The following is a 60,948-nucleotide window of genomic DNA, read 5'->3' as shown; positions in this document are numbered from 1 at the left end:
GGCAACCAACATCCAAAGAAGAGCTTTGGGAAGTCTTTCAAGAAGCCTGGAGAACTATTCCTGAAGACCACTTCAAGAAATGACAAGAAAACCATCATTAATATTTGTGTCATAATGTGAGTCGTGTATATCTTATAGACTTCTGTGTTTTCTCTCCATGACAAACTCATTTATAATGAAGAATTGGTCAAATCTGGAGTAGATTTTAATGTCAAAACACGCAGAACTTGGAGATAAAGCAGTTTTATCACCTTCTGTTTGTGTGATTTTCAGAGAGGCAGCGTTGGATTTTTGCAGCTGTCTTTTACACAGGCAGGAGTGGACTGTTGTCACATGGCAATCCGACAGAGGGCAAAGTGCAAGTTGTGCTGTAACATTACGGTTTATCATGCTGCTTCTCTTGCTCTCCTTTCCCTTCCTCCTCCCACCTACTGTGAAGTCTCCACCTTGTTTTTTATACCAGTCACACAGACTTTCACTCATCTTACTTCAAGTGCTATGAATTTGAGCTCTTGTTTTCTGCAGCCAAGGTAAGCCTCTTTCTGTAGATTCTTGACACGCTACAGTAAAGTTTGATTGAATGTTGACCTGCTCTTTGTTGAGTGAAGTTTGTATCTCCCTAAATGTAAGTGGTAACTGTGGTGAGAGCATGTGATGGACAGTAAATCTCAGTGGGGGATTCCCAGTGAAAAATGTCTCCCCTGCAGATGCAGAGATGAGCATACTGACATAATAAGACACCGAGCCCACGCAGATGTGTTTACGCTGGGATTCAAGTCATCTTACGAAGTCATTTAATCTTGTACTACGTTTTAAAAGCCGGCTTGTGTTGGAGGAAGTGGAAACCTGCCAATGGGGGTGTGACAATAACACTTATTACTAATGCAAATGAATCAGCTTTGGACAATTACCCTGAATGAAATCACATGATTTTAAGTCTACTATAACCTCACCTGAGATATGCTGAATAGACTGGATAGACTCAGTGTAAAAAATTAGTTTATGCCCCAATGAAGTGTTTGGGAAATGCAAAAGAAAGGTTTCCTCTTACTGGGGGAGGACAGCAGTGGACAACAATAGCTGTTCTCAGTGAAATCCTGCAGTTATTTTCAGTTCTGGTATTTTTCACACTTTCAATTTCAAATGATTCTTCAGTTTAATTAAAAACACCAAACAGTGGCTCTCAGCCGGCAGCATTCGAGAAGGTAAGAGAGGTTTTTCTGACAACTTGTCATAAGAAAAGAAGGGTACACAGATGACTAATCCATTTTGGAATGTCGTCTTTAAAATGAAATATAGAGACTATAATTAGATGTGGCTAGTTTGGGGCTCAAGGACTTTGGTGGGAGCAGCTCTCCCACCAGCAGCATGTGTATATGCATGTGTGTGGTTAAGTCGCACACTTCCGTTTGTTTTGGTGCCTCAGACGGAGCGCAGACAAATTTAGACAAGCAGCAGTTGAAAATGTTGGAATAACAGCCCAGAAATACACGATTGGAGAGAAGTCACTCATTAAGATTGTTCACCCAACCCCGTCAGCTATCCCAGCAAGGACTCAGTGGAACACAGAGGTGCAGCAGGGAGCATGTTTGTACCCAAAAAAGATGATTTCAAACATGTGCCAATGTGAAGAGACGACAGCCCTTGAGCACACACATAAAGAGCCCCAAATACTCCCAGAGAAAGAGAGAAGAGGTCTTCTTCGGTCTTTGTTTCCACTTTTATCCCTTTCAGATTGTTTTGCACCTCTCACTTGTGTGTGTTTGGATCTTTTGGAATCCTATTTGTGTGTCTTTGTCGTCATTATGTGCCTCTCTAAATGTCATGTTGTGTCTTTCTTCTTCATTTAATGTCACTTCGTGTTATTTTGCATGTCTTTCAGGTAGTTTTCTATCTCTTTGTGGATGTTTTGTGTTCTCACAGCTTGTTTTATTCTCTTCCTGTTAGTTTCTTTTTCTTGATCTAAGTCTCTGTAGTTGTTTTTTGCATCTCTTTCAGGTTATTTGAAATCTTTTTACGGCAACACTTTGTCTCGCTGTGCACTTATTTTGCCACTCTTTCGTGTCTGTAGTTGTCTCTTTTTGGTTTTTCAGGAATTTGTTTAGCGTTTGTTAGCATTTCTTTGTGGCTAATCTGGGTCTTTTGCAGTCCTTCCGGTCTCTTTCAGGGCTTTTTGTGTCACTTCTTTTCCGTTGGTTTCCATCTCCTTTAGGTCATCTATACCATTTTGTAGTTGCTCTGTTTCTCTTTGTTGTTCTTGTAAGCCCCTGTTGTTTCTTTTGTGTCTTCATATCTCTTTTTGGATCACGTTGTCGTCCCTTTTGTTGTCCCTTTGAGTCTTTTTCACGTCATTTCAAGCCTGCAAACACTTAATTTTCAGAGCTATTTTTAGATGTTTTCTCTTCTACGTTGCTCCATGTCTCTGTTGATGTCTATGCTTCTTTGTTTCCGTTATACGTCTTTGTGGCCACTTGATATTTCTTGTCTGATGCCACCTTTTCAGGTGTCTTTGCGCCTTTTATTTTGTAATCATTTTGTGTCTCTTTGTGATTAATTAGTGTCTCTGGAGTCACTTTGCATCACTTTTAGGTGGATTGTGTCTGTAGTCATCTTCATCAGCTCTGTTTGACCATCTCAATCAGCAACCCTCTCATTTCTATATGGGTGAAAATATCTTGTAGTTTAAAGTATAAAAACGTATTAGTTAAACTAAGGCTTTTGGGCAACTGTGCATTAAGGTAATATGATTATTGAGGCAGTTGCTGAGGAGCTGCAGTCTGCAGGGTTACTATCACAAAGATTTCCTTAAAAAAAAAAGAACCCTTGGCTGATTTTTGGTGACAACCTTTATCTGTAGCTAACGTGATAGAAATCGGACTTTGGATCAAACAGGTTTGAGGTACTGTCACAGCAACAGGCCTCATTATTCCAAGATTTCCAAATCTGCTTTGCACGCTTTTTGTACAGTACAAGTCAATGATCCAATCAATGACTGCTCAATCACTCAATCAACTGATACAGTCTACAACACAGCCAAATAAGGACATTCAATATCTAACATAACTAATAACATATGTTACAATATTTCATGATAATGTAATTAAAGTTTGAGTGATGTAATAATTCAAATTTAAAAGAATCAAATTTCAAACTCTGAAGCTCAAACTGAAAGTGTTTTTGACACTATGATCATTACCTTTGTTCAGTCAGATATTAGATTCCTGTTATCTCATGTTAAGGCTTGGCATGCTTTACAATGCTTTACAGATGTGTCTTTGGATATCTTTGTAGTTGTTTTATGTCTCTTTGTTGCTTTTTAGTGTCTTTGCAGTTTGCCTAAGCCTAAATGTGCTGATATGTGTATAAATCTCTGTCAGACTGGTACGAAACCACGTTTGTGCAATCACAAAATGTTTTTTTATTCAGTTCTTGTCGCTATGACATAACCTGGATCGCCAGTGAGGTTTTCTAAAACAGTCCAGTTCTTGGAATGAAACTGAAAGCTTCATTATCACTGTGTGTGGCTGGTTAAAATAGTTCAATATCAATGTTTACTCTGCCGTGGTCACATGGTCAGGGTAAGGGCAGGTTAACCATGACTCTTTGGATGCTCCTCTCTGCTCCAATGTGTGTTTCACCCCCAGACATTCCTGTAATTTCCCTGCTCCAAATGCTGACATAAAGCCCTCATACCACATAGCTGATGGTTTCCATAAGAATGTAGGAGGAAGGTACATTCTTTAGGTTCTCGGATTAGACTCTGAGAAACATTAAACATCTTAAGAATCACAAAAATGTTGAAAAAGAGCAAATAGCTGACAGATTTTGGAGTCTAGAAGTAAAACAAAAATACTACATGTACATAGTTTTGTTTACTTCTGCTAATGATAGTTTCTGTTTGCTACCCCCCCCCCCCCCCCCCTCCCCCCCTCTTAGTTCTTCTTTTTGGTGACTTTATGACCCTTTTTGTGGGTCTTAAGTCTTGACTCTGTCAGAGTTGCAATACAATTAGAGTTATAAAGAGATAGGATCACAGTTAAAAGCATGATCTAATCTGGGTCACAGTTTAAAACATTTGCTATCTGATTACCATTTGATGATGAGTCCTGAAGTTGCAGTTCCACATTTGTGGCTCATCGTGATGATCTCTCTTCCAGTCACAAGCTTAGCTAAGATTTCCAGTGACTAAGCGTTTATTCGGCCTTGACCTTACTTTGTTTAGGGATCATAACCAGTAAGCGTTTCTTAAGACTGGCTGCATTTGAACTTATTTGCAATTTGCCTCATGTGAGCGTCCAGCTGATGTGGCACAAGCTCAGAGAAATGCTGAGTTATTCTGAAAAGTCTCACTTCCCTAAAGTAAATTTATCCTCTTTTTCACTCTCTGCATCACTTTCTAGCTCTTCACCGACACCCATCATGGAAGAAATACGTCAGATCGATCTGACTTACATCACTGAGCGCATCATCACCATACTCTGCCCCGCAGGGTGTCCAGAAGACACATACCTGCAGAACCTGTGGGAGATTGTTCCCATGCTGCAGTCCAAGCATGGTCACAACTACATGGTGAGTTGGGTAGGATATTCACTACCAAAGGTGTGAAAATCTGTGTTTTCTTTTGTTACAAACGGTACAAATCAAATCGTTGGAGTGACATACTCATATCAGGGTTTTACTATTTTCTACAGTTTAAAACAAAACTGCAAACCCAAACTTGTATTAGGTGGAAAAAATGTAGGCTAGATCAAAGTCACATCACCTCTGTATATTTTATGATGTTCCTTACATAGTTATTTAGGTTAATCTGTTTTGGTAAAATTGAACCAATTGTACTTCAAAGAACACAATCATTTCTAAACATTTCGCTTCCTCTGTTCTCATGCAGCTCATCAACCTCTCCCAGAAGCACGAAGCTCTCACCAGAATGAACCACAATGTAACTGTAACTCTTGAAGCACCACTGTGTGAGGTTTGTTGTTACAAGGCCATATGATTGTACTGTACAAATGTGTTTTTTCTGACAGGTTTTGGACACAGGTTGGCTGGATCTCTTGGCTCCAAGCTTGGATCAGATCTTCAGGGTGTGTGCAACAATGGAGAACTGGCTGCAAACCCATTCGAAGCATGTCTTGGTGTTACACTGCAGGGTAAACATGGCCGCACTGGACACCACTGCAGCACTGACATGTTCTTTACAATGGCCCATTAATGCTGATTCTGCTCATCCTTAACAGGGAGGGAAAGGCCGGCTTGGAGTTCTGGTGGCATCGTACATCCACTTCAGCAACACGTCAGCCAGGTAACACCGATGAACACTGCAAAACCTCATCCTAACAGAGACAAAATAGTGACTTTTTCAGATATTTCTGGCAAAATGCTGTGAAAAGCTGTGAAGAAGAATTTGATGAAACCCTGTGGAGAGTCAGAGCACAGACAAAAGTAAAAGTTGTAAAACATTTTAATGCAAATCCGAATCACTTTTAATTAATTTGCCAAACACAACACTGACCTTGGCAGAGGATTAATCCTCTGCAGTGATGCGTGCTGCTGCTGTAGCTCACATTGGTCAAAGACATGAACGTGACATCACTCTTTTTCTGCAGGAGGGCAAAAAGAGAGACAGTGTATACCTGTTGTAAAAGATATTAAACTATTCCATGAGTCATCCTTTAAGTTAAGAAGCTTTTGAAGAGACATTCAAGGCTGTTTTCATTTAGTCCACTATGGATTTTGAGGATGGCATTTTTTGATAGGGTAAAACTATTTGTGCATTACAAAGTGTATCTAATGGGCAGTTTGCTGCTGAATTTACTCTTTTCTTTTCATATTATAAACCTCATTTCTGTAGTTAGTTCATTTATTTGAGTCTTTTCTTAAAAGACAAAATAAGTTGTCTTCTCTCAACAAATTCAGCATCTACAGAGAAGAATATTGTGAACAGATTCAGGGAGTCTGGGGAAATCTCAGTGTGGAAAGATCAAGGACAGATACCACTGTTGGATGAGCTCGGAGCCCTCAGGCAGCACTGCAGGAGAAACTGTCAGGCCACCATGATCAATACAGATCAATACCTTGGAAAAGCATTTTCACTCAACACAGTCCAGTCCACATCCAGAAATGTGACCTGAAACTGTATCACACCAGGAGGAAGCCATATATCAGCTCTGAGCAGAACCACGGCCCAGTTCTCTGGACTCCAGCTCATCTCAGAGGGACAGAAAGACAGTGGACACGTGTTCTGTGGGCAGATGAGTCCACGTTTCAGCTGCTTCTGGGAAAAACTGATGAGAAAGAGCATCCAGGCTGTTATCAGAGAAAGGTTTAAAGCTGTCTGTGATGGTGTGGGGCTGCATCAGAGTCCATGGCATGGATGGCTTCATCTGTGTGAAGGTACCACTGATGCAGGGCTGGATGTTGGAGTTCTGGAGAGACAGATGCTGCCATCAAGGTGACTTCTGTGGTTATTTCAGCAGGACGATGCCAGACCTCATTCTGCAGGACCTCCTGCAGCGTGGCTTCACACACACAGAGTGTGTGAGCTCGGCTGCCTGCCTGCAGTCCACATCTGTCTGCTGCTGAAAACAACAACCAGGGACTGTTGAGCAGCTGAAATCTGGGATTCAGCAGGAATGGACACAGATTCCTCTGAAAAACTGCATCAATCAGTGTCCTCAGTTCCCAAAGTATTAAAAAGTGTCATTAAAGGAAGCTGAAGGAACACGATGGGAAACACGACTCTGAAACAACTTTGACTGAGTGTGTTGCTGCAAGAAATCTTTTCCATGAACACATGGATGAAATGTGTGTAAGATTTCATCAACATGGAGGGAAGTGTAACTGAAGTAATGAGCAGCATTGACACTTACAGCTGTTTGTGTTTGCAGATCAAAGAGCACTGACAGAACAATAGACAGAGGCTGATCTCCTGTACGTCTTCACCAGCCAAAGGGCAGCACGGCTGATTAAAGAGACTTTGCACTACATGTTATTTGGCTTTGGGGCAGGGATCCTTGTGCATGCCAGAATAAAATATTGCCAATTCCAGACAAAAGTAAACATGACAGCCTGCTGCTGCTGCAGCATATCCTCCATAGAGTAAATGTCAACTGTTTAAAGCACATGCTTGTTTGATTGCATTATGTCATGAGATGTTGGAAAAGTTCAGGTCGAGGCAGTTCAGCTCCACACTTTCTGGTGTGCACGTGTGTGTGTGCATGCTAATCATGGCCGATCAGTTGACTCATAGTTGAGAAATATCTGATTGTGACCATTGTCCTTCTGGGAAAGATCTAAATGATTGTATGCATGAATGCAGGAATACAGAGGATTGTGAAAGACAGTCGTGATATCCAGTCACACATTTGGTTTTATTTGGTTTGCCTTAAAGAAATATCTTTCAACAAACAGTCACTTCACAAGCTCTGTTAAAAAGCTGGTCTGGATGTCTTACATGATCCTCATCTCTCCACGTCTGCACGGCAGCTAAAACTGCATCAAGTAAACATGTTCCCGTCTCTCAGTGCAGACCTCTCCCTCGACCACTTTGCCATGAGGAGGTTCTACAACGACAAGGCCTCTGCTCTGATGACACCCTCACAGAAACGGTGAGAAACCGCACGACATTTTAGACATTTTGATTTTAGATGTCAGCCTCTTGTCACGTGATTGATCCTCATGTAAAACTGTTACTCTTTAGGTATGTGTGGATGCTGGGCAGCATGTTGAGAAGAGGACTGAGGATGTGTCCCTCTCCGACTTTCCTCCTCTGTGTTGTTCTTCACGATCTCCCCAAATTAAGACCAGACGGCGGTAAGCAGCAGGAGCTCACTTTCCTCTGAACTGATCGTACAGCAGCTTTGCACTGAGCGTTGCTTTGGTATCTTAGTTAATGCAAAAGCACTGAGCACATATATTAAAGTTCTTTTCTGGATGGTGCTTGTTCATGCGTAGGGAGCATAACTCGCCTGCAAAAAGAACAATAACTCCCATTTCACTAAAAGGAAAATGAGGAGGGGGACAATAAAAAAGAGAAAGGGCTGTGAATGAGTGAATGAGCCTTCAATGTGAACTACTGAGGCGGTAATATGCTACATAAAGTCAAAGTTATCAGCAGCTCTACAGAAATAATAAAGGAAACTAACGGCACTCGTAAGCTTGCTGCAGATTTATCGTATTAAGTACTGATTGGGATGGTGATTATATCATATGTCTTGAAACCTTAATTTTATTTGGCGTGAGATTTGAAAGACTGATTTGAGAAGCAATAACGTAACTCAATCAAAAATACACCGTTGTTTTGTATCACTAGGTTTTATCATTAACATGCTGAAGTTCAAAGTTTTGCATTAGTATTGTATGCTAACCTGACAAGTCGTTATTAGGAACTGTTTCAGAGTCACACAGCAACAAAGACTTGGAGCATCTTTGTATCATTAGTGGCTCACACACCTGTATGTGTGCACAAGTCGTCAGAAGAGAAGAATATAAGCAGTTGTCGCTACTCCAGGCCTTAGACTGGATTTGCACAATTACAGCAGTGGTTTTGATACCCTGATTTTTCCCTGATTTAAGGTTGTTAAAAGAGACGGAAGCGCTGTAAAAACACGTAAAAGTGGAGACGTCTCACCTCCATTAGAGACTGGAGAGCAAACGGGTCGGCTGGCTGCTTCAGATTAATACATCGCACAGCATTTTTGCAGAGGGAGGCTTCATCTGAACCACTATAAGGAATCCATAGCTGGGCCGCTGTCCATGCATTATGGGCTGCCAGTCATAATGGAAAAAAAACTAAAAAAAACAAGACAAAAGCTCCAGTTGAATTGCCTTTTTTTGCTTAGGAAAGTTTTTACCTGAGAGAACTGACCCAAAGGTAATGGACCAGCAGCCATGATTAGAGCTATTTAGCTACGTATCAAGAAAAATAACTTCCTTTATTTTGTTCTTTAGCATTGGAAACATTGGACCATTCCTTACAAAAAAGAGGGGAAACTTCCTTCCCACATTTCCTTGCAAGCTCAACTTCTGAACTAATGCTCGACTGCATTTATCCAATGGGATTTATGTGGATGAATATAAGGAGAGGAGTGTGAGTCTGAGTAGCCTGGGAATTAAGTAATATTCTATATTATAACTTACTCAGCCAAGTTTTCCAAAGAAATTCCAACTTCCAAGTACAACAGCAGTGCACCATGACCACATTCCAGTTGCAAGTTAGCTTTGCTGACTTGACGAAGCTAACTAATAGCAACACATAATGATAAAAATGCAGTCCACTGTCTTTTGTGCATACAAATATCATAGCAATATGTTCACAGGCAGTGGTTTATCAGTGCAGTGTGTGTCGTTCAGTGAGACAAAAACTGACAAAAGTGCTAATAAACCATTTATATTATTTGCACAGGGCAGCCATGTTGGATTTTTAAAATCAGGATTAGTGAGGTTCCTCTGACTTTCTGAGTCTGAAATCCAACTCTGGAGGGTATTTCATTACATTTTTCCAACTGGGAACCGAGAAAGTCTGACTTCAAGTGGAGGGCATTGATCTGCACCTGTGGATAAGACCCCTTGGAAATCAGAAATAAAACAGAATTTCGAAACAAATCTGCAATGAAGCGTCTGTCTGTGTGTAACTAACTGTAACACTTCATGTTTGATTGATTTCAATTTGAAAAAAAAGCATATAAAAACATGTTTTGGCCTCACTTGTTCTAGTTTATTTCCCAAAGGATTCCACTGTGTAAAGCATCTGTGAGTGAATTTAAGATTCTGATGCTGGATTCTTTAGCCCTGAGACAATCTAGTTGAGCTAATATTATCTGTTCTAATATTTTCAGGATGCTGTCTTTTCCTGAGGGTCTACCAAAGTCTGCAAATAGTTTGCACATCAGCAGTCCAGTAAGAAATACATAATCTACACAGTAAACATTGTTAGATGGAGCACAGGAAGTAATATGTGTTTATCTCCATGTCAGCCATGTTAATGCTGCTCAGACTGATCGGCTCTACTTTGTGCTTCAGCCGGCTCAGCTGCTCAAAGGGGACATCATGGTGAGCATGACTCGTAATCATAATATGGGATATTATTTTACTTTAGGATGCTGTAGCTAATGTTCTATGTTTCACTACATTTGTGGAGGCTGACTGTTGAGTTGATGTGTTTTTCTTGAAACTTTTAAGGCATTTTTTTGAGGCCAGACTACATTGTCTTGTCTTGAATTGTCATGCCACAACGGTAGTGCTTGTAGTTTAGTGCCATCACCTTCATGGAGGACTGCCATTGTCCAGTGAGCTGCACCAATTCATGAAGCAGAATCAACCTGTCATTGAACAGAATTGTACTTAATTGTACTTAACCAACAAATGTTCCTAACTTGTGTAGTTTGTAGCGTAATTAGGCCTGATAGACTCTGTCTCCAGAGGTCTGGTGTGGCCTCTATTACCTGTGCAGTTTATATATATATAGATATATGCATATATTTCATTTTTTGTAATTCTTCAGAAAACAGACTTGACAGAGAAGCTTGTCTAAATCCACATAGATCATTTATTAATTATGTATTAGCCATTAGAAACTGATATTCTGTTCTGTTTAATGTGAAATTTAAAAATGGGATTTTTAAGCTAATCTGATGTGAAATACCTCCGCAACCACCATAACAATTCATACCAGCACCATTTACAACAGTAGTGTTAAACCTTCTTTAAATGATCCTTCTCACACAGTGTGTGCTTCACATTTAATGCACCAACTTAAAGGTAACGGGACCAAGTTTATAAATGACGTGTATCCACAACCATACATCAGTTTAATAAGAAATAGAAATATTGTTTGGGGAATATGTGTAGCTTATGCACATTTTTACATTAATGCACACATTTTTTCAGTCAAGCCTGATATCTTGATGTGAAAATGAAAATAAGGTGAGTTTGAGAGCTTGTATTGATCATGTTTTTGATTACATGCTATATAACCAAGCTGTTATTCATAAAACTGTTCTGTAAAACTGAGCCGCCTGTCTAAGTGTTTGCTGTCACTCCCTGTTGTTTTCACTGCAATGATCAGCACAGCATTTTATATGCAAATGATTAATTGGGAGAGCATCTACTTCAATTTGTGGCTAAAGACTGGAGTCAAAAAAAGGCTTGTGCACAAGCATGTCATTTAATGATAATTGAGATTTATATACATAAAAAACAAGAAACAGACACTGGCACATCTGCCTAAAACAGACAAAAAGAAAACATCTGCAGGGTTTGAAGAATCTGGCCCCAGATGTTCAGGAAGCTGCACAACTTTTCACCTGAAAACCATTGTAGATGGGTTAGGGTAAACTATTTTTCATCGTGTGATATGTTGAAAAGTAACATAAATGAAACCATAAACAAATTAAAATGACAATAAAATATTCAGCCAGACCCCTGACTGCATGAAGTGGAGCAGTAAACGGTACTTTTATGATTGTTTTTTTTTCTATTTCAGGTGGTTTGTTACGATAAAAACAGCCGGTCAGCCAGTCGTCAGGTCGTCTTCCGCCTCCAGTTTCACACGGGCCTCGTAGTCGAACACGCCCTCTCTTTCTCCAAGGCGGACCTTGACTGTGCCAGTGAAGGTATTTATAACCTGCTGCCTGCACGGTGCCCTCTGCCAGCTGCTGTTACAGCTTCACTCCACTGCTCTATCAGTATTTAATCTGTAACCGATAAATCTGTCGGGGCTCACTTTCCGTGCAGCTGAACTAACTCTGAAACCATATCAACTGAGCAGGTGTGCAGGACGCATGGAAACACGCTCAGTATGTGGAGCGAAGTGTCCAGCTGTCTGATTTTTCTCTCACTATTTCAGATCCTCAGTTCCCAGATGGTGGGAAAGTTGAGCTGCTGTTCTCTGAAAGTCCTGACAAGATTGCAGGTAGACTCTCGCTACTCCGTATTTTATCTTGCAATGAACCTGGCAGTTACATAATAATCAGAGAGAGGATTAAAATTTAGGTTTAAATGACTGATGTGACCAGATGTTACCTGGCTCAAGTTTCTCTTTAGCATTCTGTGAAAATCTAAAGCGTTTGCGGGGAAGGAAAACAGTCATTTCTAGTCTAGAGAGACGTATAAATCTGGCACTTATTGTTTTCTTGACAGACTTGGCTGACACTAGAAAAAAACAACTAATTACTGTTTTAGTCTTAGCTGCTGAGCTGTGCTGCAGCAACATGTGTCGATGACGTCATCCCAGTAGATGAGTGTGTAGAAAGCCCTCTATAAGCCCCCCGATAGCCGCCAATAACAACAACACAGCAGCTATGAGCTAACAGAGCTATAGTACACATTCATTCATTCATTCTTCTTAAAGTATTGGTGAAATAAAGACAGATAATGCCTTATTTAGAGGCTGCATCCTCTAAGCCCCGTTCACTCCGTTATATGGATCTCCAGTTATCTAAATATCTTCTGAAGGACGCCGACTTTCACCAAACTGTTCTCGGTGAGTAGATGAACGTATTTCATGCCAGAAATAAGGTCTAGGTTTAAAAATACCGGAGTTCCCCTTTAAGTTCACAGAGGTGATTAATGACACAAAAAAGTACTGCAACATACGTACATTATAATTCTCCTTTGACATTAATAAATTATATTTTTATGTCATTAAAATCACAAAGCTGTCAATTTTGTCTCAGAGATTTCACTTTTTTAAAGACAAAGAGGAGGAATAACACCATGTTTATCCCTACATTCAGTAAAATTAAAATAATTAACAGCTGCTTCTGTTTTAAAAGCCACAACTGTCTCTTTTAAGTAAGAAATCAAACTGTATTTAATTGAACTGTAAGAGATTTGCACAGATTTACACAGTTGCAATGCTCAGAAATCACAGAAAAAAGTTTCTTCTTGTTCAAGCGATCAGTTCAAAGAGCTGACGCTGACAGATGCTCAGAGGTGTCTCTTAAATGATCCAGAAGATACACCTGTGACTCAAACTGACACACACAGGATGCAAAGTTTGAGCTGCCAGGCGGGGGCAGTGTTGGACCCCACGCCAACCAAAGTGGACGTCTGCACAAACAATCAAGCTCCTCACTTCTCAACAGGAAGCAATATGAGGGGTTATCAGACACACACATCTGACTGGAATTTAGATTGCAGATACTGTACACAGGGGGAGACACTCAAAAACGCACATTCAGACGCACTCAGACCGGACAGGAATCAAAGTGAGATCGAAGCTCATTGCTTGATTTAACTCATATTTTAAAGAAAGACAAAAGAGCTGTGATGAATCAGATTTGGTGTGTGTTTCTGCTGGTGTTGTTTTACAGATTTCTGACCAGATTTGCCTGATTTTTTCCGTGCAGGCAGAGAGCTGTGGCACAACGGGCGCTCTGTGGAGGTGGACTATGACACCTTGGACCCTGTGGTCAGGCGAGATTCATATCAGGACTTGTCTTGTCTTGAAACAGGTGAATCATTTTACTCTTTTTAATCGGTTTAAACCCACAACCACTGATTCTTTCTGCTCGTTCACTTTCCCTTCATGTTGTTTTGAACCCTTGTGGCCCAGCTAACCTCTTCATTAAACAGGAAATAAGAGGTAAACATCTCAGTTTACTGTTTAATTTTCTTTATGTGCAATGTTTTTCTATTCCTGGTTAAGTTCAGCAGGCAAAAAAGAAAAAGATTTTAACCTTTGTAACCTCAAAGGGAAAAATAGAGATTCAAACTTCCAAGGAAACTGTTGGCAGGAGTTGGAAGTCGTGGAAAATGTTCATAACTAGAAAAAGTAAAGTCTACATGCTTCTGTGCTTCCTCTGTAGCAGCTCCATCGTTTTATCTCATTCAGACACTATCTAGGGGGCATCTTATAATCTTAGGCACTAAAATTGTACCCGGTTATCTTTAGGAAAAGATCGTGGTTAGATATTAAAACTTAACATCTCATTACAACATGCCACGAAGTCGGCTTGAAGACACATAAGCAGATTTCACATCCGCTTACACACATTTTTTTAACAAACAATCTCAGGGTGTCATTTTTTGCATGTGACAGTATCTGTGACTCCCCCAGAAAAGACAGGAAAATAATAAAGAAATCTTTTTATAAAAGAAGAGAAATCATAGAGAAGATTAATAGAAGAGGCTTTCTCCTGCAGCCCTTCCAAACAAGCCATCCTTGTTCAGTCTTTTTCTAACTGTGCTGTCATGACCTTTAACCTTTAACATGCTAACTGAGGCCTGTAGAGTCTGAGATGTAGCTCTGGGCTTTTTCACCTTGGGGTGAACTTGCTGGGACGTCCACTCCTGGGAAGATTGACAGCTGTCCTGAATGTTTTCCACTTGTGAATAATCTTTCTCTCTGTAGAATGATGGACTCCAGATAGTTTGGAAATGGCCTTATAACCCTTCCCAGATTGATGGGTAGCAACAGTTGCTTCTCTAAGATCATTGCTGATGTGTTAATATTTTTCGAATATTTCTTGATTTCGTTTTAATAAATGTTTCTTATTTGGCTTCATGGCTGTACTTAAATGTAATACGCCAACTTATACAACTAAATTATGACACAAACATGACTTTATCTCCTTGGATTTTAGGATAACCGTCAACATCAGTAATATTATTGTTCATGAGCCTGAATAAGACTGAAATAAACCCACCCGACCAGCATCTTCATGGAGTTTTGGTTAAAACTTGATATTCAGAAGAAACTCCCGGACAAAGTTCAGCGAAGTTTCCTGGAGATGCTAACTGACTTTCACACTGTAATAAAATGAAGGGAAAACAGTGGTTGCTTGTTGATCTTTTTAAGTGTGCTGCAGAAAGTAAAAGTTCCTACATGTAGCCGGTATTTTCATCCCATCAAACAGAAGTCAAAACACTCCGAGTTAAACCTAAAGAGGATTATCACTCACTCAACACCACCACGTAGTTTTAAAGCCTTCTTGAGGGCCAAGTTTCACATATTTTCAGCCTTTTTCAGTCACAATCCCCCACTTTTTGTCTCCAAATATCGATTAATGTCATTCTGACTGCGGTTCAGAAGCTGTCGGTTTGGCTTCCCTTCCCCTGGAAAGTTACCTGGTCATAAGTGCTACATCTTACAGCTGTGGTCACTGAGGTGTTCCTGGGAACTGATCTGACAGCAGCCAGACCAGACTTCTCTTTTTTTTCCAAAGAAGTTTCCATTTAGTTAGAATAACACAAAAACAGCAACAGAAAAACACGCTCCAGACAGCTGAAACAATCGCTTTAACCGGCGGTTGAGGCTTCGGTTCCAGCTGTTTTATGCCTCTACTAAATCTGCCCCTGCCAGCCATGTAATTTAGATTTAGAGACATGTGGAAAAGTGGCATGTAAACACAAATACACACACATGAATGCAAACGTGCATGGATTTAACCGCCAGCACACACGCGCACACATGTATGTGAGGGTGATGAAGGTGCCAGCCGGTTAGAAGCACCTCTGGTTACAAGAATGTTGTTTTGAAGCACAGGTGGTTCTACTTTTCCCTCTCACAGCCCTCCCCTCTGCTGTTTCTATCACTCCATCTCCTCATCTTCCTTTACTCACTACCTTTCTTCTCTTGTCTCCTTCTATCTCACACTGCGCGCCGCTTTCAGGTTCAAGTTGCAGGTTGCAATTTGTCCACTATGTCCCCATCCCCCTTCTGCACACAATCTCTCCAGAGCCCGCCTCCATGTTTACATTCCCCTCTCCAAATTTGGGCAGCTCAAGGTCCCTGTGCTTTGAGGTTTTTTTTTTTTCCTTTTTCTTGAAAGTGCATTATGTCTGCTGCGCACACTCTTCCACCTGTGTGTGTGTGTGTGTGTGTGTGTGCTCATTTGTGCATGCAAGCCGAGTGAATGATCCACCCTCCAGTTTCCTTCCCCTCCTGCTTCCCTCTATGACATAAAAACACATGAGCGCACACTCTCTCCCTACTGTTACCTGCCTGGGACGGGATGCAGGGGGGAGGGAAAAAGAGGAAGGCGGGGATTTGTAGTGCAGGGACGGAGGAGTGACATGAGAGAGGGGAAAGAGAGTGTAGGAGGGGGACACCAGAGGGCTGTTAGCACCTTAAGAGAAAGAATGTTCTTTGCTTGTCTTGCGGCAGCCTTAGAGACAGAGAGGACGACAAAACAGGAGCAGAAAGAGGAGCTGGCCTGAATCTTCTCAATCTGCTTTCTCTCTCGGCCTCTCTTTCCCTTGTGCCTGTCATCTGTTTCTCTTTTCCTCTTTCTCTGACTCCGGAGCAGAGCATTTCCATCCTGTTTCTAGTCTGCAGTGGGGACGGTGAAAGTTTCCTCCTGGCTGCTGGTAAAGTAAGCTGTTGTTTTTCCTCCGTTGAGCTGATGAAGTTCTGTTCATTCCAAGCTGCGTCTGTATCAGTTTGCAAACTCTGTGCATCTCTGTGTGAGTGACTCATTAGAGCAGCTGTGAGGTCTTACCATGCATGTCTGGTATTTGGGTTTTATTGCCTCTCTGTACTTAAGAGGCTGTGCTCATACAGTTCTGGTATGCACTGTATGTATTGTGTTCACTGTCTTATCTTATGTAAATGGAACAATCTTGATTGGAAAATTGCTTATCTATTCCTGTGTAAATTCACATGTTTTAGGAGTACAATTGACATTAATGTTCATTATTTGGTCAAATATGTTCAGTTTGCAGTCATATATGACAAAAGCAAAAGCTTCTTATCAGTTTTTGTCATTTAACAGTTATCTGGTGTGCTGTAAAACTCAGATGAGACCTCTTGTTGGAAAAACTCTGTGTGTGTGTGTGTCAACACATAATCAGCGCTATCAGACCTCAGGTAGACGTCTGTGACGGACACGTCCTTTCCGTGACACACAGACTTACACAAGCATCCGTCAGCCCACACAAAGGGGCTCTGTGTTATCTCCACGGAGTGTGTCTGGAGTAATGGATCATGTACAGTAGTGATGCAGGTGTGCTGTCCCATGTGGCAGGGACACGTTCAAAAGTTTTGCTCTTATTTTCTGCCTTTAATTTTGCAATTGAATGCAATTTAAGGAAGTTTGAATAATTTATGGATCCTTTGAAGCCTTTATTTAGGCTAAAAGTGGTCATGCTTCATCTCTCTGAACACGTTTGTCATTCTTTGCTCATGTAATTTCTTAAATCTACAGTTGAAACATGAGACTGTGTTGTGAAATGTGCATTTTATCATAATATTGCACATCTGTTATATGGCAACATGTAAAACTTACACTGATTATCTCTGCTTACAGCTCCTCCTCACATTTTACAACCTGGAAATGGAAGTTTGTGCTCTGGAGTGAGGAAGAAGAGTGGTGAAGAAGGAGCTTCATTCCCTCGGACCACCAGCAGTCCCAGCTGCAGAGAGCGCGCTCCGTCTGCCAGCAGTGACTCGGGACTGTCTGTTGCCTCACAGGGGCGGACCGGAGCCAGGCAGAGGAGAGGGACCACGCAGGACAAGTGTACCCAGGCAGGGAAGCTGATCTCTGGGGTGGACTTTGAGCCAACTCAGCCTCTTCTGGAGGTCATGACGGAGCTTGCTTCAGCCGGTGGACGGGAGGGGGAGATGGCTGGAGATGACCCTGGACTGGGACACACCATCAATGGAGAGTCTTTGTTGAGTGAGAGGGAGACTGATATACTGGATGATGAAGATGAACTTGGAGCAGGTCCTGCTTTAGACATGCCCAGCTCGAGTAGCGTTTGCTCCCTCGCATCTGAAAATCTGCCGCAAACTCAGAAACGTGCCCAAACCGAGTATTCCACTCACTCCTGGGTGCGTCAGCAGCAGATGGTGGACGCCGTCACTGACAGTTTCCTTGCAGTGGATGGAGAGGGGAGGTCAGGCGGGGGGAAAACTGGGGCTGCTCCTCACACACCACCTCGAGGTCTCAGCAGCAGGGAAGCAGTGCAGAGAGGGCTGGTGGACGAGCACGATGCTCAGAACACCACTTCATCTAGTCAAGATGATGAACTGGCCTCGTTAGCTACAGATATGGACGAGTCCATAGAGCAGCTGAACCAGTTGATTCTGGATTTGGACCCCACTTTTGTTCCAGTTCCTACCCGCTGCACCCCGCTGTCCCGCTCCGCCTCCCTCCACACCAACGGCCTCAGCCACAAAGGAGGCACAAATCGGTCCGGTAAGGTCAAACAAAATACCTGGATTAAGACATACCTGAACAGTTTAAAGGGTCAGTTCACACAAATTCAATGAGCCAAGCTTTGTTTGTTGGTTTGATTCCCTTTGTGATGGGAAGTATATGGACTTTGGTAGTTATACCCATTAGAGTGTGGGAATACAAGTGTAAATGTGGGGAAAAAATATCAAAACACACACATTGTTACTGTATCCCTGCTGCTGAATGTGCAGCATTTTGTATAAACTGACCATTTACTCTGGAAAAGTAGGACCTGCCTCAGAAAAATAGCTTGCAGACTCCATTTGATCATTTGGAGTTCGGTTGGGCTCACGCTGTGAGACTGAAGCGCCACCTGACAGAGGAAGATGTTGGTTTGTGGCAGAGGGAGTGTTTATAAATGTGAATGGTGTTTGCTGAAAGGGTGGAAGCATTTGATTAAACAGGTAGTGGATAACCTCGTTATGTAAGCAGTGTCAAATCAGGACCTCTGCTCGTGACACAATGATGTGTTTACCCTACAGTTGGTCTTATTATGGGTGGAAATATACAAAGCTGGTGGAAAAGGTTCCACAAGTGGGTGCAATGACTGACACAGCAAAATCTAAAATGATAAGAATTAGAATCCAGGTAGTGATTATTGAGATAGATCCCTGATTTATCAACTACTCAACAAATTCTGATTCAACAATAACAAAACAGTTTGAATTAGGGTCCAAAAAAAGCATGGTAAGTGGGCCCCAAAGGGACAACGTGTGCCCACAACATGTGGGTTGAAAGACACGAGAAAGAACCCAAAACAATTACCCAACTTCCAAAATCCCAGAACCCAGTCTGAGTGGGCCTCTGGACGAAGTTCAAACCAATGGAGGCCACATGGTTTACACGATATGCTGCCAACTTTCTGGTGCCAGACACCACAGGACACCCTCCAAAGGTCCTGCGTCCATGCCTGACAGGTCAGGCCTAACAGCATGAGGGGGACCTGCGCCACACCGCACAGGTGGTTTTAATGTTGTGGCTCTCTGTGCTGCTGGGATTGAACTCTGAGATTTATTTATGTCTGTGAAGATCAAGTTTAAAGCTCGATAACACATTTGCTCTTTGAATAAATAAAACAGTTGGTGGACGCATGAATTAGCCGAACCTCTGTCACACATCTCATTTTGTTAGGAAAACCATTCAAACTGGACTTTGACATTAATTACTCACTTTGAAATGAAGGGTTTTAATTTTGACTTTGACTTGTAATGACTTGTAATCCTCTCCAAATCTAAGAGCAGATTTTCTTCCCTCAAATTAAAACGGTCTCTTTCAAGAGAGAGCTCAGCCGGGCAGCAACTTTTGTACCTTATAGGAGAAAATAATATGAAATGACATAACAGGCTTACCTTGCAAAGGAGCTTGATTCATCCAAGATTTGGAAGACCACAAAAATGAAGGAATTAATCGAACCAGCTCCAAGTTTTTGTTTGTGCACTCCATTCTCACTTTCACCCAATGTTTTGCTTTTGAAAGCAGAGGGGACCCCCAAAGTGTCATTTTTAGATGTGCAGGGTGTCCCAGCTGGTGATGCAACAGGCACGAGATGTGTTGCCTTCCCAAAATTGACTCAAGGAGCTCTTAAAGGGGAACTCCGATATTTTTTAACCTGGACCTCATTTCTGGTATGAAATACGTTCATCTACTCACTGAGAACAGTTTGGTGAAAGTCGGCGTCCTTCGGAAGATATTTAGATCACTCGAGATCCATATAACGGAGTGAACGGGGCTTAGAGGATGCAGCCTCTAAATAAGGCATTATCTGTCTTTATTTCACCAATACTTTAAGAAGAATGAATGAATGAACGTGTACTATAGCTCTGTTAGCTCATAGCTGCTGTGTTGTTGTTATTGGCGGCTATCGGGGGGGCTTATAGAGGGCTTTCTACACACTCGTCTACTGGGATCGACGCCCGCTAACGTCGGCTAACTTCACACGGAGTTTGCTACTGATAGATTTCTGCAACATGGCAGGATATTTATCAGATTTTGACGACAACTTTGAGTACGATGGACATCCTTACCGGAATGAATGAGCTGTGCTGCAGCGGCGGGCGTCAATGACGTCATCCCAGTAGACGAGTGTGTAGAAAGCGCTCTATAAGCCCCCCGATAGCCGCCAATAACAACAACACAGCAGCTCTGAGCTAACAGAGCTATAGTACGCGTTCATTCATTATGGACTTGTGTGTCTGGACTGCATCTTCTTTGTTGTTCCTCTTTAACCCGCCGGCATGTGTGTTAGATTTATCCCCCATCATATCCACTGGGACGGTGCCTGGAGGAAGCAGCACATTTGTGCTGTGACCTCCATCACTGATTTATTTTCTGTTTGTGGAGTGCGGGTCGTAGGTGTCTGAGTGATGCCAGGAGCAGGTGCTCCATCAAAGCTAACCTTTGGGAGGGTGGCCTTCACAGCGCCTGAGTCCTGTCCGTTTGGGTTTCTGCGGTGGTTGTCAGGGACCCATGATTATGTGCAGCGTTACTGACATTTAACCTCTCACCCTCCAGTTTGGTTAACTGTCAGGTCAGAGAGATCCTGAGTTCTCCTGAAATGAGGAATTTGTGTGCAGGAAATTGAGCTTGAGTGTTTGTACATATGTAGGTCAAGTGTGTCAGGAGGTTGGCGGCTGATATTTCCCCAGGGTGCCTTTTAAGCAGTAACTAACACTTGACTTGCTTCGTTACTGTACGTGTTTTCAAAGGGGATGTTTTGAGGCAGGAACTCGTAAGTGACCAGGAATGTTTTTGAAGTTTTGACACAACACTTTGCCCTCCTTCACCCTCTCATCATCATCTTCAAAAAGAGAATAGCCCACTAACAAATACGGTGGGCATGAAGTGATACTTGACACTGCACAAACCTCCATGGAAGGCCCGGTTATGGGAACGTAACTGGATTAGTTTCAGTTGGTTCTCTCCAGCTTTGCTTTCATGCGATTTGGAGATGATAGATGCTCACCGTGAAAGCCGAGCTCTCACTGTTTCTCATTGCTCTTTATACATGTTGTGAGTTTGATCTCATGTACAGTAAATCTCAGTGACCACACATGCTGTTGCTGCATTTTTATGTGTTTCCAGAGTCTGTGAAGTATCGGTATACTGTTAGAACTACAGTTGGTATTCTCCCTGAGTTAAAAGCAGAATAAAACATCTATTTTTCTGTACGAGTGTAAATAGAAATTCAGTTGTGCCAAACATGGTGTCAAATATCTCCAAACCTGTATGACTGTTCAGCACATAAACAAGGTTCTGTCACCAGACTTTAACGTCTAAAAAAGCATGCTAAAACTGCTGACACTGGTTATTTCCTCCGTTGTAGTACAAGAGTCTTTTACTTAATACTCAACTGTAGCTTGATTTGTCCCTTCTAGCAAAACAAGGTCCAGAAAATTCAAACCAACATTTCTCACACACGGCGATTTAAAACTGACTTAGAAGCGTTAGCAGCAGTTTAGGAATTAGCATTAAAGCCACTTTTTATTTTTAACCCTTTGAATTCGGATTTCTTTAAGGTTTTCTATGAACTGTGTACAGAGCAGGACATTTTAAAGCTGACAAATAGCCCTTCTGTGGTCTATAAAACCATGTTAGGCTGTTGGTTGACATGGATCAAGCTACTGCATCATGCTAAAAGAAACCTGTAACACATTGTTGATTTGAAGGAATATTTCACAAAAACAAATTACAGCAAACAGAAAACACTTTCTTCTTAGCTCCACGCAGGAGTTTTTTGTCTTCCTGAGTATTCCTGAGGTTGACTGAAACAAACAGCTCATGGGACGATGATGTACTCGCATCTAAAAAGAGAACGACTGATTGTTCCAGCAGATGTTTTTCCAACTGGATACGGTGATGTTCCACCATCTGTTTGCAGTGAAGTCTTGCTTAGTCACACAAGCTTCGCCTGGATGATAGCAACCTCCTGATAAACAAACTGATAGAAGCTTTTGTTACAGCACGCCAAACACTAATCACTGTCATCACCTTTTATTGCCAAGTCGGCATCTGGTCACAAAAAGTTGTCAATACTGTTCAATGTTATGACTTTTTATAAGACTAGACATAACAGTGCGTGGGCATTAAATTTAACAGCAGAACACATGACTGAGTTTGATTCATAGGCCGATTGCTTGTTAGATTATAATCTGTCTGACTGTCTGGCTCTGCCTCACACCCTCATCCCTCTTCATCATCCTCTCCATCAGGGTGGAACCAGCAGGCGCAGATCAGTGATGTCACAGACTACGCTGCTCCTCAAAGTCCAGGATGGAGAGGTGGTGGAGCTCAGAGCTTCAGAGGGTCCCCAGCCCACAGTCCCTCTCAGGTAAACACAGATTCCAGGTTTCACCTCAGCTGGCAGACTGCAGATCAAAGGTGGCCGAAAAGCTTCATTCACAATCTCACACAGTAATTATTGGACAAGAAAGTAGCCATCACACAATAACATCAGCAAACACGAGCCCCTGGTCAGCTCTGTCAAAAATCAACTAATAAGGAGCTCATGTGCCAAAATACTCACCTCAAACTTGTTCATTTCTAACCTTTCATGGATGTGAGGACTGCCATGTGATTAACACTTGTGCGGTTCTCTTGTGGAAACCCCCAAATACTTTTTACTAAAGATTTTAGAAAAAACGTCGTCTTGATTAAATAGAAAAGACCAGAAAATGTAAAAAAAACAAAAAACAACAGGATTTTTCCTATTACCTTTAAACGCTGCATGAAATACGCCACATTACAACTGTTTGATACTGCAGACACGTTCCTGATCATGACTTATAATCATCTAAATTTATTTTATCGTGTGTTTCTGCAAAAACTTAAAGGTTTAGTTTAAAGACACGTAAGACGGATCCTCCATCATCCGAAGCTGACATCAGATCTGAATCAAGACCGACTTAAATGGTTTAAGTCAGTCTGTGCAGCGTAAATTTTGTCCATCCAGATCCCTTCACAACCAACTACGTTGTATGGAAAGGACAGCGTGCACGTCCTTAGTGGTCTGTGCACGTGGATACAGATGCCTTAGAAGTTTCATAAAAAAGCAGAATCTATGCAAAGATATCGGATTAATTTGTTGCAATTGTAGGTTTGCTGGTTGTTACACATAAACACCAAGAAAACCATGAGAGCTTTACATGCTACTGTGAACCTGATCTCACATAAATACATGAAACAATCTATTTATCAGTACTTAATGAGGTTTTTGGTACAAGATGAAAGCGTGTTGAAATGCTAGTAGACAGTAAGTTACTGCCTTTTTCATGATGGACACCGATTCATCGTTTCAGTTTAGGAAGTTCAACACCCCAGAAATCTGCTGTTTTTAGGAGGTGACGGTTACAGTTCTTTAGTGTTTTACAAATTGTGACTTTAGCTGTAAGTCACCGTTTGGTTAAGTTACGCAACAAAAACATTTGGTTATGTATAGAAATGTGTGCGCTTTGGGCAGGTGATATGTACAAATATTGTGTGTTTGTAAGTTATTTGAAATGAAGCAGATTTGTTCCTTCTTTCTTGAAAGTTGAATCAATATTCTGGGAAAACGTCATGATGAGATGATTTCTGCCAAATGTCAGGATGGGTGCTTTAAACCTCATTGCTCGTTACATCTTATAATCAGAACTTACTGATAGTTGGGTCTCGGTCTCTGAGTTAAAAGTCTTTGAGCTAATGCTAATCGTGCTAATGCTAATCGTGCTAATGCTAATGGTGATACGGCTAAGCTCACAACCTTCAGCTACTTTCAAATTAGATGCACGCTTCCTGTTTTGAACCATCATGCTGATGCCTGCAGCTGTATATGTTACACAAGTGAAGCTACTGTGTGGGAATAAGGGTTTTATTTATCAGGAAACAATCTATGTCATGGTTCCCAAAATGGGGCCGGGAACCCACTCGAAAAGTAGAAAGTCTGAAATCATTGCCACATAATTGTTACAAGAGACCAAAACAGTAGTCATAAATGGGTGAACTAATTGTTGAGGCCGTTTTAAATGCTGTTAGCATTCTGTGTATACTTCAACCAACAATGCTGGGGTCAGAAGTCTCTGCTGCTGTTATTTTGTGGGTCAGTAGCTAAAAAGTTTGAGATTTTATTATTTCAGTGCATCTGAGACGGTCTCAGCTGCTATGACATAAAGATTTGAATAAATGAAGACAGCTTTGGTGGATAAAATGTCACAGATACGTTGGATAACTCTAGCAAAGAGTGAAAATAAATGAAAGGAAGTTTGTTACAGTGAAAGGTTTCTGTGATTAAGATTGTGCAACTGTATCTGCATTTTTATCTCTGCTTCTCTTTTCTTTTTTTGAAAGTCTTGTGCTATCTGCTCTTGCTCCCGGCCTTTCGGCTGCGTCGCATAATGGTCCAACTGTTTACACCCAAACACAGGCCGGCAGATCACAAGACCACTGTCTGCTGGTGTGTGTATGAGGGGCTCGTCACCTCTTAAGACTTTGAAAACAAAACCATGTTCTTGACTTTCCTCCCTTGTTTTCTTCCTACCACTTTCCCTGCGCTGGTGTTTTTTAAAGCATGGGCGTCTCTCCAAAGCCAACAGCGTGGACTATCGTGGCCAAATGGACACTTCTGACATCGTCCCTCCTACTCCGGCCTTCCCAGTGTCTCCCCCCACGCCCTATGGTAAGAGATAATGTCAAAATAATCACTTGTGGGTGTTTCTGCATTTGGAAATCTTATCGGTGTCTTCCTCCTTTTCCCAGCGAAACATTTCTCGGAGTTTTCCCATCTCAGGACTGACAAGCAGTGGGACCAACACAGCTGGACACAAGGTACACTTTCCCACCAGTGTGTGTGTGTGTGTGTGTGTGTGTGTGTGTGTGACCACGTATATGAGTGAGCGTGACTGGCAAAAACACAAAAAACAAAACATTTGAGCTCCTGATTTCTGCTGGACAAGGTTCAGGAGTCGGCTGGAATGTCCTCCTGGCGTGATGTGCTGAACACACACACCTGGACTCGGTTTGGTTGCTGGCTGGATGTGTAGGCATGGCTTTAGTTTCTGGTCTTTTGGAGTTGGTCAGAGGCAGACACATGGCTTGTTTCTCTTAAGTGTGCGCATGCTTTCATTATTTCAGGTTTGACATTAAAATTATCTAAGAAAGGGACTTGGACATCCTGTGAGGGCCGTGCAGGACAGCTGATGCTGGATGTATGCTAATAATAGTTGATGTTAACAGAGGAAGAGACCACTGCTGGCAGGATGTCCACTCACGTCCTGTTCTGGGAGGGGGCACGGCCAGAGAGGAGGGTCTTTTGTTGGGACATCCTGCCTGTGGAGATATGCACCACACAGCTGCAGCAGGAATTTACTGTTGTATCAAAAAACAGCAATTTCTTTCAGCTGGTCAGCAATGCTGTCAAGATTTTTTTTTGTACTCACTTTTGTTCGGTGGAACAACAGTTGGTTCAAGAATGAAGAAACTGTTCTCCATTGTGTGTTTGTGGGGGGCATCGACTCAAAACAACTGTATTTGTAACCAACATTACTGCTTTGCATTAACTTTGAGCCAAAGAAAACTCTTCTGTTACACATCGGAGCAGTTTTGCTGCAGGTTCCTTTAAATCGACGTCATGATGTCAGCAGAAGCAAACCGTTAGTTACCGGCCGACATGAACAGTCTTAAAACAATCTGAAGTCTCTGTAAAACGGCACAAAAATGTGTAAAAGCAGCCAAAACAGAATATGGCAGCTGGTGTTCTGAGTTTCTCTTTGATGGGAGATCACTCTGCATCCGTCTGTGGTTTAAAGTCTAAAAGATGTGAGCTGGACCGTCTCAGACATCAAAAGGGTTTCTACCATTAGCTCCAGCACCTCGCTGCTGCTCCTCCGCTCGCCAACACGTTGGCTCCCGTCCATCAGGTTTGGAAAAGACAGACGCACGTCTGTCAAGGGTGGCGTAAAGTCGCATGAATTCACATTTAACCAAACAGACCGAGGTCGCATCCAATCTGGATCCGATTCATAGGAAGCAGGGTCGGGGGTCTGGTTGAAAAGTCAAAAGATTCCATATCTTCTCCTGAGCTTCTATCCTTGACCTCATGGAAAACATCATGGAGTTAAGGAAAGATGGGAGGAAACATTCTTGAGGACAGCCGACTGATGTGGGTCTGCAGCTCCACAAATGTTCAAGAAATATTCTGCAAAAGTCACTTTAGAGACTTTGTCTTATCACATTGTTCCATAAATAGGTTTCATTTCATATTAGAGGTGATATACAGGAACATTTTACATTCGAACATTTTTTTAAAGAGAAAAGACAAAGATATTGCTGTCACGGGCTGCTCACATTCAGCCTCCTGTCCTTATATCGATATGAATATAGCTGGATGAACATAATAAAGTGTTACTATAAAATTATTTCTCCAAAGGACGCTCCGCTGTATCCTGCTAAAGGAGATAATTAAGGAAGCATTGGAGCTCCTTTCCTTAGTATTTAAAGAATGCAAGCAGCTCTTATCTGGGCTGCTGCTCAGATACCTTCGGGTCATTTTGCTGTTAGGAGGGTTTCTAAACAAAATGGACTAATCGACCGGACCCCTGGAGAACAAACGAGGTGTTTCAGGACATGAGCGGAAGCGTGTGGACTTTGTTGCTCTGCAGATCTTTTACGTGCACAAAAAGCTGTGCAACACCTTGAAAGAGCAGCAAAAAGTGAGAAAAAGGAATATTTGAACGTGTAATGCCTTAATGGGTCATTTTAAAATGTTTAAACTTCACATGAAGTCAGCTTCGGTTTCAGATGGTATTTATGGTGGCATTTTTCTGTTGTAGACAGATTAGTTTGTTCCTTTTAAAAGGCATGTCTGCTTGTTTACTGTGTACACAATCATCAGGACAGAAAGGCGACAGGATGGAGAGAGCTGATGAAACAGTGGTTGGAACTCGAGCACAGAAACACACCTGATTCTTTCTCCCTGCTGGACACCAAATATCTTTGCTTGCCGCCATTTTTTGGGTCAGACAACGGTTTCCTGTTTCCCACGTTAAATGCAGACAAGTGTCTGGGAAACAAATTGCCACGTCTGCTCAGAACAATGAGATCCTCCACTTAAATAATTCAAATTTTATTTGAACAGTCATTATTGTGGTAATTTGACCCGAGGCGTACATGTGTGCTGTGGACGGCTCAAAAATAACAACAGAAAGCCAAAGAAAGCTTCAGTTCTGAATGTGTTATCACCAGGCTGATCATGCTGCTCTTTCTATGAGCTTCACAATTAAAGCATTACAGTGTGCATGAGCGAATGTGAGCGTGCGTGGCCATTTGTCTGCTTTGTTTCAGTGTCACGGACTGCCGACCCGTCCAGGCTGTACCCGCTTTTTCACCCCAACAGCAGCTAAACTGGACTAATCTGGTATAAAGAAACGATCCAGTTATAAAGAGGATTTAAAGTGTTTATTGCTGGAAAAACATGACCTAATATCACATTTAGGTGTTCAAAATGACGATAATAGCTTATTGAAGAACAAAACAACATTTTTAAAGTCCATCACCGAAGTAAATACACACACATACTAACACCAGTCCCTCTGCAGGCTCCTGCTCTCTCGCTGCTAAATGTTAACTAGCCAAGCGGCTGGAAAGCTGCAGCTTGAAGAAAGTTGCTGAGAGCAGCAAGACCGAACCAACTAAGTAAAGTGATAGACCATAAAAATAAAGAAGATGAATAATGTTACACTAAAATAACAAAACATAGCTGTAGTTGTCAGGGTGGACGGTGGAGACCAAATGCAGACACGGATCAGGCAGGTAGTAAAAGAAACTAAACTTAAGTTTTTATTAAAAAAAAAAAAAAACAGGATCTGACCGTGACTGTGAGAAGACAGCGAGCTTAAAGGGGAACTCCTGTATTTTTAAACCTGGACCTTATTTCTGGCATGAAATACGTTCATCTACTCACTGAGAACAGTTTGGTGAAAGTCTGCGTCCTTCAGAAGATATTTAGATAAGGTCAGAAATAAGGTCTCGGTTTAAAAATACCGGAGTTCCCCTTTAAATACTCAGTACGGTTACATGCGGGCCATCGAACCGGATTAATGGCTAAATTACAATAAGACTGACTTATTCAGCTCAGGTTAAGACCCCAGATAACTCGATCCACACACACTGAACGTGCACGTAGACGACAGTGGATCGGATCGAGCGTTCTGCGCATCCTCCAGATTTTTTCCCGCGATCGTCACCCGGAAGTGGAAGGAGACGATATTCCTGTTGTCGTCAGAAAGAAAGAAACAAGGCGATGGAGAAGGCGCCGTTGTGCATCGTCTGTGCCATAACCAGCTCATCACAGATGGAGAGGGACGCAGCTTCATCTCGCTCTGCGTTCGCCATCTTTCTGAATGCCTGAGTTTGTTGTTGTTGGCGGTGAAGACGTCAACAGGAAGTGGCTCTATTAGCGATAGCTGAAATGGGGACAGCGCCACCTATCGTACCGGGGTATGACATGCTTTGTGCCAGTGATTCCATTCATTCACCGCCATATATCCAAGGATAGTTACCCTCAGATAAGGAGCAGAACCCAACTGTAGCGATAATCCAGTTAATCTCATCATGTAGACCCACTGAGTGAGAAGTGATCAGTGAATGGCAGCAGCTGAGACGACTGAGCACAGGTGAAATGAGTGGAACTAATGAACAGGACATGGAAGCTGAGGTAACGATGAGTGAGAAAATGAAACAGGACCCAACATAACTGAATCAAGACTAATGACAAGAACAGCTAATAAAGCCAAAACATTCAAGTTCAAACAGCAAACTAAAGACAAGAATACAAAAGGAAGAAAACCTGATAACAAATCCAGAAACCCGAGTCAGCAGTATTTCCGTTAAAAGGTTGAAGTTTGAAGGAAGTTGTGCAGCTTTTAACCCGTCCTGCAGGGAGCATTCAGAGTCGCTGGGAAACTAAAGATAAATTTGCTTTGTTTGAGAGGGTATTCAGCAAAGCTTTCACCAAAACGGCCACAGACCAGCTTCAGCTTGTGCAGAACTATATTTAGACCAAAGATGAACCCTGCTGCTGTCACCGCAGTCTCAAATGTTCTTATATAACATCTCCTGTGTGTGCTTCTGGCTGAATCTAAATAAACAGCGATATACAGACAATCTCAGCCAGCGGAAGCAGGGCTCATTAGAAGGAATATAGAGGAGGATACTGGCTTAAGTTTAGCGAAGGCAGGTGGTTGGCTCAGACAAACACTTGACTGTCCTAACCTTAGAGGTCAGAGGTCAGGGGGTTGTCTGAGAGAGAGAGAGTCTTCTTAGAGAGTAGAGAGGGAGTCTTAAAGGCGTTACCTGCCCACACTGTGAGATGCTTTATGTTTTCCTGTCTGCTGCCGTTTCAGTCAGCATGTGTAAAAAGATCCAAATGTCAGCTTAAAGACTGAAAACTGACAATTTACCACGAGACAAGAACACGCGGGTTGTTTCCGACGTTGAGAAATTGTTTTGAATTCAATCACTGGAAGAAATCTGAACATTTACACAAAAAAAAATGCTTCGTTATTCTGAATTACTGTCACACTTATGAGCCTGGCAGTAGGACATCGAGCGGAGGGTGGCCATAAGTGGAGGAACCTGTCTGCAGTTCTGATCCATCAGAAATGTTTTTGTATGAAAACAACAGACTTTAACGAGCTTTAAAGGGGGGCATATTTTGTCCTTTTCTGATAAACTGAGATTAGAGTGAACCACTCCACTCAGCCACGTCTTTCCCTTCCTCAGGGTCTTTCTCTCTATTGAGATCTGTAGGACTTAATAAGCCTTGAAGCTCTTAATTACATTTGTCCTCATTGCCTAAATGTAGCAGTGCTACGATCCATGCCAGAAACAGTGAGATGGCAGCATCCTCGACTGGCGTTTCTCTTAATGCAGCACCTATGTGACACGACCACGAACAGTAAAATGTGTAACGTGTTTGATGGCACTGTGTAGCGTCCCCGCTTCTTTCAACAACAGAACAGGTGATCGGTTGTTGAACCTTTGGGGGGGGGGGCGTCCCATTCCCAGTCTGCTATAGGATGCTAGCTGCTCAACAGTCCTGGGAGCGCCACATGTTTTCAGTTGGTACCATCACAGATAAAGGCTTTTCTACTGAGACAGTCCCTCTCTTCTTTAGTCTGGAGGACACAGTGTGCATTATTTCTAAAAAGGGCCCGAGGGCCTGAAGATCACAGGGAGCCAATATTGATTGTATGCTGTGTCCCTTTTTCACAGAGATGTCTCCAGATTCTCTGAATCTTGTGAGGATAATATGAACTATATGTAGCACCCACTCTGTGAAGGATTTGCCCGAGGATGGTGGGTGCTTCGGTTAATTTAGAAAGAGGTGGATACCACACAGGTGCACCTGAGTTAATGTAAACGGTTACAAACCTATTACCTCGGTGAATCATTTTAAATGCTGCGGTGAAAAATCTGCCAAAAAAAACAAACAAAAAACCTGCCAGTTCACACAAAATAAATAAGTTAAAACACAACATACGTTTATCGCGGCCGCTGGTCTCTGTTTTGCCGCATGCAGATTGTTGTTGTTGACGTTTCTGCGTCTGTACGTCACATGACGTCATCTCTGGCGATGCTTTCAATGGCTACCGTAATAACTGGTGATAGTTTGAGTCTGCGCGCCAAACTAACAACACCTTTATTTATTAAATGAACAAGGACATGAATAAGCAACCACAGTTAGAGTACCGGAATCTGAATACTTTTAGAGCATAAGACCCTCACCAACCTCCCAACAGTGGAAAAATAACACAAATCTTGTCACCGAATTAAAACAACGTCAAACAAAACAGCGCGCTAACAATGCAACAGTCTTAGCCGTCTCTAAAGACGATGGCCGTGGTGATGGTGGACCTACTCACGCACGCACGCACCATCACAGTACAACCACAGTACCACCACAGTACAACCACAGTACCACCACAGTACAACCACAGTACTACCACAGTACTACCACAGTACTACCACAGTACTACCACAGTACAACCACAGTACTACCACAGTACTACCACAGTACAACCACAGTACTACCACAGTACAACCACAGTACTACCACAGTACAACCACAGTACAACCACAGTACTACCACAGTACTACCACAGTACAACCACAGTACTACCACAGTACAACCACAGTACTACCACAGTACAACCACAGTACTACCACAGTACAACCACAGTACAACCACAGTACTACCACAGTACTACCACAGTACAACCACAGTACTACCACAGTACAACCACAGTACTACCACAGTACTACCACAGTACTCACAGCTCCATGACTCAGTCTCCTTCGCTCGCTCGTTGCAGGCCTGTTTGGTCGTGCAAAAAACATTGAGTGCGTTGCAATGTCACGGCCCAGAAGCTGGCCTTAGCTTAGCCACCGCCTTGGCGCGCAGCTGCTCGCCCGCTCTCGTCCACGCTCCCTCTCCGGATCCGTCTCTTTTCTTTCGGCCTCGAAACTCGCAACTTCACGGCCAGTTTTCCGCCAACTTTCCCCGCGCCTCTTATTGTTTTTTTTTTCCAACTGACCTGCTCTCTCTCCTCCTATTTTATCTCCCCACTTCCGCACGCACCTCTCTCACTTTCTCCTCACCTTCAGGTCAATCGCAACACCCTTCCGCCCAAACTACCAATCACAATCAGCAGGAATATTACTGTCCAAATACTGTCCGATAAAAATGAAGGAGCTCAGCGGAAAATAACAGTCCAAACACCGAGGGATAATTATTTAGGAAAAATAATAAACTATTCTTTGTATCATCCTTAAAATTTTACGAGAAAAGAAACTCGAGTGAAATACACTTAAATCACAAAATATTTATTCCCATCTAGTAATCTGAAATACATACTTAATTAAAATGAGAAACTTTACTTTCACTTAAGTGTGATAACCCGATTTACCATCGGGCTATATTATAGGAGGATTATTCTGACTTTGTAGACTGATTAACCTCTCCAAGGTGCTCTTTTTATACCTAATCATTTTACTAACCTGTTGCCAGTTCGCCTCATTAGTTGCAACGTCAGTGGTTTTAGTTCTACTTTCTTTTCCAGCCTGTCCCAACGTCTTTGAGACGTGTTGCTGCCATCAAACTCAAGATCAGCGAATAGTTTTCATGTACTAGTAAAATGTCTCACTCTCAGTATTTGATGTTCTATTGTGAATAGAACTGGGTTTTTACATGAATTCTAAACTTGTCATTTTAACTTATAACTCCACGTCATTTGCAAGTGATCTCAGGTATTGATCCAACGCCCGACCCCCCCAAATTTGCCATTTTGCCAAACTGACAAAGGCAAAACTCTACATAAACATGTAGTGAGATGTTGAATGTCCGTGGTGTAAGTGGTGTCTGTGCAGAGAAATGTGTGAGGAAGCCTTTATTATCTACACTGGTAGGCGGGTGGGGTAAGGGGGTCTTGCTTAAGGACCCCTACTGGAGGGAGTACCTTTCATATAGGGGATTTGAACCGAGGTCACCCACATGAAAGGTGGCAATCTAATATATATATATATATATATATATATATATATATGTTAAACATGTGGTCATGTGGACGGGTAAGATTAAAGGGCACAAATCTGTGTTGAACACAAATCTCCCGAATGACCCAGATCCCAAAGTGATCGATCTTGATCTGTGGAGATTGGGTCCCACACCCGTAAGATCAAAAAGATCCACTGTAAACCCTTCTCCTGTGTTTAGTAAGTTTCCCTTAAATCAGAACAAGCGTCAGTAAAAACTTTTTAAAACAAACTGAACACATCAGGAGGAGAGCTGCAGAGATGCTGAAATTTATCATCTGTGAGTTTACTCTCAAACCTCCAGCCGCTACGTCAAAGATCTCAGCCCAAGGAGGAATAAATGTATCTCCCAAAACTTTAGCGTAATCCTTCAGATGGACTCGCACCTGGACAGAAGGTCTTAAAGGTCTTTGTTAGTCACAAAACTGGCACATATTTCTGAAACGGATAAACGAGCAGCACAGATGCTGATGACCATGTCAGCTCATTTCCTGTGACACAGAGGTTAACACGAGGCACACGCTTCCACTGAACCCAGAGTAAACTCATCATAATTCAATTCATCAGGAGCTTTACGGTGTTATTTATGACATGCTAAGACGACACACATGGCAGGAGACAGTGTCAGTGTGTCTGCATGCCTTTGTCCCTGATGGGCAGATGGTGGGAGTGGACACACAGACCCTGACAGAGAGGCTCTTCAAACCCCACCACCTCCTATCGCTCTCCCCAGTCCATAAAAGGCCACATGTCACCTCTGACCCCGCTGGAATCCATTCTGATTGGGGGAAAGTGCTCACAGTGTCCCAGCAGCAACAATACTCAGTGGTCAGTAAGAAGGAGGAGGAGGAAGAGGGGGGGAGAAATTCCAAACACCTCCTCCCTGCCTCCCTGCCTCTGTCCCTCCCTCCATACAAACCCAGAAGTCTAGCGGTGTCACAACACGCCAAGAACAAACGGGGAGCTTATTTTCCCATCTGGGGCACGAAAGGAATTGGGCATGGCAGCGAAACTATCCAGCTCCTGAAAAGACAAAAAAAAGAATCCTCCAGTGAGTGGAGTTCAGATTGCTTTCAGCAGATAGAAGTGAAAGAGGGAGCGAGGAGGAGGGTCCTGGTAACGGGGAGGGTTTCATTCACGCTGGGAGGCAGAAGAAAGACTTACAGATTTTAGAACAGGAAGGTGAGAGACCCTGGAGGTTGGAGAAAACAGGAAATAACCGACAAGTAACGGGCTAACCTCTGAGAGTCACCATGACTGCTTCTCTTGGTATGTACACGCACATGACAGAACGTTTGCAAGATTTTGTGAATGAGTGATTCTCCTCATGTGTAAACACACATGAAATCCAGAGACTCATCTTTAACGTTTGTTTTTTCTGGATTCCCTTCTATCTGCTGTTTCTTCTGTGTCATCTCTTCATGCAGAGAAACTAAGGCCTCCGGTGTTTCCAGACAGTTTCTGGAATTTTCACTTTTTCCAAACACCACCTCCTTAAAAACCTCAGCTCTTTGTCTCCTTTTGTGCATGAAAAAAACCCAGAAACCCACTTTGTGCTGTAGATCTGACGTCCTGGACAGCAGCAGCCTGTCTGACATCTCACACTTGGTGGAGTGGTGAGGTGGTTTGTTCCACTGCTGTGTTCATGATCTCATCCAGTTGAAGGGTTTTTTTGGCCTCCATCGTGCAGTCATGGAGGACTGATGTAGTGGTGGTTAACCAAAAGAGGCTGTTTTCTACTTTTTCCGGCTCTACTGACTGGATTTTGTTTGAAAAGTCTTTCTTGTTTGTGTGGGGGCTCTTGTTGCTGTAGAGGCTTTATAAAAAGGGCCAAAGGCAAACTGTTACAAATATATGCAGAATTTCTTGCTTTTAGTTTGAGTTTTTGAGCTATTTAGAATGTGAAAAACAAGCAATTTGTTTCACCAACGTCAGCGTATTTTTCAGCTGCAGTGAAAACAAAACCCAGTTAGCAGCTAAAGCGTCAGCAAACTATTTGCTTGCATATTACAGACCAACATTTTCAAGAATCTCTGGTAGATTTATCAGTGATAAAATAGCTGCAGCCAGAAAAACTTTGTAAATAGGTTGAAAGATCTTCTGAGAGAAATTAAAGGGCGAATACAAAGAAATTCAAACCACAAGATGGAAAATGTTGACAACATAGCAAACAGAGGGACTGTTCAGAGTGGAGACACCAAAATGGAAAGAAGAAAACAAGGATTTTGTTCTTCAGAGCAAGTCGTCTGTGTTGTGTCACAAGCGCAGAACATTTGAGATTCAACAGAACTTTTATTGATGATTTAATGATGACAAAGTGCATGAAATAGCAGGAAGTGTGGAAGATATACGCAGAGGAGGATGCAGCCCCTGAAGGGATGTGGTTGGCCTCGCCTTTGGCTGTAAAATGTGAAGAAGATTATGGTAACAAGCGGCTGAAGTGAATTACCTCTGCAGAGTGACTGAGCTTACTCTGCAAAATCAGCTGCCAGCAGACTGGCTGCTCCTCCAGCCTGGTTGTGTGGAGATAGGAAGATCTGGTGATCAACAACGACCAGCAGCTCTGCAGATGCATCGTTCTACAAATAAGCATCATGTTCCCTGCCTCAGTGTTTGTGGTATAACATCCTGTCGAACCCTTTTGGAGGGGATATTAACATGAGGTGATGCATTTTACCATCTGTGCCATTGTCAGTTGCAGAGGAAGCTGTATTGTTAGCTGGTGAATAGCTAGCTCTGTGAATGTGAACAATAATGTTGATTTTAGAGCTCTAACAGTCTGCTGTTTTCCTTGGATGTACGTAGCTGCATCAGTTCTAAAATAATGTTGATGTTCTCGTTCTCAATCCTGCCGACAAAGCTCGAAGCGATGTACTGTTTCTGCAGCTGGCTGCGACCAGAGCAGCTTGAATTTAAGTGGGCTGTGGATCCACCTTCGCACAGGCAGAGTCTGGTATGGTTGTCTTATTAATATTTGACATTACAAACATTTTCCAAACATTTATTTGCTGCAGTGCTAAATTATCCCTCATAAGTTGGGGGATATTTGCTTTCATTTTTCATGTGATGATACTAATTGTTCATTTGTTGCTTAGAAGTAGCCAGTAATTTACTGTTATTTACATTTGGATTTGAAAAGTAAGGCCCTAGTTTTGGTCGATGAGCTTCTTGTTTCATGCATAGTTTCCTGATTTATTGCACATTCATTCAGCTAATAGACTGAAAACAAGCTGACCATCAGCTGTATGAATGCATAAAAAGCCCAATTTGTTAGTTTAACCCAACATTTTTCCACATTTGGGTGGAAATGAAAGAAGAGAAGCCTCCTGAAGTGCAGTTCCATGTTGGATTAGCCAGCAGAAGGGAAGGAGGTCCAAACAGTTTAACTTTAGCTTCAAAACATTATTCAGAGTCTTTTCGTGTTGCTGCTGGTGGAAACACTCGTGTCAGTGCAACTATTATTTACTTATAATCAGAATCCTTCAGACTCTGTTAACGCCCTCAGTGGTGACAGTTTTCTCTTTAAACATGGCTTTGTTTACTGTCACCCTCACTGTGTTTGCACTATTCTTCGCTCCCTCTCCTCTGCCTTCTCCATCGAGTTGATGAAGCTGTCTCTCTGAACGCCAACACAGGACAGAGGAATCTGGCCTCCTGCAGATCTCTCCTCCCTACGGGAAAATGCTCGGACTTTCTGAGCTAATGAAAGTCGAGAAAAGGGTAGAGACAGCAGTGGGGGGGCGTTTATTGATTTTTACTGAGGGAAAAGCGGCATTGGCACAGCTAATTTCACTCCTATAGGGTCAGTGATGAAAGGGGAGGATCTGCCTCTTTTCATGCCAAAAAAACAGACAGTATGTTGGTCAGACGTTGGTTGAAGAAATTGGATGTGAAATAAATAAATTACCATATAAAATCTTTTATTTTGTTTATGTTTCTAAAGGGTTCCCGAAGACCACAGTAAACTTTAGGAACCTTTTTTAAGCTTCCTGCTGCATGAACACTCTCAGCTGTTTGTAAACAGGAAACATTGCTGGAATTAGCCAAAAATAAGTAAATGGAGCTGATGTCAGTGACATCAAATTCCAGCATTGACCATTTATCCTGTCAGGACTCGGTTTTTACACATGCTGTCACGACTAAGAACTTGTTACACTCTAAACTATATTTGAACGGTTGTTGCCCAGTAACATCAGGCGGTTTTTGGATGGTAGCAGGTGTCTTTGTCTTCTTTTGTTTTCCTCCTCTACCCTGAATCCCCCTGAGAAGCTGCAGCATGTGACTGCCATGAACAGCTGTAACATGCCACAGAGGTTCAGTGTCAGCCTCAGTCTGAGTGTGTGCGCTTGCACGGACATTCCTGTGGTCTGCAGGGTGTTTGTCCAGCGTAACAGCACATGCATGCTCGTATTTATGCACATGTGTAGGAGCGGCATTCTGTCTTGATGCAGAACAAGACAAAGTTTTCTTTGTCAGATAAAAATATGCGACTGCTGCACAGTTATTTCTGTTTGTTCTCATAAACACGGTCTCAGGAGAAGAATATTTCATGAGCTTTTATTGATTCATGAGATTTATCTCTTTATACAGAGCATGACGGTATGCATGCACTCAGCCTGAGCCATATAACCATCAGTCTCCGTGCTCAGGAAAGCGTGTGTGTGTGTGTGTTAAGGGTGTGAGGTGTTGCTGGTGGTGGTTGGCAGACATGCCCTCATGGGTCTGTGCCATCTGGAAAAGGTTTTGCATGGTTTGACCATAAACTTTAGAGGCTTTGTGCTCACTCAGAGTGAAATAACACAGAAAACTCTGAAGGGTTTTAAATAATTTCTGTATATGGAGTAACATGTTGAAACTAATTAGATGAAATAGCATCAGATCAGTATCATAATTGGGTATAAAAAGAGCACCTTGGAGATGAGCAGAGGCTCAGTAATCTGAAAAACACCACGTCTACAGAATGAGGAGCAATTTCTGAATAATGTTCCTTGACGTAAGGTTATAAAGACTTTGAATATTTCATCAATACATAATATAATCATGGATTATGGACAACAAGCAGCTCTGCATTAAAAACAGACATGATTCTGTCCTGGAAATCACTGCAATGGATCAGGAACACTTAGAGTCTATGGAACTGAGAATCTGCACATCTGGAAAGGCTCCATCCATTCAGTTCAATTCAATTCAGTTTATTTATATAGCGCCAAATTACAACAAATGTCATTTCAAGGCACTTAAATAATATAGTCCAATTCAAGCCAATTGGAATTCAATTCATTGTAATCAAATCCAATGAAATCCAATTAATTAATTTAAACATAATTCAATTCATTCTTATAGAGCCAATTCAAATACAATATCCTAGTTAAGGAAACCAACAGATTGCACCAAAACCTGTCTTCAGTCCAATCTCCCGTCCTGAGCCTGAGGCGACTGTGGAAAGGAACGACTCCCTTTTAGCAGGAAGAACTCAGGAAGGGGGGAAAAACACCACAACACCATTCAAAGGATACCTGTTGGAACAGGGAAACACAAGTTAATAACCACAATAATGTCACATGGACATAATATCATTTGAGAAATTAAACAGGGGAAAAGAGAGCAAAGTGAGGAAAGGTGTGACAGATGAGGTCCCCCAGCAGTCTAAGCCTATAGCAGCTTAACTATGGGATGTTTCAGGATCACCTGAGCCATCCGTAACTATGAGCTTTATCAAAAAGGAAAGTTTTTAGCCTAATCTTAAAAGTGGAAAGGGTGTCTGCTTCCCGGACATTTACTGGCAGCTTATTCCACAAGAGAGGGGCCTGATAACTGAAGGCTCTGCCTCCCGTTCTACTTTCAGAAACTCTGGGAACAACAAGTAAACCTGCAGTTTGGGAGCGAAGTGCTCTGTTAGGAAAATATCTTACGATGAGATCTTTAAGATACGATGGAGCTCGGTCATGAAGAGCTTTATATGTGAGGAGAAGAGTCCAGGCGCTGAAAACATTTAAAATACAACGAAGGAGACCCAGGACTGCTGAGCAGCGAGAGTCCTCTATCAGACAAGAATGGGACAAAAGTTCTCCCCCAAAGGTCCAGCAGCTGGTCTCCTCAGTTCCAGATGTTTACAGACTGATGTTAAAAGAAAAGTGGGAAACATGGACCTGTCCCAACTTTTTTTAACCCGCGTTCGGGTTCGCTGTCGAATTGAAGATGAGCTAATATTTCTCATGAATTATTAAAACATCACACTTTGAATATTCTACTGTGATTAAAATATTAATTTCTGAGATTTAAAAATCGGTTTTGATTTACATTTATTAAACTGGGGTTGTATTTTCTGTTGTGGCTCCGGTTTCTGAACACAGATGTGAACCTTTTGGACTCAGATGATACCAGTCTGTCAAAGACCTGTGGAGAGATGTTCTGCCTTTCTTCACACATCATTCTTTTCAGCTGCTCTTTGCTGGGTTTGTTCCACATTCTGTCAAGCTTTTCTTTCTTTTATGTGTCAGTATTTGGGTAAAAAAACACTTATAATCGTGAACTTCTGCACTGTGTCTGCGTTGCTCTTACTGCTCCTCCTGACTTCTGCTTCTGCATATGATGACAACTTCAGTGATGCTCTTCCACTCGACTTTGGGTCTAAAAATGTCTTTAATTGTGAACGTAAAGCAAGTTTACTGAAAGTTTGATAATAAACAGCTGTGCAAGCTCCTAAGATTGCACATGAATCACTAATTCCTCATTACCAGAAGATTTAACAAGATTAAGAATGAGTTAGATATCTGAGTTTGGTCTTTACATAATTAACAGAGCTGGAAATAGTTTAGTGAGCACATGCAGGATTAATTGGGGTTTGATGCATGTTGAGTTGGAAATGCGTAGCTGTGGGAGCTGAGTGCCGTGGATACAGAGACAGAAAGATCTGTGAGGGTGTAATAACGACCTGCGCTGCCTCACAGAGGAGTCCCGTCTGAGGTTGGATGTCAGGCGGAGGTCAGCGGGTGCGGCTTCAGCTTTGGCTGTCCTGTGTTCAGGCGAGTGAGCCGGGATAAACCACGGTGGCCGGAATCATCCGTGGGAATACAGAGAGGGAAACCAGGATCAGCTGCTTTCCGGGAATTGTCTCAAGAGAGAAAACTGACAGAGACTGTGGGAATGTTTGAGGAATCCTGCGGCCCTGCCCTTTAGTTTGTGTTTGTTCCCCGTAAGCAACGACAACAACAGCTGTGTGTGTGTGTGTGTGTGTGAGCTGTCAGTGATGTGATGTCTCATTAGAAGTAGACCACATCCAAACCTACTCTGCACTCTTGACCTTTAACCTCAAAGAAGTCAAAGTGAGAGTTGACTGTCTGTGTTCAGTGTGGAATGAAACAAATAAATTTAAAGTACTGTACATATTTTAGCTTTCTGCTCCTTACCCAAAGTTTTCTCCTTCACTTCAACTGTCTCACAGCTTCATGTTTTAGACAGAAATTCAGATTCTTAAACGGATCTGAACAAGTATAGCTGAAACAAAATGGTTTAAAAACTGGAAACAGAACTACTTCCTTTTCTCATGAAAGGATACAACAAATTTCATGGTTTCCAAAATGGGAGATTATTGCTTTTCCCTTTCATTATTATTATCTTTTTAATTATTTAGTAGTTTTGGCTGCATGAACTTGGTTGCGGGGTCACATTTTTTTTTTTTACAACCTGAAAAATCAGATATTAGCTTCAGCTTTTTTATTCAATAAAATATGTCCACCTCAACCTTGTTGCATGATGCTTTAATAACATTTTTTTAAAAATATTTTCGTCATGTTTTTTCTTCATACATGACCTCCTGAAACATTTACTATGTGCTATCAGGGACGGACGCACAAGCTTCCTGCAGCGCTGCTCAAAACCATCTGACAAATAATGTGAGCGCACATATTACAAATGTCATTAAAGGGGAACTCCGGTATTTTTAAACCTGGACCTTATTTCTGGCATGAAATACGTTCATCTACTCACTGAGAACAGTTTGGTGAAAGTCGGCGTCCTTCGGAAGATATTTAGATAACTGGAGATCCATATAACGGAGTGAACGGGGCTTAGAGGATGCAGCCTCTAAATAAGGCATTATCTGTCTTTATTTCACCAATACTTTAAGAAGAATGAATGAATGAACGTGTACTATAGCTCTGTTAGCTCATAGCTGCTGTGTTGTTGTTATTGGCGGCTATCGGGGGGCTTATTTCTACACACTCGCCTACTGGGATGACGTCATCGATGCGCCGCTGCAGCACAGTTTATTCACTCCGTGCTCTGTGACAGTCGGCTAACTTCACACAGAGTTTTCTGCTGATAGTTTTGTGCAACATGGCAGGATATTTATCAGATTTTGACGACGTGGACGATGACTTTGAGTCCTTACCGGAGTGAATGGTTTCGGTTGAAAAATACCGGAGTTCCACTTTAACTGCTGCAATCAGCAGCAGTTCAAACCAAAAGACTTGTCAGGATTTTTAAGATTAAGAGATTTTATTTTCATGTAAATACACAAAATTACTCCTTTGGTTGGCATCTGTTGAACACGCACAGGGTCACACACTCATGGAGATGCCATATACACTGGAGTGGTGGGCAGGAGGTGGAGTGCCTCCCCTCCAGCTGTGAGTTCTCCAGTCTTTTGAGTAGTGAGAATCAAACTGCCAACCCTCTAGTTATGGGACAACTCACTCTAACCACTGAGCCACGGCCGCCCTTTTCTGCTTTTCTTCATCTTTCCACTCTGACTGTAGAAAAATAAAACTTTATCTCAAGTTTTGATAATACTATTATGATTATTATGACTATTAAGATGTTTTAATGACCAAAAATGACTAAACTTCCATGATCAACATGCTGATGTTGTTGTTAGCTTCTTAACATTTAACATCTTTGTAATTTGTCCTCTTAAAGCAGTTGGAGCTGTTGTTTTTCCTGTTTTCACATGTCTTTTTTTCTTGGACACCCTGCTCCACTTGGTTCAGTTGTGTATTTATTCTAATAATTTAGTTACCTTATCTTCATGCCTGCTGCTCGCATTTTGGCCCTCACATAACTCCACCACGTCAGAATCCTTGAAAGTTTCCCTGAAATATGCAGGCAGTTACACTGTGTCACACTGTCTACATGTTTTTGTTGTTTTTCATCGGCCTTTTTCTTCAGAAAGCTGCAAGAAATTAGTAAATTGAATGAAAATGCAATATTTTTAACGATCACAGAACAGGTAGAAAATACCAGCAGCACCATATCCAAAAGGAAAAGTAGGAATTCTGAGTTCCAGATCTGAGATTCAAATCATGAAGAGCAAATTTCAGCTTGTAGTTTAAACTAAACATCTTGTTTATGAAATCTTTTAATCTGCAAAGTAACTAAATCACAGAAAAAAAAGATGAACTTTCACTTGAAAAGTTGGAAATCATCACGTTAAATACCCGCAATGCAAAGTATTTAGCAGGAGAGAGACGCCAAACATGCGAAACATGACTTATGGTATGTTTACGTGGGTCCTGCTCAGAGCAGCTGCCAGTGTGTTCACGCCACTCGACATGTGATACACCATACAAAATGTTTCTCTGTAGAACTGTGAGGGAAACCTCAAGCTGTGGGAAAATCATCCAAAACATGTCAGCAGTGTTGGAGCAAATATTCACATCCTTCGTCTTCTTTGCTCAGTGAGTATACCTGCTTTAAAAGGAAACCGCAGACATGGCTGGATTCAACTGTTATGGCTTTTAGTAATAAACACGCATCAAGCGTGAAGGCACGAGTTAGACATGAGTTTACATTGAATTAAATGATCAAAATACACAATAGACTGACATGTGGGTGGTCATACTCATCTGTAAAATGCATTCAGATATGAAAAGTAGTTTTATTTGTTGAGTGAAAACACTTTAAATGGTGTGTAAGCAGCAGTTTAACATTAAAAACATCAGAGGTGGACACAGATTTCCTATTTTCTACGGAGAACTGATGTATACGTTCACAGCCTCTTCAGGTAAAGCCTTAAACTATAAAATATTAATGTAGGTGGTTTCCAGAATGCAAAGAAATATGACTATCACTCCATAAATAAAAGTATGAAGTGGCATAAACTTCAAATATCCCAAGAGGTACGCTAAGTAAGAGTATTTCTGAGCATGTAATTAATGTTAATGTAGTTTATGAAACTTTTCTCGCGTTACACACTGTATTCAGCATGTGTGAATGTATAATCCACATGATACAATGTCACTTGTTCAGTGTGATCGCTTACAAAAATGGTGGCACAGTCCAAATTCCTACACCTCCGATCAAATGAATGGAGGGAAGGAGCGGAAGAGAGGAGGAGGGAAGAGGGGCAGCGAGGAGGCTCAGCATGCCGAACAACGAGCTCTTTATAACGACTGCCTGCTTTCATGGTGACTCATCATACTTCACAGTCCCGTCTGAGGCCCATGAGGGCCTGTGCTTGTGTTTGCTGAATGACACGCTGGGTTTTTCAGGCCATCAGGATGTCACTCTGCCTCTGCGGAACGCTGCCAATCAGTACTTATGCCTGCACGTTATAACCTGTAAGCAGGACCTGCAGATTTCTGCCATTAAACGTTGTTTTTGGTGGTGAGGTCACTGTTGAACATGACACGTGTGTTTCAACCCTCTCACTCTATAATCCAAACAAAGGTAGGGTCCCAACGAAAGCAAACACAAGTGCAGGTTACAGTTATTACGGAGCCGTGTCACATCCTGGGAGTTTTCACAGTACACCTGTTTGGTTTTGTGTTTGCACGGAAAACATGTTGTTGACTTTTTTCCCCCGTTCCTCTCTTTTGGCAGAGTCCCGCAGTTTCCTGGACAGCATGAACCACGCCGGCGGCTCCACAGACGGAGAGCTGTTCAGATCAGACGTGCCCGTCACTCCCGCTTCCTGTCAGAGGATCTTTGGCTCCATGTGCTCTGTGTCATCAGGCAGCCCCCTCCCTCACACAGACAGGTATGCACAGAACAGCTCAGTCTCTAAGGTCACGAATTCCACGAGATGTTGGCAATCCACGTCTGAAGGTGCCGTTTCTGCGCCTAACTGCAGCTTTCAGGAGAAAAAAGCTCTTCCTGCTTGGGAAAGTTTGAATGGTCGAGGCAACTTAATGCAATGAAAACAGCTTCAGTAAATAAAAGATTATTTATTTGATTTCCTTTGTTTGGCGTTTTCTGAAGTATCTTGTTGCTCCCTCCTCCATTTCACCACACCCCAAAGGTGTTTGAGTGGATCAGATTGGGTGACTTTGGAGGCACGTGAACCAGCCTGAGACGACTGCCATTAAAAGACGATAAACTGTGTCTATAAAGGGTCAGCAGCTTGCTAACACAGCTTTGGATGTGCTGCCAACACAGTGTACACGGAGCAGAAATAAGTACCGAGTCGTGTTGAAGAAATCAGAATCTGAGCCGTCGTTCTCAGTTTTCATTTTAGTTTAGGAGACAAAAACGTGTTTTTCTTTTTTTAAATCTGAATGACACACAGATTTGTGTGCCCTGTAGGTGTTGTGTAAAGGCACAGAACAGGAACATTCTGGTAAAATGGACAGTACAGCCATCACTGGAGCTGAACGATGCGGCTATGCTTTGATTTGTCTGAAAATATTACTCCTTGTCCTCGTTCCGCAGCTCCACTCCTCCTTTGTGGCACGACCAGACTCCAAACTCCCTGAACTCCCCGTATCCTCCACAACCATCACCCCCTCTTCCCCTCAGCTCTCCCAATGCCCACAGTTCTCCTCGGGAAGCTCTGAAAGGCCTGGGAAGGAGGCCAGGGGTCCGCACGGGGACTGACAACACAGACTTGTCCTCGTTGTTGATGTTGAGAAACGGCGGCCTTGAGCACAGCCTGCTGGAGGCCGTGGAGGGCCTTGGAAGTCTGAATCTCGGGGGAGATCAGGGGCTGGCTCCATTGCTCCCTGAGAAGAGAAGAGGGGGTGAGGGTGGGGAGATCAGCTCACACTCTCCTTCTCTGAGTGGATTCTCCAGCCCTCACAGCGGCAGCAGCCTCAGCATCCCCTTCTCCTCCTCTCTGACCCTCGACCCCCTCAGAGGACTCAGTGGGGCCCAGTCACCCGGAGCAGGTAAATTCTCCCAGTTTGATTCTTCTCCCTCTTATACAATTATTACATAATATATTTTTTAGCACCATCAAAACCCAAGGTGACGCAGCTAATCCTCGCAGTATTCACACTGCATCCACAAACATACGCTCACTTTATGAACTCACAACGGTAAAAACATCATGAATTCCACCATAAATACTGTGTTAAAAATGTTGAGCATGTTGAGTGTGTTGGAAGAGAGCATCGTGCAAAAGTTTAGGCAGTACAGATGAATTGAGCTAACAGGTAAACCACCAAAGTCTGAGATCTTAATTAGGATTCCCCAACAATCAGCAAACGTGGGCTCCTCGAAGCTGCAGCCAGTGCTCAAAAAGCCCTTTTCTCAGGTCAAAGGGTGATGTGAGAAATAACAATCAGCTTGATGTCTGGGTTGAAGAGTTCAATCAAAACTCAGAGACAGAAACTTTTTACAGGTAGATTGAGCAAAAAAAATAACTAAAAACTCTGAGCTGCTGCAGAAAGTGTTTCTAAATTGTGATACTTTAGGAGGGACAACTGAACTCTTGCCTAAAACGTGGTTCATCTCAAAGTTTTGCCTTTATTATTCACAGGAACAGAGATATGACTCAAACTTTGATTTTAACCATCTGTTTTATAGATGGTGCTGGCATTGCAGTTTGTTATTCCTTTACTCTGAGGAATACTGCTTAAACTCAAGGAAAGCAGTGTTAGGGACACTTTTGGGGGCAAACTGTCCAACTAAAGATGAAATAACCTAAACGCCTGACATGATGCTTTTATCATCTGTGTGTTCTGACCCTTAAAACAGTCTCCCTCAGTTTATTTTCTTTCCAAACCAGCCTGAAACCTAACAGAGAGCTCAAATCTGTGTCTCGCAGACTCTGGCAGTAAGCAGGACACTGTGAAGTTTGTTCAGGACACTTCGAAGTTCTGGTACAAGCCTGACATTTCCAGAGAGCAAGGTAAATATTAACCTTGGAACACAGAGCCTAACGGCCACTTGTGAGCAGATAATACACCCTTGTGCAAAGGTTTCCCCCATATACAGTCAGAATATGTTTCTAATTTTAGCTTATCTCTACTTCCTCCATCTGTTGACCCACTGAACAGCCATTGCTGTGTTAAAGGACAAAGAGCCGGGCTCGTTCATCGTCAGAGACAGCCACTCGTTTCGCGGGGCGTATGGATTGGCCATGAAGGTGGCCACGCCCCCTCCGTCTGTGTTACAGCAGAGTAAAAAAGGTGGGTTGAAAATGCAAAGACAAGAGAAGCTACTGTGCTGTGTGCTCTGTTTGTAAAGCACGTGTGTTGCCCTGCAGATTTCTGTTCCTGGATTGATTTTTCTCGCTTTTTACTGACATTTCTGCAGTAGATCTGTCCAATGAGCTGGTGAGACACTTCCTGATAGAGTGCACGCAGAAGGGAGTCCGTCTGAAAGGCTGTCCCAACGAGCCGTACTTTGGTGATTTTCTTATTTCATTTTAAAGATCTGGAAAAGTGAAGTAAATGATGTGGACGCCTGTATCATCCAGGATTTGAATACATTCCCTGTGCCTCCACCTACTGGTCAGTACAAAAAGATGCAGCTGTGGTGGTGCTTAACACATTTTTTCACCTGGCAGGAAGTCTCACAGCTCTGGTGTGTCAGCACTCCATCACTCCTCTGGCTCTGCCCTGTAAACTCATCCTCCCTGACAGAGGTAAACAGTTTTTTATCAGCCATTTGGACAAAACTCACACCGAGCCGCTGGCGTGATTACATTTTTACTGATGTACTTGAGAAGTTTGAGTTGGAAGAAGAATGTTATTCAGTGAGGAGTTTTTTGCACCCGACTTATGATAAATACATACAGAGTTGTGCAGAGGTTTTAGGTTCTAAAAGTACATTATTCAGAGTTTAAAGAACAATATGCACTTATATTATGTGCATATTGTGCATATATTGATATTATGCACTTAACAAAATGGTCAAAATGACAGAGAGACACTGCAGGAGCTACTTTTACCATTAATTCACACCTCTTTTCAAACTGATCCTTTTCGGGCGTGGACTGACCCACCTGACTCCACTCTGCCTCTCTCTTCCTCAAAAGTGACCTATTTTGGGACCCTTTAGCACTTAATAACCCTTGAAGCGTTTATTGTAGCATGGAGAGGATGCAGTGAATAGCCTGAGAGCTGGGACCACAAACCAAACTGACAGAAAGACTGGCAGCTTTACTCTCAAATACTTACATTTCCCTCATATTGGTCAATATTTCACTGATTTTTGTTACTGGTGGTGTAGTGATGGTGCATTTGAAAGTGCCTTTCTAGCTCAGTTCTAGAAAGAAAAGTATTTACCAGCTTTTACATTTGAAAAGGTCAGAAGAGGCAGCAATAAATGAAATGTTCAACAGTATTAGATGCAGCTAAGTGTGTTTTTTAAAGTAAACTCGGCTCTGTTTTTGCACACAGACCCGTTGGAGGACCTGAATGATTCATCAACACAGACTGCAACAAACTCAGCTGCTGAACTTCTCAAACAGGGAGCAGGTGAAACATCCATATCTGACTTCTACAACATATACCGAGCCCTCCATAGTGTTTGGGACAGAGTCCCATCTTTCTCTGGGTTTGCTCCTCACTTAGATGGGATTAAGTCACATTTAAGACTTTAATTTAAAGTCATTTTCATACATTTCAGATCCAACTTGTAGAAATGACACTTTTTATACACGGTCCCCCTCCATAGTGCTCCATAGTGTCTGGGACAAAGTAATGGGGGGGTACACTGAAGCAGCCATGCTTAATACTTTGTTGCATATCCTTTACACACAATAACTGCTTGAAGTCGGTAAATGATGACATCACCGGGTGCTGAGTATCCTCTCTGGTGATGCCCTCCAAGCCTCTACTGCAGCCACCTTCAACTCCTGCTGGTCCCGGGGGTTTTTCCCTTTAAGTCTCTTCTTCAGTATATAGAAGGCAGCTCAGCTGGATCTAAATCAGCTGACTGGCTCGGCCATGTTTCAGCTCTGAGAAACTCTGCTGCTGCCTCAGCAGGATGTTTGGATCATTATCTTGTTGCAGGATGAAGCTCCGTCCAATGAGTTTGGATGAATTTACTGGAACTGGAGCAGATCAGATGTTTCTATCCATCTCAGGATTCATTGTGCAGCTGCCATCAGCAGCTCCATCATCAGTGAAGATAAGTGTTTCAGTAATGTGTCCATCCTGTTTCTGTGGCTAATTAGCGGTTAGCATGTAGGAGTGTAGTGAAGTCTTCTGTGGACAGTCGTCTCTGACAGAGACACACCTGCTTCCTGAAGACTGGTTCTGATCTATTGGACGGGCCTTTGAGGATTTTTCTTTTATCATAGGGAGGATTCTTCTGTCTTCCTTGGCCCTGGTCCCTCTGTGATTACAGAGCTCACTGGTGCATTTTCTCTTCTTAATGATCTTCCAGACAGCTGAGTTTGGTAATCCTAAGGTTTGACCCATGGTTTTATTCTTTTATTCTTGTTTTTCAGTCTCATGATAGCTTCCTCGACTTTCATTGGACAGCTTCTCTCCTCATGTTGAACACATATAGACAATCTTATCCCTGCGCTGATGAAGCAGTGAAACACACCTGAGTAACACCTGGAAGCCAACTGTCCCAAACATTATTGAGGGCACTGTACAAATCCCAGTCATTTGATTACACGTGACGACACGATTGGCTGTAAATGTTGTCTGTGTTTCCATCTGGTTCTTTTAATCGATGTAGCGTGTAACGTGTGGTTCCTGGGCTCCGTGGAGCTGGAGTCTCTGACGGGGCTCCAGGCGGTGCAGAAGGCGACCACGATGACGCTCTCCATGGACCCTCCGCCGGCCTCCACCGTCGTCCACTTCAAGGTGTCGGCTCAGGGAATCACGCTCACGGACAACCAGAGAAAGTGAGTGTTGGTGCAGCCCCCCCCCCCCCCCCCCCCACACACACACACACAGACACACGCATGATGTAATGGGTGATATAACACGTGTTGGTTTGTTTGACTCGGCAGGTTGTTCTTCAGGAGACACTACGCCGTCAACACAGTCATCTTCTGTTCTCTGGACCCACATGGGAGGAAGTGAGTGAAACCACAAACATTTAAGACAGTCTCTCCATCTGCTGGAGGGCAATAATGACTTCTGGAAGATCTTTAGAATCCGTACCACTAAAAAGCAAAAATCAACAGCCAGTGACAACCATTTAAAAGTTGATGCCATCATCATCAGCTGATGTGCCATCAGTTTTCAGGCTGTCCTTCCCTTTTAATGCCAGCTATGTTGATTCTATTTTAAGTTTCTATTGATATCACAATAATTCTGTAATCACTAAGGGTGTCAACTGCAATACCTGTGTTAAGTTAAGTTAAATTAAGTAAAGTTAAGTAAAGTTAGGTTAAGTTGTAATGTTACACTTTACAACTTAACCTACAAAGTTTATTTTCCTTGAAAACAATCCCTTCATGCAGTAAAATGGCTAAGGTTGAAGTAAATATGCTCGATGTGCTTTGATTATAAATCAGGAAGCTTCGGAACACAGGGAGGTGACAACCTCAACTGTCTCCAAAACTTTTACTCAAAGGTCTTCTTTGTAAGTAAAGATAGGAAAAAAATCGTGTTCTCAGAGACTTTACTTTCTTCTGGCTCCAGATTCTCTTGATTAACAACTATCAGTTGGATATAATCTGGCCTCCTCTTAGCTGCAAACGACTGGCAGAATAAACAGTGATCATTCAAACAACCAATCCAAATACAGACATATAGAACAGTTCAGTCTGTTTCTCACATGAGAGAAGTTTAGAGCTCTCTATCAGTTTTCAGACAAAACACTTTTCTAACCTGGACCCAATGTTTTGAAACATAATCAATCCAACTAAACAGTGACAGAAACCTGAAAATGAGTCGTCTAAGTAAGGAAATGGTTAAAAGCAGCAGCTGAATCCATGCATTCCACTGGATTATTCATTTATTCAGTGATAAACTACCTGTTCTGACTTCTTTCACACCTTTTACTTCCAGAAAGCCCTGAAGGTAAACTCCTGTCTGCAGTGATTAACAGGAATTAAAGACAGTTTTTCATTTCTGAGTTTTACTCTGATCTGTCAGAAGTAAATAATCCAGATTTTCAAGAATTAGGTTGGATTAGCACACATGTTTGTGTCTGTAATAGAGCCACAGTCAGATGGTAGAAGCTGTACTTAATCCGTCTGATTCCTGTTAAACTGTGACAATATTCACATTTTCTGTCCCAAACAGGTGGACAAGAGACAGCGGCTCCACTGCAAAGTAAGTACACCTCAAAAAAATCTTGTATTTCTTCTCAATTTAAACTGAAACTAGTTTAAAAAGTGTTCAGCAGAACGGAACCATCAGGTTTCACATATTTCTACTATAGTAACCTTTAAAGTAGCCATTAACAACATACTACATGCAATATTACTTCAACGGGACTTTTTAAAAAAGTAGAATAGCAAAGAAACGATTGCCCTCTTTAAAGGTGTATTTCTTTCTTTTAAAGGAGGTTGTATGCAACACTTTTGGGGTCAGAGTGTGTAGGAAAGAGGCTGAGCCATAATACTCCTCTACATTTAAAGGATTCACACGAAAACTGTGCTTTTATGCTGCTAAAATGCACGAAACACTGTGCTTTTATGCTGCTAAAATGCACGAAACACTGTGCTTTTAAGTCCTCTGGCCAGGCACATTAAAACTCTACATTTTTTTGGCTGTAAAAAGCATTGCGGCAGTGAGTTACATTAAAATGCCACTTTTTATGACGCCAAAAGACCTGAAAAAGACACCACTTTTTATGGTCTTTCCCCCCGGGGCAGTGAGTCCTTCCCTCCAGTATGTTCAAAGTTTCTGTATCCAGTTAGTCAAGTATAAAGCAAGAGAGAAAAACCATCAAGGGCCTGTTGTTAAGCTGTAGATCTCTGTTGTTTTTGTGGATAAAATGTGAATTTTCCAGCTTACAGGAGGATAAAGTTTGATTTCAAGGACTTGGATCACCTTGCCTTCTCTTTTTAAGATGACCTACCCTGTATTAATGACATCTTTTTGTTTGTTTTTGCGTGCTTGACTTATTTTCCCTGTAGATTTAAATGTTAATCATCCATCCTCAGGATCAGTATCTACAGTAACGAGGCAGAAAGAACTACAAAGAAACTGAGGAAATCTCTGTGTTTGTTTCCATGTTAATGTTTAAATGTAAAGTTCTGTTAAAGCAAAATCAGCACATAGTCAGCGTTCATCCCTTTGTGTCTAAATGTCCTTGACTTCAGTCTGTCCCAACGAAATATCTTTAGAACATGACAAACAATGATAAATAATGCCTGCTGAAGTCAATAAGTCAGATTTCAGGCTCTGCTAGAAGGTTTGTGATGCCTGGACAGATTGTTTTAAAGCATCAACATCTGTAGTCCTCAATTAAGTCTCTAATTTAAGATTAAAAGGCATTACAAAGTATTGATTTTTCATATAAAGGTTGAATCAAACTTCTATCTGACACAAGGTCAAGCTAACGCTCCTTTCTCTGTGTCTCTGTCTTCCAGGATCTTTGGATTTGTAGCCAGGAAATCTCAGAGTGAGACTGAAAATATTTGCCATCTGTTTGCCGAGCATGACCCCGAGCAGCCGGCGAGCGCCATCGTAAACTTTGTCTCAAAGGTCATGATTGGCTCTCACAAAAAGTGAAGGAATGAGGACATGAGCTGAGCAATTATTTAAAAAGAAAACCAACATCACATTGACATGAAAAAAGAGCCAAAACCTTTGCACCCTCACACTCCAGCGTCTGATCCTGCAGATCCTGCTGAATGAACTCTGACTGCGCTGCAGAATGCTGCCACCAGAGGGAGCCACAATTCTGGTGTACAAGTTTGTTTCTAGAACTTTTCTGGAGGGAAAAAAACGTCTGAAATCACAAACTTTTTCACAGAAGTTGTAAAATGAAAGTAAGTTTAGTTTTTCCACAGTTTGACTTCGTACTCTAAATGTTAAACAAGCAAACGTGCATCACAGCGAGGTTGCTTGTTGCTGGCGGTGAAAACTGTCCAAGAAAACACCTTTATGTCTTATAAACTTGGATTGTTAGATATTCTTCACATGAACAGATATTTCTAATTCTAATTCTGAAATCATATGTGTAAATCAGCTTTCAGCACCAGTGACCAGTTTGTTATATTAAACCGAAACCAACAGAGTTGCATCACAAAGGCAAAAATGTGGTTGTGCTTCAGATGGATTTATTGTGTACTGTGATATTTATCCTTTATTACAGATGTGTAAAACTCTCTTTCTTGAATATACCTGCCATATATTTTTGTATATTAACACATACTGTACATTAGGATAAAAGGAAATTATCTTGCATATTGTTCTGAAAGAATATTTTGTCACCACATAATCTACATATATGTATTTGTTGTATTACTAATGTTGTTGTTAATATGTTTCTCTACCCTAAATACAGAAATGTGTACAGCTCTTTTCTAGTCCACCCTCGCTTTACCCCCTCCTTTTGCAGATTTTTACATTTTAATGTAAGGTCAAAGCGTGTCTTTATTCAGGGTGAACAGCTCCTCTGTGCTGTCTTTAACTGTGCTGCCAACAGATGGCAGTAATCAGCCACCGGAGTTTTATAGGGAATCCAAAACTTTCGTGTATTTGAGTAAAAATCCGTTTCTGGTTGGATTTCGAGTCTTCCTTGTTCTTCTTCTCTCGTCACACTGGGATCAGAGCAGGAAGCTGCAGCAGAAGAACCAGAGCGGACCCACACATGCACAAAGAACTGAATAAACTCTGCAAAGTGTGTCCGAGTTTGTGTGTCTGAGCTCGTGTGAGCGTGTCTGTGGATGACAAAGAGTCTCCTGGTGCACACATGACACAGGAGGGTGGTTTCCATGCTGGACGGGCCTCCAGGTGCCTCACAGACTGACTGACGGCCGTCTGTCCGGCTCATCAGATAGCGGCTCAAAATGAGCCTCTATTCAGGGTCTTGGTCTCTGTGGGGAGCACCGAGGAACTGGAAGTGGGACAGACATGGGGACGCATTGCCATCCTGCAGTCCTGCCTGGCCTGGGGTGACAGCGTGGAGGGTGGGGGTGCAGTGATGGTGTGTGTATGTCTGTGAGGGGTGGGGGTGGATGACCTCACCATTACGGGAAACTTTCCCACAGCCTGCACACAAAGAAGGCCGTCAAAAGGTAAAAAGGATGAGAGAGAATAGAAATTTAACACAGTCTGTAAAGTGTGGAAGAGCGGTCAGTCGATGAGAAAGAGGCTGCTTCGGAGGGGGAGTCGTGTTGCCTTTTCAGCGCTTCAGAGATTCACGGGGATGATAGAGGCTCTGCTCTCTGCAGCAGCTCACTCCTCACTCTGCTGAGTCACCAGCAGCCATTTTCTCCCCCAGCTGGACCTCTGCTCCCACTTCCTGCTGCACTTCCTGTCAGGCAGCGCACCAGCACCTGGTGGCAAGGTGGTTTTCACAGCCGCACGTTGCTGCTGGACGACATCACATTCCTGGCATTGCTCACTCCGAATGGTGTTTGGAAATCCAAAGGCTGGCTTCCGTTCGGGAATGCCTCCCTCACAGAGTCCCTCTCAGCCTCTGATCCCCGGCCTCCTCTCACTTTATTTGAGTTCGCTATTTAAAGCCCGTGCTAAGTGCGCTGCTGGCTGAACGGGGGGAGCAAACACACACTCCGTCTCACACGCTAAAACCACAACGACCCACAAATAATCCCACTCCTATTTTTAAATTGGTTTGCTGAGGGGACAGAGCCTGCAGGGCTGGCATAAAAAATACTGATTTTCTTTTTACATGTCATGTAGAGCAAAAAAAAACCTTGTCAGAGGATAAGAACTATTATCTAGAGAAACATAACCAAACATTTTTCAGAGATATCACATGTTCAGCACATGATTCAATATTTTGCTGATTCACTCTTCTCTCCAGCGTTGCTTCAGCTCATTGAGGTTTGCAGCATTGGTTTCTGCACAGCTCTCTTAAGGTCCCACCACAGCATTTCAGTCAGGCTGAGGTCTGGACTCTGACTGGACCATTGCAACACCTTGATTCTTTTCTTTTTCACACATTCTGCTGCTGTGTTTGGGATCATTGTCCTGTTGATGAGCCAGTTTCAGCCCAGCTTTAGCTGTGGGACAGATGGCCTCACATTTGACTCTAGAATACTTTGGTATCCAGAGGAGTTCATGGTGGACTCAATGACTGCAAGGTGCCCAGGTCCTGTGGCTGCAGAACCAGCCCAGATCATCAGCCCTCCACCACCGTGCTTGACAGCTGGTATGAGGTGTTTGTGCTGATATGCTGTGTTTGGTTTCCTCCAAACGTGCTGCTGTGCATTATGACCAAACATCTCCACTTTGCTCTGGTCTGTCCAAAGGACATTGTTCCAGAAGTCTTGTGCTTTGTTCAGATGCAGCTTTGCAAACCTAAGCTGTGCTGCCATGTTCTTTTTAGAGAGAAGAGGCTTTCTCCTGCAGCCCTTCCAAACAAGCCTTCCTTGTTCAGTCTTTTTCTAACTGTGCTGTCATGACCTTTAACCTTTAACATGCTAACTGAGGCCTGGAGAGTCTGAGATGTAGCTCTGGGCTTTTTCACCTTGGGGTGACCTTTAACCTTTAACATGCTAACTGAGGCCTGTAGAGTCTGAGATGTAGCTCTGGGCTTTTTCACCTTGGGGTGAACTTGCTGGGACGTCCACTCCTGGGAAGATTGACAGCTGTCCTGAATGTTTTCCACTTGTGAATAATCTGTGAATAAACTGACTAAACTTCTGCTTTTATAGAGGAGCTCACACTGACTGATGATCAATTAATCAGTGCATTGATCGGCAGCACCTGGCTGCTACTCATGAAGGGAAAATCTAAACCTTTGGACCTAATCGTCAACGATCAGCTGTTGCTTTATCCCCCGTCTGACATAACAAAAAATGCAACATTTAATAATGCTAATGAGGGAGGATAAGTAAAGAAATAAAAGACCAACTGTTTCTTCTGGAGCATAGTTCCTGTATCTCTTGAACTGCATTTCTCACTGTTTCGTTACAGTTTCTGTCCCAGGGTTTTGTAAATTGGTTTCCCTGCAGATAGCTGCCAATGAAATTATAAAAGCAGCTGCATGGAATTAACTGCGATCTATCATTCTCACACAATTCAGGCTTCCTACCAGACTTTTATGAAATTAATGTGCATAAAACATTCTCAGCTTCAAATTGCACCTCCTTTCACATACATTCAGTTAGAGAAACCATCACAACTGTCAAATCTTACACTCAAAGTTTGATGTCTGATTTAGCTAAATTCTCAGTTTATAATGGTTCTCTATGACAAGGAATATTTCCAGAGCCAGAGTGGAGCAACTAAGAAATCTACCTGTTGCTGTGTCTGCAATTTTTACACAACAGGCATCAGTTTTACCAACAAAATGTAGTAAAATGTGTCTTCTCTCACAGCGTAACTTTCTAAGCCATCACACTTATACTTCCCGTCCTGGAAGCCTCTGAATCACAGAGCTACCATCCAACTGCCCAACTGAACTCAATATAAACTAAGAGCAGGATTTTCACCAAAAAGCAGAGGTTAAGTTGCTCAAACATCAACATTTTCTGTCACAGTAACACAAATGACTCCCCGATGTTTTCAGCAAAGCCTCAAGATTTAGACTTATGGTTTTTCCCTGAAATGAAGACTAAATTTGAATTCGATGCAATGATGCTCTTAACATCACTGTAGAAGCATCACTTGACTGTAGAGACACTCATGACTAAATTACATTAAAACCTCAGTTACGATACATGTCTCTACACTACATGCAACTCATGGATCTTAACAGATCTTACTGGAAATACTGAGTGAGCTAAAGTGAGCTGGTGATTGGTCACCTCAGAATTGGTTGGCGGGTAATTATAGTTGGTGAATTCACGTCATCTGCATTAATATGATGAACATATAGATATAGTACACCCTGACATGCAGAACGATGCATGGCAACACGTACGTGACAGGACAGTTACCAGCAGAAACATGCAAGATCCAACATACAGAAAAATGTGCATGAAAGCAGACAGCACACACAGACATGTACCGACACACACCCACGAATGTCATCTCACATCATCTCACATTTACCAAGACAAACGCAAGTCGAATACTTAGCTTTGCAGCTCTTTAAGTAACAAACTATAGCTGCTAATTTTCCATACCCACTTAACCCAGCTCAGGGTTGCAGGAGTCTATCCATTTCTATCTATTTCAGGTCCAACAAACTCGCACTCGTTCAGTTTAGAAGGCAAGACAAATATATCTAAATTGGCACAATTCAACAACAAGGTGATTTACATGGAACATAAAAGAATAACGGATGGAGGTACAGCACAGGGAAAGTTATTCAAACCTGTTCCTGAAGGCTCAGAACGTACCAGACAATCTGAGATTTAACTATTTAAAGCTTTATAAACCAACAGCGGTATTTTAAAACCACCTCTTTGATGGACAGGATGCTAGTGTGGAGACCTCAGGACTTCCTATGATCCACTTTTCTGGTCTTAGTGAGGACTCGAGCAGCAGACCAGTGATCAAGAGCTGCTTTTCTAAACCACTCTGACACATTAGTCCTTTAAATCTTTTAAATATTCTTCAGGTGATTGTCAGCTGACTTCATAACTGACTTAATATGACATCAGGTCTGAGTCCATAATAACACCCAGATTTCTACTTTGGTTTGTGTGTTTTTTGTGGCTCCAAAGACAATGACCTCTGATTTGTCTTTGTTGGATTTAGAATATCCAACTAACCTAACATGCATGGGTTTTTTTGGATAGTGGGAGGAATCTGGATTACCCGGAGAGAAACCCACGCATGTACAACTCCACCCAGAAAGGCTCCAGCTGGGATTCGTGCACCAGGAACCCTCTTGCTGTGAAGCGACAGCGCAAACCCCCTTTCCACCGTGCAGCCCTCAAACTATAACTCCTTTAGTATAACTTTAGTAAACGAACTTGTTTAGGTAACTTCCAATGCTACCCTTATTAATAATGCAGGACTTTCAGCACATGCATACAATTTTTAGCCAAAATCATTGAACAGCACTCTGCGTTCACGTGGTATTTTCAAAAGAAAAGCTTTCTCTGGTTAATTGGAGGTTTTCTGCTGCTGGAAACGCCGCTGATGGTGAGGTAACACTGAGCATGCTAATGCAAACTGCACAGGATAGAAGTTACACATTTCAAACGGCAGAAATTCAGCCTGTTTTCATCATAAAGTAAATATTAGTGCAGCTTCAGGGTATGTACATGTAAAGATATGTGTCTCCTCATCTGTCTGTCAGCTGAACCCAAACTGAATCAGCAAAAGTGAATCATTGCATTTAATTAGTGATGCAATGCCCTGAGAGCAAACACACACTCAAACACTCACGCATACCCACATAATCCTCCCCTCATTAGGTGTATTGTAGGAATGCTGATGTAATGCAAGTTAATCTGTTGGCCTCTGGTTGGCTCTGTGGCCCAGCGGGGGCTCTTTGTGTGGGACATTACCCCAGCCCCGCCCCCTGGAGACAGGTTCATTAAGACTGACGCTGATACCCAAGTACCCAGACCTTTTGTGAGTGTGTATACATAAAAACTGTGTGTTGTCAGTCAGTTATAGGGGACACAATGCAGTGAGAAACGCAGCCATAAAGCCACTGTTTTCCCAGGCATGTGCCTGAGCGCACGTAGACCAGAAATCTTGATTGGCATGTAAGGGTGTGTGTGAATGAGTCTGTATTTCATGAGGCATATCGGTGAAAGCGTGCCACTCACACACACTAAATGTGAGTTTTTAAAGACTCCCTACACTGGAACAGTATTTCTCTGCTGCCTTCTTGCCCAAACAAGTGAGTTTGTGTGTTCAGGGAAATTATTGATGGTGTTCTTAAAGGAGAGTGAAGATGGTTTTTGGCTTGTTTAGATTTGTTTTTACTCATCATTCTAGTGACAAGGTCTTTGTAACAAAATCTTGTTGCGGTTCATTTTGCCTATTTCATGTAATATATGCAAATAGTTGTGTGTTATTTCTTGTAGTCCTTGTCTCTTTGATGCCCATCAGGCTCACAGTTAAAGGTCTGTGGTCTGTCATGTGTGTGCATTTACATTTTGGACTCCTTCATTTCTTAAAGTTGTCCTTGCTTGGCTCTTTTCTCCATTTCTCATGCTATGCCACTACAAAGTGACAAAATGGCAAAGCATTAGTTGGATCTTCCCATAGATTAACTGCTACATGATGTGGGGGAAACACGATCCGTGTTGCAACATGGAGATATTTGAGAAAATGTGGTCACAAAGTAAATAACAGCCTTCTGCAAAGGTGACACAATGTAATAAATCCCGAGGTCGCATCAAACTGTTTTTCTGAGTTTTGCATTATTAGAGTAGGGAGCTGGGCTCCCCCACACAAATCTTTGCAGACTCTCCAACCTGAGAGCACTCAGACTGACGTCTACCGAAGGCCGAACTCAAACTACTCATAAGTACTTCATGAAAACCTCACCTAAAAAGAACAAAACAGCATTTCTGATTGTCCTTCCTTCCAGTTTGTGTTGTCATCACGACTGATTCAAAAAATGGAAAACAATTCAACCAGAGTTACAAGAAACTGTAATTTTCCTTGTAAATGACACAATTTGCATGTTTGTGTGTCGTCTCAGTTTTCTTTGTGTGAAAACAGCGTGTGTGGCTGTGTTTTTGTGTGTCTCTTTGTGCCTTTTCCTGCTTCCTTCCACAGTGTTTTATTAGAGCCAACGTGCCGCTGGTTCATGTTTCAACAATGTTTTTTCCATCTTCAGTTTCAGTCTCATTCTTTCTCCTTTTCTCTTTTATTTCCTGTCTTTTATTTGGCTTCTCCTGCACAAGTAAAAACTTTACAGAATGTGGGAACAAAGCGACGAGTGTATGCAAGTCTCCTGTAAAGAAAGAAACATGCTGTCTGGGCTGTCTGCCTCCCCGCATCCATCTTGCTTTTCCTAATCCCACTTTCTTTTGCTTTTGACTATCAGAATTCTCACTTGGCACTTCTATATGATGAGTTTTGGGTAGCCATGACCCAGATTTCTATCTATAAAAAAGGAGAAAGTAGAGGTCCAATCAATGATTATAAATCAATGAATCACTAAACTGGAGAAAATGAGAAACCATTCTGAGTAGAGGGGAAGAGGGTTAGCATGAGATATTAAATGAGAAGGGCAGACAGAAATAGAATTGGGGTCTTCAGGGATAGCTGCACAATGAGCAGCAGTGTGGAGAGGCTCCGGTGTCTGTGCTCTCTGCCCCATATCTTTCCCGTCATACCCCTCAAACTCAGCCCGGGGTCATCTGGGGTAACCACTGATAAAGGGATGAAGGGCATGTGCAGAGCTGCTATCTGTCCGTCGCCTTACATAATGGAGGAGAACACAAATGAAGGGTGTAATTCACGTCAGGGAACAATGTTCCTCTCCTCAGTGTGAACAGCAAAGTTATGATGTGATAAGACAACATGACATGAACCTCATAATCACACCTCATGACAACAGAAGACAGTTAAGCCGTAGTTACAGCCAAAGCTGGAAGCAGCAATTTGTGACCTGAAAAAAAAGTCAGAGACAGATTTTCTTTGAAAAGTTAAAGTTCCTCTGGCTCCTCTGATGGCTTCGAATGTGATTTGTAAGAATCTACCATGCCTGACTGAAAACAACCCCAGAGAAGGAGTCTGTATTACCCATTTTTGACCATTTTCAACCAGGTGTCGATACCAGTACAGAGCTGGTCCACAAGCCAGAAGACATATTTGCATCCATCCATCCCTGATAATCAGTTTCTCAAACCAGTTCCTTCCACTTCTTCAGCTGCTTTGGTTATTTTCCTGCGTCTGCAGGACAGGGAGGAGCTAAAGCTGAGCTAAAGCACAGCAGAGAGGGATTTAAAAATGAATAAACAAAGTATTAACTCAAAGTATCTCTTTTAACTTATAAGAACACCATATGAAATGTAAAAAAAAGGCTGAAAACTCACCAGAGGCCCTCATGGTTAAAAGTTCTCATGTGCATCAGCTCGTGTAAATCAAGCAATGTCACACATGATGCCATCCTTTGCGTGTCTCCTTATGTAACCCTGTACAGAAATTAAATCGAAAGTTTTGTGTAATGGGGTCTGTTAACTCATTTAAGCTATCCAGTATTACAGGATGCCAGTAACCAGAACACTCTGCTAAGATAATCAAGTGTTTGGCCACTCGTACGCTCTTGTGACTTGACTTTTGAAGCACTAGTGTAAACTGAGGCTTGTATCACAAAGTCAGTGTTACTGGATTACCAGAATTAATCTTCTGATGTTACTTAGTTCATTTATTCAGCTAACTTAATAACCCTGGCTTGTGAGACGAGCCTAAAGGCACGACTCAGATCAAAGCAAAGAAAGTACAGGGATGAGTGTGTCCTTATCCCGCTGTCAGCTGCTCTGGAGTTTTCTGAGGTTTTCCATAATAATTACCAGATGTGCTCCTGAAGTGGCTAATCTGTATCACAAAGTCCAACACGATGCTACTGGATTAGAGCTCATTTCTTCGTGACTTCTATAGGGACACTAACTTCTGTACAGCAGCACAGCTAATTGTGTCAGACAGAATTGATGAAATCACGGTTTTCTTACTTTTCTCATTACTCCACACAGAACAGTCAGGCTGAGCCCAGCCAGTGTCAGCTGTCAGCAGCTCCACGCTGCTGTGATGTCATTCTACAGCAGGGGAGTGTTTGGAGTGGAAGGTGCGGGGGCAGGATAACAATGATGGCTGAACCCTTGACCTTCTGGTCATGACCTTCTAGCACGGGTGTCACAAGCCTGGAGGAGCCTCCTTACGGCAGAGCCGTAGAGTGGCAATAAGCCTGCTCTTAGCATTAGCATGGGCTAATGTCCCGGGGTTTTGACCTCGAGGCAGGAGGGTCGGGGAAACACCCTGAGCCAACACCTCTTTTTCTGAGTGCTCATATATCTGCATACAACGCCCAATCAATTGCATTTTCACAGAAAAAAACAAGGAAGAAAAAC

The 60,948-nt window shown here is 42.3% G+C and overlaps 1 protein-coding gene across 1 annotated transcript; it reads left to right on the top strand.

Annotated features, from left to right (window-relative positions):
* The first annotated feature begins 422 nt into the window (after positions 1–422).
* On the top strand, positions 423–52,348 carry tns3.2 (tensin 3, tandem duplicate 2). Its single transcript, XM_072388943.1, has 27 exons — positions 423–530; positions 4,401–4,569; positions 4,889–4,939; positions 5,028–5,150; positions 5,238–5,302; positions 7,524–7,607; positions 7,700–7,812; positions 9,837–9,897; positions 9,975–10,050; positions 11,483–11,612; positions 11,846–11,911; positions 13,350–13,454; positions 17,250–18,140; positions 22,388–22,506; positions 24,720–24,828; positions 24,909–24,977; positions 43,563–43,719; positions 44,391–44,845; positions 45,727–45,810; positions 45,959–46,090; positions 46,218–46,310; positions 46,471–46,548; positions 47,306–47,383; positions 48,600–48,768; positions 48,877–48,945; positions 50,120–50,149; positions 51,415–52,348. The coding sequence occupies exons 1-27, from the start codon at positions 499–501 to the stop codon at positions 51,554–51,556; spliced, it is 3,750 nt and encodes a 1,249-aa protein (XP_072245044.1). The 5' UTR covers positions 423–498; the 3' UTR covers positions 51,557–52,348.
* Positions 52,349–60,948: the final 8,600 nt, after the last annotated feature.

This window comes from Leuresthes tenuis, unplaced genomic scaffold (genome assembly GCF_036924035.1).
Source record: "Leuresthes tenuis unplaced genomic scaffold, fLeuTen1.0.hap1 SCAF_7, whole genome shotgun sequence".
NCBI lineage: Eukaryota > Metazoa > Chordata > Actinopteri > Atheriniformes > Atherinopsidae > Leuresthes > Leuresthes tenuis.
Note: the sequence above shows the minus strand (reverse complement) of the source record. Positions and strands in the feature narration are given on the sequence as shown.

Bases quoted from the DNA above. Each gene is read 5' to 3' on its own strand.
- tns3.2 (XM_072388943.1), top strand. From the start codon at position 499: ATGAATTTGAGCTCTTGTTTTCTGCAGCCAAG. The intron at 531-4,400 runs GTAAGCCTCTTT...ATCACTTTCTAG, and splicing joins TCTTGTTTTCTGCAGCCAAG to CTCTTCACCGACACCCATCA. The intron at 45,811-45,958 runs GTAAATATTAAC...CCCACTGAACAG, and splicing joins TGACATTTCCAGAGAGCAAG to CCATTGCTGTGTTAAAGGAC.